Source organism: Rhineura floridana, chromosome 13 (assembly GCF_030035675.1).
Source record: "Rhineura floridana isolate rRhiFlo1 chromosome 13, rRhiFlo1.hap2, whole genome shotgun sequence".
Classification (NCBI taxonomy): Eukaryota; Metazoa; Chordata; class Lepidosauria; order Squamata; family Rhineuridae; genus Rhineura; species Rhineura floridana.
The window spans coordinates 10,870,473-10,942,561 of NC_084492.1; the positions used below are offsets into that span (position 1 = coordinate 10,870,473).

At 42.8% G+C, this 72,089-nt stretch overlaps 2 protein-coding genes across 2 annotated transcripts; both read right to left on the reverse strand.

Moving 5' to 3' along the window:
• Window positions 1–2,177: 2,177 nt before the first annotated feature.
• On the reverse strand, window positions 2,178–14,602 carry LOC133369385 (phospholipase A2, minor isoenzyme-like). The gene is made up of 3 exons (XM_061594659.1): window positions 14,430–14,602; window positions 7,987–8,114; window positions 2,178–2,302 (listed from the first exon to the last, which is right to left on the reverse strand). The coding sequence occupies exons 1-3, from the start codon at window positions 14,600–14,602 to the stop codon at window positions 2,178–2,180; spliced, it is 426 nt and encodes a 141-aa protein (XP_061450643.1).
• Window positions 14,603–23,599: 8,997 nt separating this feature from the next.
• On the reverse strand, window positions 23,600–52,099 carry PLA2G15 (phospholipase A2 group XV). Its single transcript, XM_061593743.1, has 6 exons — window positions 51,783–52,099; window positions 37,859–38,015; window positions 35,944–36,062; window positions 31,897–31,995; window positions 30,041–30,265; window positions 23,600–28,025 (listed from the first exon to the last, which is right to left on the reverse strand). Exons 1-6 carry the CDS (start codon window positions 51,967–51,969, stop codon window positions 27,514–27,516), a joined length of 1,299 nt encoding a protein of 432 aa, XP_061449727.1. The 5' UTR covers window positions 51,970–52,099; the 3' UTR covers window positions 23,600–27,513.
• Between the last annotated feature and the right edge of the window lie 19,990 nt (window positions 52,100–72,089).

The window sequence follows — 72,089 nt, forward strand, 5'->3', positions numbered from 1 at the left end:
AGCCTTAAAGACCTGGCTTTTTCAGCAGGCCTTCGGGGTATCCGGGGATGGTTAATCGATATAATTGTAATGCCTCCTACCCAGTTTTAATATTGTTGTTGTAGATCTATTGTTTTTATTGTATTACTGTATTTTATTAATTGTATTTTAATAATTTCGTAAGTCGCCTAGAGTGGCCATTGGCCAGATAGGCGACGAAGAAATTAAATTTATTATTATTATTATTATTATTACTCCTCCAAGGGAAGCTTAGTCAGTAAATTTCTCACCACTAGGAGAACACAGGAGTACACAAGCAATGCTACAGTGCAATCTGTTGTGCAACAAGTTTCTGCTAGCACAGCTGGGAAGCAAAACATGATTTTTTATTATTATTGTTTGTTTTAAAAATGATTTCCTGGTTATGGGAGTTCAGAGGATATCCCCACCATGGCAAAGCCCCTAAATATAAGAGGGAGGAGGAGGAGGTGCTAAGGATGTGCACAGGCCCCAAGATTTGCCTTGTATCTGTATCAGTGCATTTATTAAAAATCCAATCTGTTTCTGAATTGCTCTGTGCTCTCTCTGCTTTGATCTGTGTTTTGGGTTTCAAGCCACTCTGTATAAAAATGAAGCTCTGTATTCCTACATTCACTATAATGAGGAATCTAAAAATGGGTGTAATGTCTCTCCCATTTGGCCAAAGTGGATGAAATTAACAGGCACAGGGGCCCTTCCAGAGTGGATTAAGGCTGACAAATTGCAAGCAAAACAGTCCATGGGCTTTTTGTAGGGGAAGTAAAAGGGATTCGCTTTCCTCCATAATCCTTCATGAGGTAGAATGACAGGGGCTTTGTCATTTGCTCTTTCTTCCTTTAAAATGATTAAGAGGTGACCGAGTGGTGTGTGTTCTTGTGTGTACATTTTTACAAACTTTGCAGCTTCGCACTGGGTCTTTCTTTCTGATGGTTGTTTGTTCCTCTGATAGGCTTTACAGTGTGAGGTTGTCTAGAATACTACCTGTGAAGTTCTGAAGAGCTTCATTGTTGTTTTGTTATTAGTTTTGTTAAAGCAGGGCAACATACCATTTAAAAAAAACTTAAATGAACTTTTAAACTTGTTTTTTAATCCTGTGTTGTTGTGCTTTAACCACACACACACACAAACTCAGAGGTCTTCATTGCTCTACAGGCAACATTTTGGACAGCCTCACTTTTTGCAAAGCCCATAGAGAAACATAGAGTTATATAGGAAAACATGAAGCAGAATATGGCACAGAAACAGAGTGACACAAGGCTTTGCAAGAGCCCCACTTTGATGGGGTTTATTGACATCACACTCTGACTCAGGAGTAGGGAACCTCTGAATTACCCCCATTTTACCTCATTATTTGCTCCAGACACAGAGCCGATGTGCACCTTACATTAGTTACTACAGAACAGTAATGGAAATGTGCTCTAGGCGTCCATGTTCTGCTTATGGGCTTCCCAGAGACATCTGGTCAGTGGTCTAAACTTTCAAGGAACTGTCCAAGGTGCTGAAAAATAGAATTAGCACCTTGGAGAGCTTCTTGAAAATTCCAGCTGAAGTTCCACTGCCCCACTGACACAGAGCCACCAGCTGCCACTGCCTCTAGTGGGCCACTCTGGGAAGCAGGACTAGATGGTTCGTGGACTTAATCCAGCAGGGCTCTTCCTATATTCTGAAGTAGGAGGACAAAGTGGAAATGGGTCACATTGGAAGCAGCAGTTCGCTCCCCCCCCCTCTGGTGGCAAGCCAGAGAGAACCCTGCCCATGGGCATGATTAAGGGCCTACTCATGCACAAAGCCAGGGAGTCAGGAGGTTAGGGTGGCTGGAAAGCTGCCTACAAAAGTAATTGGCTCTCACTGATCAAGGAAAGAACAAGGAGCCAACGAGGAGAAGGAACAGTGTGTAAGTCCCTCTGGTTGAGGCCAAAGAGGAACCAAGATTTACCCCAATTTCCCTTCCTCACGCTGGTCCAAACCTGCTTCTGCAAACACCATTTCTCCAGTCCCAAGATAACACAGGGGCTGAGTGATCACAGCTGAATAGGCCCTAATGTATTCTAAAGGGCTTTCCAAAGCCGCAGTGCAGAAGCCATGCAGGGATATTCATGCCTCACTGCCATAAATTAAGCTTTTCTCCCTCCAGCGACCCACCCCATCCCATGAAAATGTCATAATTGACAATATTTCTTCTTGTCCAGGCTCTTGTGTTCTTCAGTGTAATGCACCCCTGAGAAGCATATTGCTGCAGCTCTGTCGCACTGGCAGACGTGCATTTGGCAGCAATTGTTATCACCTTGGAGAGAAGAGCAGAGAGAAAGGAACTGGCAGTTAGGGAAACAGCTGGCTCTATAAATCAACCCTAATCCTCCCCCTCATTCTTCTGCCCCTTAAATCATCTTTGGCCAGGCCTTAAGGCACCCTTCCCCAATCTTACACTGTAGCAACTACAAGGCCAGTGCAGATCATCCTTGGGCTAGAACGGTCTGAGTTGGATAAAGCACCATCCTATGATTAGGGATAGGAGGCGCTATCGGATTTGGTCCTCTCAGTTTCTCATTGTTCCTGTCTTAAATCTATTTCTCCACATTTCTGCAGCAATTGTGATTCTTTTCTTTTTTTAAAAAAAAAAACCTCATGAAAATTCTCCAGCATTTTAGTGGAAATTTCTCCCACTAAACACATCTCTGGAGGCAGTTCTTACTAATATCCACATTTTTGCAAGTACTTTTCCTTAATATAATGCATTTTGTATGTTGCTTTCACTAATATATTTGTTTTTATGCACACTTTCTCCTAAATATATGCCTTTTTGTACACATTCATTGGTTGAAGAATTGCTGTTTCGGGAAGTTCAAATTTGATAGATTCGGCTTTAAATGCAAACTTTAAATTCGGTTTTAAATTCTCCCTCATCCCTACCTATGGCAATAGACTATGTGGGTACGAAGCTTCAAGTCAAGACCTGCTATGCAGTGTGAACACTTTTCCTTTGATTTTGATGCCTTCACTATTTATTTATTTATTAGATTTATATCCCGACCTTCCTCCCGGTAGGAGCCCAGGGCAGCAAACTAAAGCACTAAAAACACTCTGAAACATCATAAAAACAGACTTTAAAATATATTGAAACAAAATATCTTTAAAAACATTTTTTAAAGCTTTAAAAACATGTTAAAAAGCAGTTCCAGCACAGACACAGACTGGGATAAGGCCTCTACTTAAAAGGCTTGTTGAAAGTGGAAGGCCTTCAGTAGGTGATAAAAAGATAACAGAGATGGCACCTGTCTAATGTTTAAGGGGAGGGAATTCCACAGGGTAGGTGCCACTACACCAAAGATCCATTTCCTATGTTGTGCAGAACAGACCTCCTGATAATTTGCTGCCACAATTAAGGCATCTCTCTCCCGCCCGGCGGAGCTCTTTAAAATTGTACAAGGGCTTTTACATTCTGGCCCTCGGGATATTATGGATTCATCTGTAGCCCGCTGTGATGAGTTCGCGAGGCACTTCCAGGATAAGATCGCATGCATTCGCCAGGACTTAGACTCCAATGTTATGACAGTGAGTTCCAACGAAGCATCCAGAACACGGTCTTGTCCTTATTTATTGGGTGAGTTTCAGTCTGTACAGCTTGAGGATGTTGACAAGATCCTTGGACTGGTGCAGGCAACCACATCTGTTCTGGACCCTTGCCCCTCTTGGCTGGTGAAAGCTGGCAGGACCGGAACCGCCGGCTGGGCCAAGGAGATAATAAACGCCTCTTTGAGAGAGGGAGTGGTCCCTGACTGCCTAAAAGAGGCGGTAGTGAGACCGCTCCTGAAGAAATCCTCTTTGGACCCAGATAACCTGAACAACTATAGACCTGTGGCGAATGTTCCGTTCTTGGGCAAGGTACTGGAATGGGTGGTTGCCGGCCAGTTCCAGGGGCTCTTGGATGACACTGATTATCTTGATCCATTTCAATCCGGTTTTAGGCCCAGTTTTGGCACCGAAACAACCTTGGTCGCCCTGTACGATGACCTTTGTCGGGAGAGGGACAGGGGGAGTGTGACCCTGTTGATTCTCCTTGATCTCTCAGCTGCTTTTGATACCATCGACCATGGTATCCTTCTGGGAAGACTCACGGAGTTGGGAGTTGGGGGTACTGCTTGGCAGTGGCTCCGCTCCTACTTGGTGGGTCGTCACCAGAAGGTAGTGCTTGGGGAACATTGCTCGATACCCTGGACTCTCCATTGTGGAGTCCCGCAGGGATCGGTACTGTCCCCCATGCTTTTCAACATCTACATGAAGCCGCTGGGTGCGGTCATCAGGAGTTTTGGGGTGCATTGTCATCAGTACGCTGATGACACGCAGCTCTATTTCTCCTTTTCATCCTCCTCAGGTGAGGCTGTTAATGTACTAAACCATTGCCTGGCCGCAATAATGGACTGGATGGGAGCTAACAGACTGAAGCTCAATCCAGACAAGACTGAGACGCTGTTGGTGAGTGCCTTCTCTGCTCAGATGGTGGATGTTCATCCTGTTCTTGATGGGGTTACACTCCCCTTGAAGGAACAGGTTCGTAGCTTGGGAGTTCTTTTCGATCCTTCCCTGTCTCTTGAGGCCCAGGTGGCCTCGGTGGCACGGAATGCTTTTTACCATCTTCGATTGGTAGCCCAGCTATGTCCCTATCTGGACAGTGACGACCTCGCTTCAGTTGTTCATGCTCTGGTAACTTCTAGATTGGACTACTGCAACGCACTCTACGTGGGGCTGCCCTTGAAGACAGTTCGGAAACTACAGTTAGTCCAGAATGCAGCGGCCAGATTGTTGACGCGGACCAGAAGGTCCGCTCATATAACACCTGTTCTGGCCCGTCTGCACTGGCTTCCTATTTGTTTCCGGGCTAGATTCAAAGTGCTGGTTTTGACCTATAAAGCCCTACACGGCATGGGACCGCAATACCTGGTGGAACGCCTCTCCCAATATGAACCTACCCGTACACTACGCTCAACATCTAAGGCCCTCCTCCGAGTACCATCCCATCGAGAGGCTCGGAGGGTGATGACTAGAACCAGGGCCTTTTCAGTAGTGGCCCCCGAACTGTGGAACAGTCTTGTCGATGAGGTGCGCCTGGCGCCGACGCTACTATCTTTTCGGCGCCAGGTGAAAACCTTTTTATACTCCCAGGCATTTTAAAGTGTATTTTAAACAGCATTTCCATATTTTGGATGTTGTTTGGTTCGTTATTGTTTGTTTGTTTGTTTGTTTTATTGTATTTATTGTATTTATATATTGTGCTTGTTTTTATCTTTTTGTACACCGCCGAGAGAGCTTTCGGGCTTAGGGCGGTATATAAATTAAACTAAATAAATAAATAAATAAGATGGTATCTGCAGAAGGCCCTCAACTGTAGAGCGCAGTGATCAACTGGGTATATAAGACATAAGATGATCTTTCAGGTATCCTGGTCCAAAGCTGTATAGGGCTTTGTACACCAAAACCAGAACCTTAAACTTAGCCTGGTAGATAATAGGCAAGTTTGAATTCCAGTCAATCCAAGCTGTGGATGGCAAAACAATGTAAGAAAAGGGCAAGCAAAATGATCGAGGGGCTGGAGCAAATCCCCTATCAGGAAAGGTTACGACATTTGGGGCTTTTTAGTTTAGAAAAAGGGGGAATGAGGAGGAACTTGACAGAGGTGTATAAAATTATGCATGGCATGGAAAAAATGGATGGAGAGTTTTTCCCTCTCTCATGATACTAGAACTTGGAGCCATCCAATGAAGCGGAATAGTGGAAGATTCAGGTCAGGCAAAATTAAGAACTTCTTCACACAGTATGGTGTAATGGTTAAGATGTTGGACTACGACTTGGGAGACCAGGGTTCAAAATCCCCACACAGCCATAAAGCTCATTGGGTGACCTTGGGCCAGTCACTGCCTCTCAGCCTCAGAGGAAGGCAATGGTAAAACCACCTCTGAATACCACTTACCATGAAAAACCCTATTCATAGGGTCGCCATAAGTTGGGATCAACTTGAAGGCAGTCCATTTCCATTTTCACACAGCACAGACTTAAATGAGAGAATTTGCCTCCACAAGATATAGCGATGGCCAACAACTTTGATGGCTTTAGACAAATTAATGGAGGATAAAACTTTTGATGGCTCCTGGCCAGGCTGGCTATGTTCTACCTCCATGCTCAGAGTTTCTGGGAATCACAAGTGGAGAGACTGCTGTTGTGCTCAGGTCTTGCTTGTAGGCTTCCCATAGGCACCTGGTTGGCCACTGTAAGGACAGGATGCTGGACTGGATGTGCCTTTTGTCTGATCCAGCAGCCGGGCTCTTCTCATGTTTTAGGTTTCTGTGTTCTTAAGTCCTGTGGCAGGAGGAGCTTGAGGGGAGCACTGAGATACCAGTACAATTTTTAAGTTTTGAAGGGCATCATCAAATGATTGATCCTTTACCAGCCCAACTACCACAAAGGCCACGTCAACTCCATGTTAAATATTTGTTGGGAGATAAAATCCCAGGGGAGAATTGATAGTAGCCAAATTTCTATTATTGCCAGTGAAAACAAAGGCAACTGACCACCTGGAGCTGGAAGGATTATTTCCAGGACCTTACCTGAAGTTATTTATTATTTTGTAAATAATTAAGCTATTATTATTTTACTATTTATTACTGTTTCACTTTTTTATATTTTTTGTATTAAGATTTTAGTCATTTGTTATTTTAAATATAACAGAACTGTTGTTACTATGTTACTTTTTCAGTTTTTGCATTTAAGTTTTATTTCTGGTCTGTTGACCATAATAAACTGATGAAGATGATTATTACTTTTTATTTATAATTTCTTATAATTATTTTATTATTATTTAGAAAGTACTTTGCAGAAGGTTTCCCCACTCTGCCAAAAAAAAAAGACAGATGTTGCCTATAGGCTCACAAGCTAAGGATGGAACTACAAGCTACATTAAATGTATGGCTTTAACATATTGAAGGGTCATAGCGCCCACTCCAAGTCCCTGCAGGCCAGAGGACATTGCCTTATCAGACTCCTTCGATTTGGGAGACTCACTCCCAGAACAGCCCCCGTCATCACCATGGTGTAGGAGCCAAAAGTTGCAGAAAAAGGCAGCGGCCCTCTAAAGGCACGGACAGCTCCTCAGAGCCGAGGCAACAGCAGGACCAGTCTTGTCAGAAGACCTGTGCGCGTTGCTGAAGCAACAGCATGTCATCCATGAATGAGAGTCCACCAGCTACTTTCTCACAATGATCTGTCCTGATCGCTCATATCTTGTCTAAGCTACAGCCTGCTGTGCTGCTTCGATGTGTCCTTGTAAGACATGGGTGTGCCTTACATTCTCACCATGGTCCACTTCTCAGTGGGGACTTAAATCTGTTTCTGTGCTGTATTATGTGCTCCTGCTGGGGGGAAGGGCGGGATATAAATCAAATAATAATAATATTAACAATAACAACACAACAACAATTCACACTGCAGGTGGAGGCTCACATGATCAGCAAATCCCACACATAGAAAACTAGCACGTCAAGGAGAAAGGTAGTCTAGGGTAGGTGCTGCTACACTAAAGGTCTGTTTTTTACACCATATGGAACAGACCTGTTGATGAAATGATATCTATAGGAAGCACTCTCCTGCAGAGTGCAGTGATTGGTTGGATGTATAAGGGGTGACACAATCTTTTAGTTTTCTTGGTCCCAAGCTGTATAGGGCTTTGTACAGCACAACCAACACATTGAACTTAGTGTGACAGCTAATTGGCAGTCAGCGCAAATTTTTCAGCAAGGGCATAACACGATGGCAATAGTCTGCCCAAGTGAGCAGTTGAACGACTTCATTTTGTACCTGCTGCAGCTTCCAGGTCAACCTTGGGAGTTGAGCATAAGTGTGATGATGCCCACCCACAAGCCAAGATGGCAAACTGTGGGGGCTCTGGTAGGAGGAGCATGGAGCACCCAACTGACTTACTTGCACAGGCGATGTTGGTCCCAGAGCAGGCATAGGTGTAGGTTGTGACGTGTGGATAGTGAAGAAATGAATAGCACTTTGGGACATTTTCAGCAGCTCCATAGCACTCATCGTGGATTTGACAACACCTGCCAAGAAAGGGTCAGTGCCCTAACCACTGAATTGCAGATTCTTAAGTTGTGACACACCCTCAGATAACTATAAGAAGTGGTTTCTTTTTCTGCTGCAAAGGAGGTTCTAAAGTGGGGGGGGGGGAACAGGATTTAAATGGGCAGGCCAGACCTTGAATATCCAGGGCATTTTTGCCAAGTGGGTGGGGCTGTCCACCTGTCAATCACCTGGCATCACCATGATGTCAGGTTATCCAACTTCAAAGAAAAGAATTCAGATCCCCCTTGAAGTGCACACTCAGTTCTTTCCTTTCTTCTTTTTGCAGGCCAGCTTGAGCTCAAGATCCATGCCAAAAGCAGGGATTGGTTACACTAGGAAGTTCCTGATTAGGGACTCCATAGTGTAGGCACTCCCTCTGGGACTTGCTGTGAGTGTCTGTCCATTGATCAATGTTTACAGCAAGCCCCAGCTTGGGAGGCGCTACAAAGTTCCCAGTGAGGACCTCCATAGCACAGGCAACCCTTGAGGGACATGATATAAGCACCAATCCCAGCAGGCGAAGAACAGGTTTCCCACCCTTCTTTGACATACTGATGCATCTTGACTGCTTTGATATTGGCATGCATCAAAAAGCTGTGCACTGCCAAATTTGTGGTTGCTGTTATTGCTCTCCCTCTACACACAGTTGGAGGCAGGATGCTTCTGGATGCCAATTGCTGGAAACGGCCGGAGGGGAGAGTGCTGTCCAGCTCAGGTCCTCCTTGTGGGCTTCCCAGTAGGACATCTGGTTGGCCACCGTGAGAACAGAATGCTGGCCAAAGATCGGCCATTGGCCTGAACCAGTAAGATTCTTCTTAAGTTCTTGTGTTCTTATTTATTTTTAAAGCTTATTGAATGTCTGAATAAGGCAGCTCACAAGCACCAAATACTATTGTAGGTCAGCTAATAAACTGAAATGCTACTATATTTTTCTCTGGTTTTATACTGTGGTGACCTATGGTGATAAACAATACATTAATAGCTGCAATCCTAAAGAGAGAGAAATACAAAGAAGGTTCTACTGCCTTATCCAGTGCCCGGCCTATCTGGTTGATAGAGTAGAAACAAAACTTGAGGGGCCAGTATTCATAACTTGATAAAATGGGTGCCATGGGCAGCAAAGAAAGAGGTACCAGTGAGTACCATCACAAAAAAGCCACACACACACACACAAACATGCTTTCCCTTCCATTGGAAACTATTGTGGTAAAGGGAAATGAGAGGCTTAGATACTCTCAGAAGTGTGTCTAAGTTTCCCCCTGTTTGGGGGGCATGTTGAAGGGACCTGGATGCTTCCTGGCATGCCTCTGGCATGTCCCTTTTTAGGCACTACTCTGATGTCAGGGCTTTGGAGAAGGCAGCAGTAGCAGCAGGGGGAGAGGGAGGCTAAAACATCACCTCTCCCTCTCTGACACGACAGCTCTGTCTTTGATGCTGGAAAAGTAGATCAGATCTACCCTATGGACCTTGGGACACCCTCCCAGGGACCATAGGACTGCATCCTCACTTGCCTTGACCTTCAGCCAGTCAAACTTTATTGCCTAGCCATAGGCCATTGCAACTTGTACAGTGCTTGTACAGTAACCGATCTTATAAAACAAAGATTAAAAGATTAAAACATACAATATATTTCATGAATTGTACAGAATAGTTAGCTTAAAACTTCCCTATAGGTTACTCTGTTGTTGGGCTGCCTGTGCCGCCCGGATCTTTTGCGCCGCACAGGCAAAAAGAGCAACCCTATATGTAACCATGAGGTCTTTGTCGGCCAGAAGAAAGACAATAATATCCTGCAATGGACTTCCCCCCGTCAGCAAATCGCTCAAAAATTTAGACCGGGGATGTACATATAAAGGGCATTCTAATAAATAATGCAGCAGATCCTCTCTCTTCTTAGTCCCGCAGCACTTGCCTTGATAGATACTATCTGCTGCTGCATGTCAGACATCCAACACTGACAAGCACGAAAAAGCATCACATATCAACCTTCAAGTATTAGCAAATATCAGATACTTAAATCAAATGCCATTGGATATATCAGATACAGTTATCAAATATTTGCTGAATGTTTGGCAAGTGTCATTAAGAGAGTATTCTGAAAAATGTTCAGCATTAACCATTCACTGCAGGGACTTGGGGAGGGGGAGTGAAATTTCGTGAGCTCTATTTGCTGTGTTTCTTTTGTTCTAGCCAAGCCCATTTTTTACATGCTCTCCTTAGCAATACAGACCAACAAAGAAAAAAACATGAATTCCAGGGCCAGTCGAAGCAGCTCATCTGGAACATGAACATGGCCCACTTGAAGTTCAACATCACCAGTTATCTGACAGCTCCCAATGAGAATTGTTTCACCTTTGCGTATCTATCCTTGCCGCTTGGGTAAACCCAGCTGCTGTTTAAGCACAGCGGTGGCATTTCATTTCTATTCCCGTTCATTTTTAATCACACTGAAATTTCCTGAACATGCCAGCTGAGTTTCTGCCACAGTAAGCTTCTATTAGAAGTGTCGGCCAAGACAACGCTGTCAGGTGTACAAATTAGAGCTGGGAGGAACTTAGCAATTTCATATTAGTTTGGGGCTTTGAACACATTCCTTCCCACCCCCCCAGGTTTCAGATTGTGTCAAACTCCCAAGGGATGTTTTGCCTTATTGAAGTTCAGATCTAATTAATTCTAAAGAAATCCAGCATGAAATTGCCGTGCTGTGGAGTCAAGTCTATCTAGAGACATATACTCTCCTGTTTTCTCCCACACCTATTTTATTTAAGATTTGCAGCCTGCCTCACACCTACATAAAATATTGGATAAATTTGGTTGATTATTTGGAATTCTAACGGGACTCTGAGGAACACTACAAAATCCTATTCAGGCAGCTCTTCAGCATGCATATTTACTGGAATACTACATGTAAAATGTTAAAATGTGATGATTCTTTCAGTGGTAGCATCAGTTTTGTGGTCCATGACCTAGGATAATTTGCAAGGTCCACTCACTCATGACTGAATGGGGAATGGTGTCACTTTTATGGCAACCAGAGTAACTAGCTGATTTGTTTGTTTCTAACTTCTATGGATTGGATCCATACTTAATAATGCTGAGAGCCAATCCGCTGAAATCCACGAGACTTAAGCAGAGAGAAAGAGAGACTTGAAATATAAAGAAACAAATACACAAAATCATATGTTGTGTGAACGTGCAGTACAGGACCGTTCCGTGATGAAATCTGCCTTCCAGGGACTCAAAAGACCATCCTACCTGTGAGTCCCGCAACGCTGACTCGCTTTTTTGCGGCTGTATTTCCACCTGGTGTGAGAGGGCGGGCCTTGACTGACTCCAGGTATAAAAGCTGCTGCTTCTGCTGAAGAGGCCAGAGACCAGGTGTCTAAAGACTATAGGGGTGGGATGTTTAAGAGTTCCTTTTGGGGCCAGGATTCAATTTTAGCGCATTATTTTTGCTGTTTGACGGGATAATGTTTTTGTATTTTTGTGAGACCTTATTATAAATTATGGGAAGATTGCATAATTTTATTAGGATGCTGTCATTGGTTTGTGTTCAATGCTGTTGTAGTGAATTATGTAACTTGTTCATGTTGTAAGCATATATGTTGTAGTATATAGTATTTTATGTATTTTAATTGTATTTTATGTATTTTAATTGTATTTTATGTATTTTAAATTTATTTTAATGTTTTTGTGATTTTACTGTTTACAATTTTATTATGTACATGTTTGATTTTATTTTTGTAAGCCGCCCTGAGTGCCCTGTTATAGGGTAGAAGGGTGGGACAGAAATATTTTAAATAAATAAATAAGCCACCTTCAGCATGGTTTTAGAAAGACAGCCTACAAATAAATGATGGCAAAAAGCTTTTTCCCCCCCATGAAAGAGGCTTCCATTGTTCTGCCTCATTCTCAGGGACCTTGAGAATTTCTTGAGAATGTTTGCGGGTGTCAGGTTTGGAGCTTACCTTTATGGTTTTGAGATGGCTGAGAGTAGTGAGTCTGTGGGGTTTTTTTCCAGCAAACATTTCTCTAGCAATCTGCAGCCTCCCTGGTTGCCTGTACTTCCCACTCTGAAAAAATCCACGTGGGAGGAGTTAACTGATCTTGCCTTCTCCTGGGCTTTCACTGAAGTGCAGAAAACTGGGGAGGCTACAGAGGGCAGACCGCTGAAGAGATTATTTGTAGAATGAAAGAACAGACCCTGACAAACACCCCTCAGTCATCTCAAAAGTAAGGTAAGTGCAACTAACACCCTGCATTCCACCCATGGAAATTTTGCTGAAATTTTCTCTCCCCTTTCATAATTTTCAAATGAAAAATCTTGTTGTATTGATTGCTAGAGAATGGTCACAAAAACATGGGAGAAATTTTCACCACAGCACTGATGCAGGAATACCAGGAAACTATGGTTTATTGGGGCTGGCAATTGGAGTTTCCCAACACAGCTAAATTCAATGAGAATATTGAATATGTGTATTCAATACTGTGTATTAGTGCTGAGTTGAACCAGAAAAATCATATTTCATGGACATTTTCTTATTGCTTGAAATGTGTTCCCATTTTTGGTTAAGGGAGTAAGAAGCACTCAGAAAGGCACAAAAATATTTATGTGGTTGAGATTTCAGTTAAATTTAGGCATCAGCATTCATCAGTGCACAACATCAGAGCTGAGCAACAGGGCTGAAAGAGACAAAGAAATTATATATATATAAAAAGAATGTGGACAATGTAGTTTCGTTTGTCCTCACTAACATCATCACGTAGTCCAATCCTGTTGGTTACACTGAACTATGAGTGCATCACATTCACTACATGGCCCCGATTGGCTAGAATCCTATAGAAAACAAGTACTTTCATGCCAAAAAAAGAGGGTGGCAGTAGAACAGTAGGACATTAAGTAGCAATAGCTTTGTATCAATTGTGTTCTATATTTGGAAACTGCCTTGTGAGAGCATGTCCCTAAACAGGGGTGGGGACCTGTGCCCCACCAGATATGGCTGAACTACAGATCCCATCAGCCCAAGGCAGCATGTCCAATGGTCAAGGATTATGGGATGATGTGGTTCAGCGACATCTGGAGGAGCACAGGTAGCCCACCTCTACTCTAAAAGGTGGTCTCCAAATCTTTTCAGTAAGTGACTATGAAAAATACAAGAAAGAGTGGTGGGCCATTTTTTCATGGGCTCTTTTTGCACCTTTTCAAAGAGAAACATATTTAAAAATTTTAAAACGCAAAAGCTTGCAGAGGATTTTGTGACATGTTGGTTGACTAAATAAAGATACTGCCCTAATGTGGATTTTTGAATGTTCAAATCTGAATATCATGAAATATCGTACATAGTTAGCCACACATTGCAATGCTAGATTATCACCAATTCCTACGTGGAAGTGGCATCATGAAGGGATTTTCTGACATACAGAGTAGTAGCCCTGTGTCTGGTTCAGTCCAGAATAAACCTGTCTACTCCCTAATTAAAGCACTATATCACTCTTTTCCCCTTTCTGGATGTTTTTTGTTGGTTGGTTAGTTGGGGAGAATTGCCTGGGTTTTTTGGTGGGGGGTGCCAGCATTTTTGTCTGTGTTTTATTTGTTTTGCTGTGCTGTCTCTATTGTGAGAAGGGGGATAGGTTCAGAGCATTGCCAATATTTCTTCTGCAAAATGGAGTATTTTCATTTATTTGTGTAATTATTTAAAGATTTATAGAGAAAATCTAAGAAGGCAGCATACAATATAACAGTAAAACTTCACTAACATATCAATAAAAAATGGTTGATAAAATACATTGTGTCCCAAAGGCCTATCTGAACAGTACAGTGTTTTCTTGCACTTTACCCTCTTTATCACTGTATTGCTAAGTACAGCAATCAGAAAATAAATAGGTAAGTATTTGTATACATAAATATATATACATGATACAGTTTTTAAAAGCCATCTTTTAAAAACTTCTGCCCAACTTCTATTGGCCAGGAGTTCAACAGGACAGAGCCTGCCACATTAAAGGCGCAGTCCTAGACCAACCAATCCTCAGGGGCGTGGGAGACCACCAAAAGCACCCCATCAGAAGATCTCAGTGATTGAGGTGGAACACTAGAAATCAGATGGTTCTTAAGGGACTTTGGGCCTGAGTTGTTTGGGCTTTATGAATATTTTTGTGGCCTTTTGAAAAGCTAAGTTCCTGCTTTTGGCTAATTCTAGAACATCTCTGCAGGTGTCAATAACAAGGCTGGAGACTCTTGAGTCTCACACTGCAGGAGGCAAAACAAGAGGCACCTTTTCATTGCCACTCACCTGTCAAGATCATCCACAGGTGTTCCAGAACCTCCGAGGCCACAGTAACATCCATAATGATTGTATTCTGTGAGCAGTCGACTTTCAGGAATGACACATCGGATCATTTTCCGAAACTGCCACAGGGCCCTTGCCATGGGGGAAGATGTGCTGGCGTTGACTGGAAAAGGCATAACTGTGCATGAGCAGACCTTAGGCAAGAGATGACCCAGTCTGCCCAGATTCTCTTATTTAAGCTCTGTTAAGGATGACACAAACTTCACTTTAATGTAGGGATGGGGGAGAAATTTGATTCGGTTTGCATTTAAAGTCAAATTGATCAAATTTGCACTTTCTGAAATATAACCAAAACAGTCATCCTTTGAAATTTGCACATCCATATTTTGCAGTGCAGTTCTCCAACCAACCAATGTGTGCAAAACTGCATATATTGGGGGAAAGTGTGCATACAAACAAATATGTCTGTGAAAGCAACGTACAAAAATGCAATATATTAGGAGAAATGGCTTTCATAAATGTGTCCATTAATCAAAACTGCATACAAAAAATGTGTTTATTAGGGGGAGTTTGCACTAAAATCCTGATGAATTTCCAGAAGGATTTTTAAAGTGTTTTTTGCAAATTGCGGAGAACTGAATTTAATTTTGGAAAAATGAGAAACTGAGAGGCCTGAAATGGGCAGAACCTTCCCTCCCTGCTATAGAAGCAGTAATAAGCACCTGCACTAACCTCCAGCGCTCCAAACACTTTGGGAAGAGTGTGTCATTTTGGTTACATGAGAGTAAGCCCCACTGAAGTCGATTGGGACTTACTTCTTTCATACATATAGGATGCACTGGGAAATGTATCAAAAAGGTGAGTGCCTTTTGCCAGCTTCATCTGGTATGCCAACTACAGCTGTATCTGGATCGGGATAGCTTTGCCACTGTAGTGCATGCATTAGTAACCTTGGGACTGGATTACTGCAATGCCCTCTATGTGGGGCTGCCCTTGGCCCTGGTCCAGAAGCACCAGCTGTTGCAGGATACAGCAGTTAGACTGCTGGTGGGGGCAGACGGCTGACAGCACTTGACACTTCTGCAGTGCTGAAACATCTGGCCTGGCTGCCCACATGCTACTGAGCAGGTTCAAGGCTCTTGTGTTCATATGCAAAACCCTGAACAACTTGGGCCCAGGATACACCTGAGCCCTTATTTCCCAGCCCAATCACTGAGATCATCCAGAGGGGAGCTGTTTGTTGTCCCCCGTGTCACAGAGGTTTGACTGGCCTTAACCAGAAGCCGGGCATTGGAACAAGAAATGACAATAGATTTTAAAGAAATTATTGATCTAAAAAGGGATAGGGAACCTCAGGCCTTGGCATGAAATGTAGTCTTAGGCCAACCTTTCCCAACTAGTGGGCCACCAGATGTTGTTGGACCACAATTCCCATCTTTCCTGACCATTAGCAATGCTGGCTGAGGCTGATGGGAGCTGTGGTCCAACATCATCTGGAGGCACACTGGTTGGGAAAGGCTGCTGTAGACAATACTGAGCTAGATGGAGCAACAGTCTGACTCAATATAAGACAGCTTCCTGTCTGCATCTGTGTTGGAATTGCTTTTTAAGCTGTTCTTAAAGTTTTTTTAAAGATGTTTTGCTTTAATATGTTGTTAAAGATGGTTTGTTTTTAAGATGTTTTTGAGTGTTTTGTTTGCCGCCCTGGTCTCCTTCTGGGATATAAGGGTGTGATATAAATTTAATTAATAAATATGTTCCTGTGTTCCTAACAGTAAGAGCTGTTTGACTGTGGAACAGCCTGCCTCAGGAAGGTTGTGCATCACTGGAGATATTTAAGCAAATGGTCAATGGCCTTTTGTCAGAGATTTCATTTAATTTACTTACACTTATATCTCCCACATTGCATCCTGCACTGAGCAGTGGGTTGATTGACTAATAATAATAACCATCCTTCCTCCCAGTAGGAGCCAAGGGTGGCAAACAGAAACACTAAAAACACTAAATCATCATAAAAAGTGACATTAAAATATATTAAAACATAACATCTTTAAAAACATTAAAACAAATATAAAACTAGACTACTTATAAGGCCTTTCCATTTGTATCATTCTTGTCCATCTGATATTCGTCTACCTAGCTGTAGCCCCTTTTCTTTCCACCTTCAGAAAAACACCTGAAAACTGGCATTTGTGCCCAGGCATTCCCAGGACCTTGCCTCTTGCATCCTTCCCCCTCTGCATTGCCTTCATCCTTTTTAAAATTATATGTCTATGCACATAGTCTGGGCTTTTATCGATTTTTGTACAGCACTTGGATGTAGGCAGTATATAAATAATAAATTTTAGCTGCTTTTCATGCTCTTCACCAGACAATCCTTTGAAATCATTCATCATTCTCTTTCACCCGTAGAAGTCAGGGCGAGCAAAAAGACCACATCACCCACTTAAGATTTCTAGGATCCCTGAACATTTCAGATGAAGTGCTGCACTCTGCTGGCCAAAGGAGGAAAGTTATTACAGCCGTCCAACAATTATCTTTACAGATCAGAAACTTTCTCTCTCTCGTTCATATTTCGCAAAAGGCCAAGATCAGGTCCTCACTCCAACTTTGCCCTACTTCAGGAGATTTCAATAGCTACCAACGGAGGTAACTTCCACCTGTCTGCAGAGGACTCTGTAGTGGTGAAGCCTCCCAAGCAGAAGGACATCTCTGCCCCATTCAAGCCCCTCCAGCATAGCAGATGAACAGTTTGAATTGCTCTGCCCAACACCACCTCTTTGCTATTCATGTTAAGGTCCTTTGGTCCTCCAGATGTTGCTGAACTACAACTCCCATCACCCCTGGCCATGGGCCATGCTGGAAGGGGCTGATGCGAGCTGGCTTAGGGGGCACAGGACAAGCCAGATGGCACCCACAACTCTTTCTGCTCCCAGCTCCTGAGTTTCTACTGCCTGAGGCAGCTGTCTCATTCTGCCTAATGGCAGGACCGGCCCTGTGTGAACTAAAGACAGGAAACAACTTGGGATGTTTATTGTGGGAATGCAATTTACATACACTTGTTTTTTTTAAGTAAATAGCTGGCTCAGGTGGACCCAAGCAGCCACAGGGTATAGCATTAGGGTGGCCACATGTCCTACTTTACAGAGGAAAATCCAATGCTTTGAAAGGGCATCAGAGGACAGTCCTCTGAAAGCTGCCCAGTCAAAATCTTGATTAACAATAAGGAATTATAAAAGGTGAGAGCCTTGAAGCTGCCCATCAACAAAGAGCACCACCCTAGACAGGCAGTAGCATAACAGGAATCTGCAAGCCATTTATCGTTGGAACAATGGCTATGAACAGTGTGGCATACAGTCTTGATGGCAATACTAGCAAAGCAATCGAAGTCACACAATAAACACACAAACTCAGACATGTTTGTAGAGAATTGGTACTGTTTTCATTCAATACATAAGAGTTAAAGAACAACTGGAAGATCCTCCATCTATGCATGGAATGAACTACTGAGATGACCTGAAAAAAGCAAACAAGACCTAAGTTAAAATATCTATTTTTTTTATTTATTAAATTTATACCCTACCCTCCCTTCCAGCATGGGTCCAGGGCAGCAAGCCAAAACATTAAAAACCCTCTAAAACGTAAAACACAAAACATCTTTAAAACATCTTTTAAAAAAAAAAATCTTAAAAAGCAATTCCAACACAGACGCAGAGTGGGATAAGGTCTCTACTTAAAAGGCTTGTTGAAAGAGGAAGGTCTTCAGTAGGCACTGAAATGATAACAGAGATGGCACTTGTCTAATATTTAAGGAGAGGGAATTCTTAGTGATCAACTGGGTATATTTATTTTTATTTTATTTATTTTATTTAATTTATATACCGCCCTAAGCCCAAGGGCTCTCTGGGCGGTGTACATAAAATAAAGCAATCAGGAATATACAAATACAATAATACAATAGAATCAAACCAACAAAAATAAAGAAAAATAATCAAACAGTAGCAAAATACAACAATACATATAATAATACGCATTAAAATGCCTGGGAATATAAAAAGGTTTTCACCTGGCGCCGAAAAGATAGCAGCGTCGGCGCCAGGCGCACCTCATCGAGAAGACCATTCCATAGTTCGGGAGCCACAACCGAAAAGGCCCTATTTCTAGTCACCACCCTCCGAGCTTCTCGATGGGATGGTACTCGGAGGAGGGCCTTAGATGTTGAGCGCAGTGTACGGGTAGGTTCATATTGGGAGAGGCGCTCCACCAGGTATTGCGGTCCCATGCCGTGTAAGGCTTTATAGGTCAAAACCAGCACTTTGAATTTAGCCCGGAAACAAATAGGAAGCCAGTGCAGACGAGCCAGAACGGGTGTAATATGAGCGGACCTTCTTGTCTGCGTCAACAATCTGGCCGCTGCATTCTGGACTAACTGTAGTTTCCGAACTGTCTTCAAGGGTGCCCAACGTAGAGCGCATTGCAGTAGTCCAATCTAGAAGTTACCAGAGCATGAACAACTGAGGCGAGGTCGTCACTGTCCAGATAGGGACGTAGCTGGGCTACCAATCGGAGATGGTAGAAAGCATTCCTTGCCACTGAGGCTACCTGAGCCTCAAGAGACAAGGAAGAGTCGATAAGAACTCCCAAGCTACAAACCTGTTCTTTCAAGGGGAGTGTAACCCCGTCCAGAACAGGGTGAACATCCACCACCTGAGAAGGCACTCACTAACAGCGTCTCGGTCTTGTCTGGATTAAGCTTCAGTCTGTTAGCTCCCATCCAATCCATTATCGCGGCCAGGCAACGGTTTAGTACATTAACAGCCTCACCTGATGAAGATGAAAAGGAGAAATAGAGTTGCGTGTCATCAGCGTACTAGTGACAACGCACTCCAAAACTCCTGATGACTGCACCCAGCGGCTTCATATAGATGTTGAAAAGCATGGGGGACAGTACCGATCCCTGTGGGACTCCACAATGGAGAGTCCAGGGTGTCGAGCAGTGTTCCCCAAGCACCACCTTCTGTTGACGACCCACCAAGTAGGAGCGGAGCCACTGCCAAGCATTACCCCCAACTCCCAACTTCGTGAGCCTTCCCAGAAGGATACCATGGTTGATGGTATCAAAAGCAGCTGAGAGATCAAGGAGAATCAACAGGGTCACACTCCCCCTGTCCCTCTCCCGACAAAGGTCATCATACAGGGCGACCAAGGCTGTTTCGGTACCAAACCCAGTTCTAAAACCGGATTGAAACGAATCAAGATAATCAGTGTCATCCAAGAGCCCCTGGAGCTGGTCGGCCACCACCCGCTCCAGAACCTTGCCCAGGAACGGAACATTCGCCACAGGTCTATAGTTGTTCAAGTTATCTGGGTCCAAGGAGGGTTTCTTCAGAAGTGGTCTCACTACCGCCGCTTTTAGGCAGTCAGGGACCACTCCCTCTCGCAAAGAGGCATTGATTACCTCCTTGGCCCAGTCGGCGGTTCCGGTCCTACCAGCTTTCACCAGCCAAGAGGGGCAAGGATCCAGCACCGACGTGGTTGCCCGCACCAGTCCAAGGATCTTGTCAACATCCTCAAGCTGCACAGACTGAAACTCATCCAATAAATAAGGACAAGACCGTGTTCTGGATGCTTCATTGAATCCAACTGCTATAATATTGGAGTCTAAGTCCCGACGAATGCTAGCGATCTTGTCTTGGAAGTGTCCAGCGAACTCATCACAGCGGGCTACAGATGAATCTATAGTATCCCGAGGGCCAAGATGTAAAAGCCCTCGTACAGTTTTAAAAAGCTCCGCTGGGCGGGAGAGTGATGCCTTAATACTGGCAGCAAAATATCTCTTTTTTGCTGCCCTCACCGCTGCTGTATATCGCTTAGAGCAGGCACTTACCAAGGCATAATTGCATTCGTCGGGAGTCCGCCTCCATCTGCACTCAAGCCTCCTCCTCTCTTGCTTCATCACTCTCAGCTCCGGGGTATACCATGGGGCTGTATGAGCTCTACATAGGAGGGGGCGCATGGGAGCGATCGTGTCAACCGCCCGGGTCATCTCCGTATTCCACAGTTCAACCAGGGCTTCAACAGGAGCGCCAGTCTTCTCAGTCGGAAAATCCCCCAGAGCCCTTTGGAAACCCTCAGGATCCATTAGTCTCCGGGGGCGGACCAGTTTAATAGGTCCCCCACCCTTGCAGAGGGTAAGATGGTCTTTCAGGTATCCTGGTCCCAAGCTGCATAGGGCTTTGTACACCAAAACCAGCACCATGAACTTAGCCTGGTAGCTAATGGGCAGCCAGTGCAATTCGTTCAGCAGTGGGGTGACATGTTGGCAATACCCAAACACCAATTAACAGCACCTGGTCAGCCGACTGAGCAGTCACCTGGGGTCTTCCACTCTATAGTAAGTTGTATTGTATCTCTATGCAAAGTGGTGCCTTGCGGGGGAGGGGAATGCAAAGCTTCTTTGTTGACAGAACTCCCATCAGCCACAGCCAGCATGACTGTTCAAATATGATGAGAGTCGTAGCTCAACAAGATCCAATCTTAAATTTGGTTCTCCACATTTTTGCAGCAACTTGTGATTTTTTTAAAAAGCATTTTAAATTTCTCCTAACAAACACATTTTGTAGGCAGTTTTGACTAATGTACATATTTTTGCAAGCCAATTCTCATTACATAATGCATTTTTGCACATTATTTTCACTTATATTCATTTTTATAAATTTTATGCACACTTTCCCCTAATATATGCATGTTTGTAAACACTGGTTGGTTGGAAAACTGCATCACAAAATTCAAATAAGTGCAAATTTTGAAGGATGGCTGTATTTCAGTTCTCATATTGTTTCAGAAAGTGCAGAATGAATGAATGGTTTTATTACTGTCACAGACCAGAAAAAAAAACAGCAAGAAAGATTAAAACATTTGAAAGACAATACTACCGAAATTCCTACAAGTCCAGATTTGATAAATTCAGCTTGCAATGCGAACTGAATCAAAATTCTCACCCATCCCTAGCCTGTGAGGGATCCAGTGTTTTTGGCACAGCTAGAAAGGATTTGGCCAGGCTCTTTCCAGGCACAAAGCTCAGGTGACCAACTTTTTCCTGGAAAGGCAGAGGACATAGCTTTTGGCTGACAAAAGGACTTGGTGATCCTTCAAGCTGCCAAGAACGATCACATTCTGTTCCAGAAATAAGCTATGTTAACCTTGGCCCTGGACTACTTCGGACAAAGAGCCAAATACTACCTGGCTTAAACTTAAGGGCACTTACATAAAATGCAGAGGAAGGACATCAGAAATGAAAGAAATGTTTTATGAGCCAATTATTCAGCAAAGTTTTTTTTTTTTTTAAAGGTAGAACCCAGCAGCTGATCTTGCACATTCTTCTTGAACTGCAGATGGCAGCACCTGCTAAAATGCTGGCAACAGGGATCCTCTTTCACAAAACTGCTGCCTCCCAGAACCTGGTAAACCACTAGATAACACAAGCAAGCTTAGGATAGTGTCCAGGACCAGTCCAGTACATTTTGCTGCCTGAGGTGAAGGACAAAATGACCAGTGATGTAGTGGCAAATTCAAAGTGCAGGGTCCCTTCATGATAGTCACAGCCACACTTCTTTCTGAGATTATACAACCATCTAAGATTATAAAATAATCTTGACAGGTCTGAATGATTTCTGCTTCTGGCCCACAAACAGATGTCCCTAGGAGCTAATCAGCATGGTAGGAGTGTCATCTTCAGGGGTGTAGTTACCTAGGTTCTCAGGGGGTCTTAGACTATTTTGGGAGCAGGGCCCCTATGTCTCCAGCATCTTATAAACTAATCAGCATGAAAGGGGAGTGTTAGCTACTGAGAAGAGTCTTCTCTGTGGCTCACCTCCTTTTGCTCTGATTAGCCTCAGTCAGCAGGAAAGGACAAGGAAGCATGTTAAAAGACTCTCCTCAGTGGCTAACACTCCCCTTTCATGCTGATTAGTTCATAGGATGCTGGAGACATACGGGCCCTGCTCCCAAAGTAGTCTAAGACCCCCTGAGAACCTAGGCAACTACACCCCTGAAGATGACACTCCCACCGTTCCACATACAGAAGCTGACTCAACTGGCAACTAAACCTAATACTGGCAAGATCATAGTGTCTTCTATCACTGGGTCTGGATGGCTCCCACCTCACAGTTCTCAAAGAACTCAGATGTGAAATTGCTGATCTTCTAACAAAAATGTGCAACTTGTCCTTCAGATCTACCTCCATACCAGAGGCCTGGAAAGTAGCCAGGGCAACACCATGTGATGCAATGAACGTATTATGCCGTATGTTTGCTCATGTATGTTTATTAATGTATCATCAAAAATGTGTTGATATTATAAGGACAGTCCCTGTCCCCAGCTTCTGATCTAAAACAGGTGTGGGGAACCTGTGGCCCTCCCGATGTTGCAACTACAACTACAATCACCCTTGGTCATTTGGTCATTCTTGCTGGGGCTGATGAGAGTTGTAGTTCAGCAATATCGGCTGAGCTAAAGGTTCCCCAAACCTGATCTAAAAAGACACAGCACAAAAGGAAAATGCATGAGGACTCTTTGGTGACCCCACTGAAGCACTGGCTCCAGACTCAGATCTCCTTAGCTCTAGCAAGACCCCTGCATCATGTGCTCTGAGAGTCCTGTAAGGCCTGATCCTGGCATTTCCAGTTGCCCTGGGAGGGCAGAACCCTGACCAAGTCCAACTACAAGGGCTTGTTCCTGCTGCTGAAGGTGCCTTGAACATATTTTATATTAACATTTCCCTAAATATTTTATTTTGATTACGTTTGCTAACATGGACATAAAATACAATGTTTATTCCATGTATTTATGGTTAACCATTATGACTATGGGCTTGTCGTACCTATATATTGATCCCTCTAGTGTTCTTGTGAGCCGATTTAAGCATTATTTGGGAAAGTGGCATATAAACTTGATGAGCCTTCCCACCATGCGTTGAGACTTTCACAGGGCCACAGGTAAACAATGAGCCAACTAGCTGCCAGTTTGATTTTGTCCATTGTCTTCAGGGCCCATCATTGTTGTGAGCTCTCTGGGCAAGGTATGTAAACTGTATTCTGTATAGCACCCTAGCACACTGTTGCTGTTAAACATTCTGTACATTTGAAAAGTACCAAACAGATGCACAGGAAACATTAAGCATTTGATTCACTTTATTACATTATCAAAGTATGATAATCAAATATGCAAAAATCTACTGAACTCATTCACAAAGAGGAAGGTGTGTATAAAAACAATAGCCTTACCAGGCAGTGTTCTATACAAAATACTGTTAAGCAGAGAACAGCAGTGTAATTGCTCAGTCCCTGAATTTCTGAACATCTCAAACACTATGCACTCCACAATCTAGCTTAATGGCAAGAATTTATTGACTTTGGCCTGCAAACTCCTTTTCACTTATTGCTCAGTAGTGAAATCTACTCTTTCTAGCAGAATCACATAGTAGCCCTGAAACCTGCAGCAGCAGCAGCTGTATGTATATATTTAAAAGGGGCTGAAGTCCCATCCAGCACTCACTACATGTCAGAAATAGTACATTTGGTCCTTAGAAGTATTTTGGTTTTTGAAAAACACTCAGGGATAAAGTTGTACGGATATAAGTACTGGACAAATCTGTAACAACTGGGAACTCCAAGATATTTTGTAAATCGCAAGCTGTTGCAGAATGTGTCCCTCGTGTGCTTTTGCAGATGGACAGCAGCAACCAGAATCCAAAGAGATACATTTTAGGATCACCAAAAAGGACTGTATGCTCAGTGGAAATTTGACTCTTTAAATAGTCAGTTTCCGAGCTAAATATAAATGGTTTAAAACTCCCGTTTCACATGGAGACACAGGGACATTGCTCTTTGGGAAACATGGGTTTCCTGAAATTAGATGCACAGTTTGTGTGACCTGGCCAGGATCTACCGGGAGCTTAAGTAATACTTAATATTTCAGACCTGGATTTGTGAATCGCCATCATTCACAATGTTAAGTGGCAGGTATAAATGGCAAAAGATAATCCAGGAGAGCTTTTTCCATTCACACCTGTTACAGAATAAAAATGAAAGAAAAAAAGCCACTAAATGATACTGAGCCAAATTTACTAGAGGAAAACAGTCATGTTACCAGCAGAAGCACTAGAGGGATACCTAATGATCCTTGGCCCTATTTAACTCGATGGCAGCCAGCTGGCACAAGTATTAAATAAACTGTAAGTGACCTGGAACCAACAGGGTGGACTGCAAGAAAGATCTGGACAGATGAGAAGGGAGACATGAAGAGGTGAAATTTTGATAGCACTGTGTCATAAGATTGAAATGTAGAAGGGACACAAATAAGTGTTACAGGGCACAAGTGAACATGGGAGTCACAGCAATAGATGTCAGTTACCAGCTACAGTTGGACAAGATGATGAAAGGCCAAAACACAGATGGCACACATCAGTAGTAATGCACTATGAACATACATGTGGCCTTTGGTTTAACCCTAGTCCTCATCCCCAACTGAAACTAAGCCAAAGCACGAGTAACTGAATACATTCTTTATGCCATCTCCTCCCATCTTCCTCCTCTCACTCTGTGGAAGCACCTCAAGAGTCAGTGGCCTGTCTTTTGGCTTATGCTCCACTGTTCAGTACCATACACACTGACAACACTATATAAATAAAGCGTACATTATCATGTCTCTGAAGAGATGTCACTCCCTTGCTTCCAGTTCTCTGCTGTGACAGACAATTTAGGCAAGCCCTGGCCTTCAGAACCTATCACAAAAGTGATGGTGTGCCAGTATGGGAATTTACCTTGTGGATGTGAGGCCAAGGAATAAGGAATAACGCTGCATAGAAAAAGAACCCCATTACACTCTTTGAAGAGAAAAAAATTAGTTCCAGCCATTCATATGGCATCAAGCATAAAGGTACTTTGGGGCCATAAAACAGACAAAAGCAGGATGGGGTCTATCTTAAAAAACAAGATGAAACCAATTTTACAACTATAATTAGTTGCAGGGCCAGTTTAACAAGTTACATTTGCAACCAAACCCTTGCCAAAATAAAGCTTGCAGCTACAGAAAAAAGCAAAACAGAATCATGCTGAAAATTCAAAGACTGACAATCTCAAGGTGTGAGGCATGGAAGAATGTCTGCTGGAAACTTTCAGACATTTCTGTTATTGCCACGCCCATAGTGACTGCCAGTGGCTTTGTTTAAAGTGGTCACTGGCATTACTGTAAAACAGGAAGTTGAATGAATAGGATTGCACATTCCGTAAGGCAATAAATAGTTTAAATTTTTAAAACATCTTGTTTCTTGAAGGACCAATATTGTGCTAAAACGACAATGTAACAGTCCACGATTTCAAAAATTTTAAAGCTTGAATATATATAAAAATGTTTCATAATACCAGTAAGAAATATGCTTTCAGATGGTGAGCGATCACTGCAGATTGCACATGCTCTCTTTATCTGTCTAGCCAGAGCAAGGCCTGAAAATTAGAAACATAAAAACTGTAGAAGTGTTCACATCTGTTGTTCTGTGTACTTGCTGACTGAGGGGTCAGACTCAGTAGAAGTTACTCCGAACAAAGTATTTGGCACAAATCTCAAGCAAGCCTTGTGTTACAAGCACCCCTGGTGAAGTCACTGATTGAAATACCTTCCCTTTCGGGTTCCAACACAGGCACTAACCAGGCACAGATAACTATAGAGCAACCCATACCCCAATGATATGCTAAGCTCAAGGCAGGACAGTTTGCTTGTGTTGTGGAATTGCTGGATGCTTTTGCTGGTTAGTTAATAAAGAACATGGTCACAAGCTGTTATTTGGAAGGACAGAACTAGCATGAACTCTGTAATTCACTTGCTCCAGGAGGAGAGATTGTCAACAGATTGCCTGTCAACTGCTATGTTGGCAATCGTGAGGTCACTTTGAGCTTCCTTGCTGTCTGCACAGTGCTGTCCCAGAGGAAGGTTGATGCCTTTTTCTAGGGGCACTTTCTGTAATTGCGGTTCCACATTATAGTTCTGAATCAGGAACATGAGCAGTTTTGTACCACGTCATTTTCCCCTATGGTACAAGGCTTGATCCCCTACAGGGGATAAGGAGCCAGAACACCCAGGAAGAAGGTTATAGTACAAGAAAAGGAGACTTCATGATGGTATTATAGCCTAGTACAAAACCAGCATTTCTGAGAAGAGTTAGCTTTACTACAAGCTCCACCCAAAAGAAAGGCTCCAGTACCAAGAGCAGTCTGGCTGTTATTTTGTTCTACAAGTGTTCCTGGAAGGCAGCCTGTGTTTCAGACACTCCAGATCACAGAAAGAAGGCATCTGGCTAAAACAGCGCTTGCCACAGCACTGGGCTCTGAACAAAGCAGTGGTTGTCAAGTGTTCAAGAGGCAGTCAGCTGATCACAACAAAATAGAAAACCATCTTCTGCAGGATGGTGCTACTATAGTCTGTCAATACTTAATTCTACAGCCAACCGGAAATCTCCACGTTACACCAGTAAAGAAAACCTTGCTATCTTCAGCCTTTGACCTCCACCTTGCTCAGGCAAGGCCCTTGCTCAAGCTAAAGGAGACTTTATCAGGAGCTCCAAGATATACTGTATCTTCTCAAGAGCAATACATGTCTGGCTGGGTATCACCAACTTAATGTAATTTCAAATAGCTGCTGCTGGGACTTCACTTAATACCAACTTCCTTGCTGGGAACAATGATCCAGCATTTGTGACCCTTCAGAGAAGTTATGCTAAGTCCTAATGTTCTTTTTATATTATAGGATACTCTTCCCCACATCCCAGAGAAAAATAAGCATAGCACATTCTTTACACAGATGGACACTGAGCTTGCACTAAATGCAGCTGAGATTAGCCTTCCGGATGTAGGACACCACAGTGTACTATGAGCACTAATCAAAGAGACAAGTGATCATTGACATCACCATTTCCAACAAGGCCCAAATAAGCCAAGCAGGCTTTAAACAGGGGGTGTGAACTACCCATTCTTCCTCCCCCCCTTAAAAGGACCCTCAACTGTCATGTAGAAAGGGGATGTTCTGTACTGTGTCACAAACCAAACAGAACCTTTTTTACATAGGAAATTGTTAGGGAATTATAAAGCATTTCAATGTGCTCACTCCCTGGAAGCTCATAGAGTATCACCTTCTGTTTCTGCTGGCCTACCCACTTCTGACACTGCAAGGCACTTTGCAAATTCACAGTTCCATCCCCATCACCATAGAAGATCTTAGGCTCCTTGTCTGGAAAGGTGTCATAGAAGAATGAGTCTGGGGTCTCCACCCCAGTGCCATAGAGACAGTGTATGCGCACCCCTGGAGGAGTCATCTCGTAAACCAAGGTTTCGGTCTCTGCTCTCATGAGCCAGCCATCCTCAAAACCAATGTCTGCATAAAACTTTTGGTAATCCCGGAGAGTGTAGTTAGCAGATGGCGTGCTGATGAGAATCTTCTCTGAAGACCAGGTGTAGTTGTAAGGAAGCAACCAGCTGGTTGAAACTGCAGATCTCTGCTGGTCTCTGATCTTAAGGGAGCTGATGACAGGGATCCGGTTGTTGTCACCTGTGGCATTAAAAGTATATCTTGTTAATGATCACAGGTTGTCATATAAGGCCATGACCTAGTAGTCATAAACTCACAACCCAGACCAAAACAAAGTTAATTTTGAAAATTGGCATTTTACACTTATTAGGTTGTATTCTTCAAGCCATGACATGATGGGCAACAGTACAGACATTTGGTGCTAAATCTGGCATCTGCTAAGGAAAACTATTGCCCTATAAAAGCTGTAATTTGATGCAGCCTTTCCCAACGTTTGGGTCCCCGGCTGATGCTGGACTACAACTCCCATCAGCCCCAGCCAGCATTGCCAATGGCCAGGAACTATGGGAACTGTAGTTGAGCAACAGCTGGGGACCCAAAGGTTGGGAAAGGCTGATCTAATACAAAGGACTTCCTGTAATCTAAAGCCTTACTTGAGAGAGGATTTGATTGTTTCATAATGGATGAAGATCTCACCAGCTACCTAAGACTCTGCCTCCCAGTCTTTAAAATTAGTCCAGAATTACCTCTTGAACATCAACACTTAAGACTATCAGTGGCTTCCCATAATTATTGAATCCAATCCTGCTGGAAATTCAAAGCATATTTGTTCCAGAAATGCTTCAATGCCTGTTTTGGGCAGCTTTCAGCAGCCAAAAGCTGATTTCAGGATGAAGTGTGTAGCTATTCAGGCAGGGTTTTTTTCTAATTTCATTTAGCAACCTTCAGAAAATGGATGGATTCAAATCTACATGAACTTATCAACAGTGTAGCAGTTAATCCTCCATACCATTTAGATATCCTTTTGCTGTTGCCTTCTACTAGTGGTCCATGAAGTACAGCCACTATGCTTTTTTAACCCATAACAGAGTACCAGATTCTTCTGTGAGTGTTACATACAACTGATCAGCCCTTTTGAGACCAGCAGTAATTTGTGATATGAAACACTTTCCAATCTGGGGGCCACATTACCACTGCTAAGGCAGGCACTACACAAAAGCACATGAGCATCCTGGCATGCACTCAAAATGCTTTCAGGCCACACATGGGTCCTCCCATCCCCTTTGTGTCTTCCTATCAGTAGCTTCTTAGTTTGGAATGGATGCATATGGGGCAATCTGCTAAATGCTGCTGAATTGGGTAGAATAACTCCACAAAAGAAGCAGAACTGGAACTATGTTAATAGGAGGCATGGTGGGGTTTCACAAAGACTAACTGGAAAGTTGGGAGGCAGCCAGATTTCATTAGCAGGGCTGATATCTCTCATTCCTTGTATTAAAGAAAAGCAACACAACTTCATTTTTGAGTTCATTGAACATTCTCAATGAATGAGATTCAGAACTTGTGACTTGTTAATTTGTAACATGTCAGTTAGCTCTGAAACTTGAACTTTCATTGTTCTATTTGATGTTGCTCCTCAGATACTATCCTCAAAAGCAATGGTTCAGATACTGGTGTCTCTCATCTTATACCCTTGTCATCAAAAGGCCCCAATACCTCCTAGGTTGGTTTCCTGCTCCTGACATAAATAAATGTATATTTATTTTTATGACTTAACAATTTGCTCCTCAAATACTCTGTGCTTGGTTTATCAATGCAAGATTCCTCCCCCACCAAACCCAAGATTTGGACATGAGTTCCTCTGCATAAAAATCATGACAAATTTTTAGTCTGAAAACTATTTCAAGTAGATTCTTTGAAGTTTCTACGCACATAAAAAACATGGAAAAATCACCATGAAGGCAAAGAGTAGTACATCCCACTTTCAGTGTTTTGTACTTAACGAAGCACAAACAAAAATACTGTATTATTTTGCTAAGGCAGCTGCTTGTGATGTCCACTTTGCACAACTAGTTTCTACCAATTGCCCCAGTATAAAAGAGGACTGCTCTTCATATTTGGCAGAAGGGAGTGCATGTTACTAGCCCCTTTGAGAATCAGTCAAGCTGTAGTAGATGTGGATAAGCATGTTTGTGTTACACCATGAACCTGTCCCCTTTAGTGGAACCCTTCTTCTGCAAACCAAAGAGACATACCTGATGCTAGTACACGAAGCGTTTTTGCCACTCCTCCCCATGGGGCGCCCAGTGACACAAAGTCCCTTATGTATTTGTCTTTCCAGTCTTGAGGCTGATGGCTGAGGAAGTAAAGAACGTACATATTTCCCATGCTGTGGGCAATTAGAACCACTGGTTCCCCATACTCTTCATACATGGTCTCTATCAGCTTCCGGAGGGCCACAAAGTAGTCTTCATTCTCATCTAGAAGGAACAAGACTGGTAACTTATCCACTTAGCTGAACAAGTTTATTCAGTAGCTTAGTTTTTGTTTTATTTAAAGCCATTTAAATAAATACATAATGCCTATCTTGCCACCAAATGTCTGTCTGCAAGGTGGCTATTTAATGTGAGTTATTGGTAAGTTGCAATCATTGTTAATGTTTTGGTGCTTAATCTCGGGGTGACTTCATACATTATGAACAAATGCTGACCTAGAATGTGTAAGTCACAAACTCCCAGGATAAGTTGCAACTTTCATCTGCCCCATCATAAACGTAATATAATAAGAGCCCTGCTGGATCAGGCCTATCTAGTCTAGCACTCTGTTCTCATAGTGGCCAAGTCGATGCCCATGAGAAGCCACAAGGAGAACCTGAGCATAGCATTCTCTCCTCCTGCGATTCCCAGCAACATTAATGTATGACACTCATGTATGATGTTTACGTTCCAGATCCACAAATGAACTGCCTCATTACACCCTTTTTCTTGGAAGATTTTTCAAGGTTTTTTTTTTAAGTACTCTTAATTCTGGTTACTCCTGGTTTGTTTGAGGGCAAAGCATTGTAAATGATACATCAGCAGCATTGAGATCAGCAAAATGGGGATCGCTGAGCAAAGTTATTCAGTGACTACATCAAGGCTGGTCAGGACAAGTTGCTATTCACAGTTCAACTGACTCCAGTTCTGTTCGCAATAGTTATGCTGCCTGGAGGAAATTATGCCTTTATTATGGATTGCCAGGACTAGCTCCCTTCCAACAATATGTAGCTGATATCTGAATGTCTGCAACCAACCTCCCCTTCCCCCTATAATCCCCCTGCAGCCCCTCACCCACACATACCCAAAAAATCTGCTCTGGAGGGATGGGACTGTCAAGATCAGATGGGAGAATGTTAAAACACAAATGTTTGCATTCACTGTAAACTCTAAGGAACGTTGTCAATTTTTTAATTTACGTTACTTATTTTATAAGCTAAGGTTATACATTTCAAAGTTTGTTTTTCTAGCACCCACCATGATGAAAGAAATCCTTAAATACAGAACTAAAAAAAGTATTTAAGCTCAAGATTGAAAGGCAAGCTCTTCCCCTTGTGCATGTTGTGATTGGTAGTAACTTATTTTTGTTATGTCCATAAATAAATAATCTGACACAGGCTGCAAGAAGAATGGATTTGTTCACATGTATACATCACTTGTCTTCTGCATCTCAATGGTGGGAACTGAAAAACTGAAACGACCCCATTAAAAGCACTGTTTTGCACTGACACTGGGTCATTTTAATGACATGCTTTATCAACATCTACTCTCCAGGATTCAGACACACCACTTTAGTGCCAATTTGGCTTGTTGCAACATCTTAACTCTATAAAGCAGAAAGGTCACAAAGACCTGTTTATAAAGAGCCCTGTAACTGTTTTAACTATCAGGTGACATTCAGTTGCATCAGGGGCTAAATAGATGGACCTTGCAAACTTTGAAAGAGCTCCGTTTATTACCATTTCCATTTTTCCAGAAACGGCATGTTTACATGAACCACAATTTAAGCAAAGCTTTACAGATCAGATGTTCAACTCATCTTGCTACACTAATCCCCATAATGAAGATTGATTTACTTGGTGCTTTCCGCCAGTCATAGGGAGCGCCTCTAATATCCTCATCTCGTTGATAGCCCAAGTCTACCAGATTCTGCACCAGTGTATAGAAGTAGGTACCTGTGGACAAAAGAAAATGACTTGCAAAGATACTGCAGGACTAATTAACACTGCCTTTTATGTAAAATTTCAAGACCCTTTTGAGGCAGTTCCCATATAGTGGCAGTGAAGAATGTGATGGTTACAACATTATGTTATCAGTTAATTTGTTCACATTAATCAGGGTTCAAAATGGAGCTATAAAAGAATGCCAGGCCAATTATCTTCATTAACAATGTTTGTTTATTTATTTGATTAAATGTATATCCCACCCTTCCTCCCAGAAGAAGCCCAGAGCAGCAAACAAAAACACTAAAAACATGTTTAAATCACAATCAGGAGAGAGCATGACTTTTCAATTTAATTCAACTGGGAAGAAATGTTCCAACAACTGTTCATTCTAGCTACTCAGTTGGGCAGCTGAGGGCTCGACCGAGTGGTCAACTCACACAGTACTGTTGTCCAATGTCCAAGAACATAGAAGTAGTGGTACTGCACAAGTTCCTTTTCTACAGTGTTGCACTGCCCATGGGAGTTGACTGCCCCCATTAGCTCAAAGTCACAAGCAACCAAAAAACATGCAAATTGCCCTGGAGGGCTGTTACTTTGTTAGCCATTGCAGCCCAGAATCCATTTTAAAGGATCATAGCAAAAGCACTTCTATATCCAATCACATTTAAAGATTAGGCTTCTTAATCCACTTCCAACACTTTAAAAGGCTCAAGACAATGCTTTAGTAGAAGAGAAAAACACAGTATTTATAGACTGGTTGTTTTAACCAAAGACAATCTTTAAAAAATCAATAAATGTATTAAATAGGGGGAGAAAACAGTCACATTTTCATATACTTTTTGGTTCGGCTATCAAGTAGTTCTAGCCCAACTTTCTCCCTACACTGCTAGTTTTGAATGTGGACAGAATTCCCCTCCTCAGAGGGAAGTATTCAGCCATGAGACCCCTGCTATCCACACTCTGAAGTGGTATAGTCCAGGAGTAGTTACTTCCTCATCTGACGACCATGTGAACTAGGCTTATAATAAAAGGCTATGTTATTGCCACCCTGGGCTCCTACTGGGAAGAAGCGTGGGATTTTTTATTTTTATTTATATAATTATTATTTAAATAATAATAATAAAAGCTTAACCTATATTTGCTGTTAAGCAAACCCTTCTACAGTTATTAAACAGAAACACACTTTCAAATATACAATTAGAATATAAATAATGACTAAGTAGGCTGCAAAGGTATTAAACATTCTGGTTATAATAATGAAAACATTATACTCCACAGAGGGCATATTAATTTTAGAGCATGTTCTAATTTTTTTACAATCTGCCATAAATTCCTGGTATAATAGCCCTATGTCCCCTGAGCTCAAGACTGAAAGGCAAGATCTTGCCCTTTGTGCATGTTGTGAAGAGGGCAGTAGCTTATTTTGTTAGGACTGTGAAAATCATAAACTTTACGTTTCAAAAGCAAAATATGAACATTCAAAGCTTTTCATTTCATTCTCCCTCATTTTGCAACTTTTTCAAGCCTAACTTAATGAATACATTCTATTGTTGTCATCCTGTCAGTGATTTTCCCTTTTCAATTCTGTGACATTTGCAACTTTATTTATAGTATTTCTTTGTTTCTTGGATTCCTGCATTGAGCAGGGGGTTCGACTTGATGGCCTTATAGGCCCCTTCCAACTCTACTATTCTATGATTCATCAAGCCTGAGATTTTGCCCAGATGTTCCTCTTCCATTTCTCTAAGACACCTCTGGCTGGTTTGAGCAATTATCTTAAGCTCATTAGCATTCCAAACCACCTGTTCCTTCTGCAATATCTATTCCAAATAAAAAGCTTTCATTCAGCCACAGATACATGTAATATCTGAAGCTATCAGGATTTCTTGGAGAACTACAGCTAAAAAGACAGCAAAGCAATTAGCACTCATACTGGCACTGCCTTATTGGTGTGGATCGGTGGGAAATCACAGAACATTGCATCACAAAAGAACCTCAATTTGTTTGACAGTTGCACACCTTCCTGCCCTCCCCACATGCAATAAATGTCAAAGACTGAAACATCCATGTAAAATGTCGTTCATGTCACACTTTCTGAAAAGGATTCTGTCTCTCCTCACAGCTGGAATTGCATAGCAGCTGTGCCTAACTGTGTGGAACCTGCAAGATAATGATGAACTAGGTTTCATAATATGAGAAAATGGCTCCAGTAGCAGATAAAAACCAAGGTTCCAGAACACATCAAGGTAGTACATGAAAGTGGTACAAGGACACGTCCTCAAAGTATCGTAACTAGAAGCTACCCAAATTAGGAGATAGATTAGGAACTTTTATTCTAAAAAATGACAGATTAATTGTTGCTGAAACTGAAGACATGGCCCAAGGGTTTTCTTCCATTTGTATAATGAAAAGGCATTGTAAATCGCACCATCCCATGAAGTATTCACATACCTCTAAAGGGTCCCAATGCCTACGTAGGAAAGAACACTTTCGAAAGACTCATCAGCTATATTTGGCTTGAACTTTACAAACTACCTCAGCAAATGTCATTAGTCCAGCAGTATAATGGTGATTCGAGAGCCAGTGTGGCATGTTGGACTATGACCTGGGAGTCCAGCGTTTGAATCCCCACACAGCCATGAAGCTCACTGGGTGACCTCGGGCCAGTCACTGCCTCTCAGCCTCAGAGGAAGGCAATGGTAAACCCCCTCTGAATACCGCTTACCATGAAAACGCTATTTGTAGGGTCGCCATAAGTCGGAATCGACTTGAAGGCAGTCCATTTCCATAGTGGTGATTAGCTACAACTCTGTTCTACCCAGTTTAGTAACACTGGAAGAAAGCAAGTGAGTGGCAAAGCTTTGTGTGTCTGACGCCACATTGCTCTACACTTGGGCTTTCTCAAGGCTGGTACATACTGCTGAGTTGCTCTCTATGATCATATAAGTGGCTATGCCACAGGAAGAACATACAGCCAGATATTTGATCACATAGGGAAAAAGGCTCTCAGAGATGAATGCCAGCTCACCTTTTGGGCTGTCTGGCTATGTACCACTTAAATTTTCTCTGTGACCGTTTAAGGTCAAGAGGGGGAGAAAGGATCCTGGCAGTTGGTATAGCACAGCACTGCATATCGCCCACTAGCACAGCTTAGCTGTTGCCTCCATCATGGGCTGAGGACATTTAAATCTGCTGAGCCCCACTCCCTTGCCTCAGAGGTCATCAGTGGGCTCTGCTGCTTAGTAGTTGAAGGCCATAGGTAAATATCAAGGATGAGGACAGGAACTGCCACCTAAATGACCCTGGCACATGGCACAATATTATTTCCATTTCTGATACTCACACGTGAATGTTATATTTATTATGAAAATCTTTTGTAAGCTTCCTTGGGAACCTCTCAAGGCTACGATACAGCATAGAAGCAGTCTAAACTACAAAACATTCCACTTCAAAAGCAAATATGGGAAGTATATAGCCAAGATGAGGAAGGGTCGTAGTTCAGTGATAGAACATCTGCTTTGCATGCAATAGATCCCTGGTTCAACCTCCAACATCCCCAGGCAGGGCTGAGAAAGACTCCTGTCTGAAGTCATGGCTCAATATAAGACAATTTCCTATGTTCCTTCCTAAATTACATGCTTGGACCTATGTATATTACCAATCAATGTATTTCCCTATGCCATATAACTGTTTATAGGTGAGACAAGAGTGGCACCTTTTCATCAAATTCACAAAAGTCACACCAAGAAGAACTCTCAGAGACTGCTCCTCAAGCTCTGGATTTCTTTTGAAGTCTGACACAATTCAAGCCAGAACCTTCCAAAAAGCAACACAAGAACTATTCAGCAGGTGGAGGATTTGTTCAAAGATATTTATTGGATGTTTCGTGCACATGTATTTGTGATGCTGAGATACTGCTGCACCTCCTAAAGAGATCAGGTTAGGTAAAATACATACCAACACTTCTTTTACTGGGGTCAAGGAACTCCAAGGAAAAAGTCTGTCCAAATCCAGGTACTTTGATATCCACCCCATCTGGTGGCACAGTGGTTCTACTTGTTCGATTGTACGATAGCCTGGAAAGAAAGATCAACATCAAGATAAAAATGCAAGCTGGAGTCTAGACATTTGAATTATCAGGTACACAAATGGTGCACTACAAACAGACTTTGAAAACTAGTTTTCTAATCTACTCCCACATACACATAAAAACACTGATTAAATCAACAAGGCATGGAGACCAATCTGCAGCATGCCATCAAAGGGTAGACTTCAAACTTTGAGAGAGAAGATAAGATTTCTTTACTGATATTCACAAGTGGAGTCTGTTATAAAGCTAGCAAGAAGGGTTAAGAGACTAACAGACAACGTTAAGTAGGATAGTTCAACAAAGCTTCTCTAGTAGACTTAATATAGTGTAAGAACAATGCTTTGTAAACATGAGTTCTGTTGACTTGCATCATTAAGAGAATGGATACAAGAGACTACATTTGCATCTCCAATATATCATGTGTAGTGTAGTGTAATGTTTGCTGTTTTGAAGGCTTCTACATCCACATGACAATTTAATTTACCATTAACATCCTTATACACAAAACAGCAATGAAGTGTTAAAAAGGCACAATACAGGTTGAACAACAAGCAGACTTGCAAAGATCTACTTGACCGTGGTCAAGGTAAACAGTTAATTCATGCACTTCAACAGCAATTTAGACTTTTATCCTTTGTCAGGTAGTATTTCATGGCTGGATTCCTGCCAATTTCAAACTAATACCTTTTCCGACACTGGCTCAATTCCTACATCAAATCAAGTTTATATTAACAAAGTTTAAAACTCAAACCACATGAGTAACTACTAAGAGGTCACTATGGAAATGGTGTCCTAAAATCAAGGGCAGAACTAAATGATCCCTCGCTTCACACAAGACCAACTTTCCTATACTGAAGTAGGAAATTTTGAATCCATTCATGCATGACATACGCACATATTTTGCAGTGTTTAAATTGGAATTACCAGCTGTGCGTATGTGTTCCTCACAAGTGACAAACCATATGCAGAATTCATAGTTTTGTACATGGAACTCTCTTCCATGTTAAAAAAAATCAGCTTGTGTAAAGCAGCTGCAAAACAATAACTGAGCCAGGATTTGAATTCTGATCCAAATGAAACACAATGGCTTTTACGCATATAAGTGGTGCAGCCTGATGGGACCATGTGTCACCAGACACTGCCTACCAGTGAGCTACCAAGCCCCATGCAAGGTATTACTAGCATGCAAAGCCCTAAAAGGCTTGGGACCCAAGTGCCTAAATGAACAACTTCCCCCAATATCAACAATGTTGGGCCCTACGATTGACAGGGGAGACCTTGTTAGTTGTGCCACCTCTAGCTGCTGCCCAATTGGTATTGACCTTTGACAGGGTCTTCTCGGTGGTGGTTTCCCATTATGGAATGCCCTTCCTGGTGAGGTGTACCTGTTCCCTCACTGAGTTTCAGGAGAAATTTAAAAACATTCCTGTTTACCAGACATTGGGCTGAGAGATGCTGGTCAACTGTAGGAGAATGTGTTTGCTTTTCAATATTTCTATATGCTTTAGATTTTTTAGATGTTCTAAATAGGTTTTCATTTTAAATTGTACTGTTTTAACATTTTGCTGTTTGCCTCCCTGAGCATCTCTGGGAGGAAGGGCAGGATATTATTTTTATTATCGTTCTCAGGACCTTTGGCATCTCAGCTTGAACGCTCTCAGATCTCAAACAATTCCTGAGCGCCTCTTGCTATTTCCCTCCCCCCCCAAAAAAAAAAATCAAAATGATTACAGTCACATTTTCATACAGGGCTGAGTCCTTTCAATAATGCTGTAGTCCCACCTGATATTATCTATCCAACAATCAATAACAACAGGAAGCAGCAGTTCTAAGTTGAGCCACAACGTGAAGTAGCTGTCTGTCTTCTTGGAGCAGACATAGTGCACCACAGACGGTTTGTCCAACTTAGCTTCTAACTGGTTACCCAAATCTCCCGGCACTGTAACAATAAAAAGAGGGGAAAAGTTACATCCAGTACTGTTCAGGCATTTCACTGCCGCTCCAAAGGTACACTTGGTTTGAAGATACTTAAGAAAGCACTGTAACATTATTACATAAACACAACACTCTGTAAAGCAATCTGCACTCCATGGAGAAATGGGTTTCGTACAATGGTAAGGTAGCTTGGTAACTACCTTCCTTCAGACTTCCAAGTCTGTCAGCTGATCTTCACTAGTCCAGTTGTAAGAATACTTTCATTCTTGAGAACCTTGAAGCTCTAAAGAATGCATATACTTCAGAATACAGCTTGGGGAGGAAAACTTGTTATCTCAGGGCATGAGAGTTAAATTGACTGTTGGAAAGTCCTATCAATACACTATGCATTTTTAATCATGCAAAACTGTGTCTTCAGATTTAATACTGATTTTATTACAGATTTTTGCAACTGAAAGTCCTTTCAGGGTACCTCCCACCCACATTACACAAAACCTGTAGTACTTTTAAAAAAAAATCCATAAAGGGGGAAACCCACCCCACACACAAAAAAACTCAATGGGGACTGAGCATAATGAGGGGTCAAAGAATTGTGGAGGGTGAGGGCAAGAAATGAGGTTGAGGGGGGATATAATGGAATATTGGGAAGAACAGCATGGCCAACTAACTGAAATCATGAACACGAAAACCCCACATTGAAGTTTTGATGCACAACCCACTTGAATATACTTAATTGCATTGTGCAGAATTAGCACCAAAGGAAGCACCCTCACGGTCAAGCATTATACATACATATATATGAAAACCAAGGTGAAATACTTGCCATGTGACTGGCATCCCAAGAGTATGAGAAGATCATTACATACCATTACCATGTCACAAAGTAACTGCTTTTGAACCAGTAAATAACAAAAAAAAAAACTGAGGATCGATATTGTTCCAGCAGGTCAATGTTAGCATTGTTAGGCTAATACCTTCCTAGGCATTATCCGATATACAGTGGTGGCTTGTGGCTCCATGTCAGTGGGGCAGTAGAATCCACTCCGGGTTTTAGTCTGAACTTTCAGAGAGTTGTCCAAGATGACATGGAGCCACCAGCCACCAACATCATGAAGTGAGGGGCAAACATGCATGTTCTGGGGCGTATTCTACTAGAATCTAGGTCTTACTTTAAGCAAGACCTTATGGGCATAGTTTAGAGGTAGAGCACATATTTTGCATGCAACAGGTTCCACGTTCAATCTTCCTTAGGACTGGAAAAGACTCCTGTCTGAAACCTCGCAGAGCTGTTACAAACACAGCCAATATTGAGCTAGATGGATCCGTTGTCCAATTCAGCCAAATGCAGCTTCCAATGTCCCTCACTAGGCCTGTTGGCTCTCACTATTATCCTCCCCAAGTATGTCACCTAAAGCATACACACATCCCGCGGTTGCACTTTGTGGGGGTAGGCAGACTGACAGCTTGCCATCCAGTTTAAAAAAGCTTGTGCAGCATTAACTTTATCATGAAGAAACCCCAGAGGTCTCAGGAATCGAGTTCAAAAGGAACTTTGGCAACAGCACACCTTTTCTCCTAACCCCCAAACATTTTATTCACTTAACAGCACTAAATGATATCCCAAATGGGAGAAAAGATAATAGTGGATTAATATGTTTTAAAATGAAAATAAAGGAATTTTAAGCTAAATTGGTTCTTTAAATTCATCTCACATGCTTAATTTAGTTAACCATTCTACATTCATATCCAACTTCTTTTGAGGGCTCTCTCCTAAACAAGCCTCTGAGAAGGTTGTATCTTCTCTTTCATGGTCTCTGCAGCACCTAACATATTGCAGGTGCTAAACAAAGCTAAAAACAAAAGCAGTAATCAAAATATAATGACATACTATCAATTCGGATCTGTTCACCTTGAAAAAACTAAGCTGTTCTTCCTGCTTAATAAACCATTTCATTTCTATGTAAATCTATTATACGTAAAATGTATGCATATCAAAAAGTGAATTACAACTGACAGCCACTGGGCCAAACTTGCCCCATCTATTGCCAATTAACAGTAAGGGGGATTTGTGGAAAGATGCTGAGAGATTATTGTGGGTACAGAGCTCCTGTTTGATCCTATATATTCTTTACTGACCCTCTAATAAAGGTGTGGTGTGGTATTTGAAGTCATAAGGTTAGCAACCTCTGCTGCTTATAGTTTCCATTTATGTATCTAAAAGGATTCAGCTTGGTATCATAAGGAATATATTATTCAACAGGCCTTTTCAAACCAGGATGAGCAATTTGTTCTACATCTGAGGCACAGTGGAACAAGACTAATTGACAAATTTATTAAAATCAAATTTGGGACTTAAAATGGAATGACTGTTTGACTTTCTTGTTTATTTTCTAAGCGAGAACTGTAGCTTAGCTCACAGACTAGAATACTGAAGAGTCCCCATTCTCAGCAACAGCACAGATGACGAAAATTTGGCAAAACATTTGAAGAATGCAAGTACAAACTCTTAAGTCTAATTAAATGCTGCTTAATGTACTGTTTGCCAAAAGTGTGAAGGCACACATTATTCCTCAATCCTATTTTGACTTCTGCCTCCCAGCCCTTGAACTAGGAATGCACCAAAGATTACAACTATATTTAGCATTTTCTTTTGATGACTGGCCAATTTGAGTTTTCCTGCTGCACGACAGAGCAGTTCATCTTTGTCGAGTTCTAGAAGCATCAAGTGCTCTAAACATTCTGGATTTCGTATATATGAGAAACAAAGTGTGTCCCAAGCCCTTAAAGACAACTGCATCTGACAAAGCAAGCTCTAGGCCCAGAAGCTTGTGCCACAGCAAACTTCTTAATCTTATGAAGTGCCACAGACCCCTTTGTTTTGCAAATACTGCTAGCACCATGGAATCTTGTGTATCAGACCTTCATCAAAATGAGGGGCATTCAAAAACTATTATTAGAACCAGTCCCAACTCTAAGAACAAGGACCTTTAACAAAGCTTGAAGTGCAGGCAATTGTTATGATCCAGCTAGGATAGGCTACACTTCAGAGGGCAATGAAAGTACCCAAGAAGGAATTAAGATTAGTTTTAAATTTATGTAAAATTCTTGCAAATTACACTGGCATTACAAGAATAGACTTTCATTTATCAAAAAGTATATTTAACATATGATTAAGCGCCACTGGAATTAGTGGGACTTATTTCCACATGAGGTGCTTAGGAATGAGGAATTATATATGCAAAACCAAACTGTCTTGAACTGTGCGTCCCTGAAATTAAATGTGCTGGATGTAAAAAGAAAATTCATTCAGCATGTTAAGATTACAAAAAAGTGGAACTTAAGACAGTTAGGTTTGAACTCCAGAGGAGATACGCCTGGCGCCAACGTTACTATCTTTTCAGTGCCAGGTTAAAACTTTCCTCTTTGCCCAGGCATTTTAATATGTTTAGTATGCGCTGACATTGTTTTAATCTTTTTAATATTTTAAATTTTTCATGTGTTTTATATTGTTACATGTTTATTGTATTTTTGATGTTTTCTTGTTCTTGTGAACCGCCCAGAGAGCTTCGGCTATGGGGCGGTCTATAAGTTTAATGAAATAAATAAATAAACTTTATTGGGTGAGCTTATGAATGAGCAGTGGGACAAAAAAGTGGCACATCCATATACTGTGAAAAGCTTCATGTTTTTAAAAACGTATAAAAAAGACCACAGAAAGCATAAAATCAGTTTAAATGAAGACATTCTTTCCTCTGCATTTAGGAAGAGACTCCACTAGCTATTTTAACAGGAAAACCCATCCAAAGTCAGAGGCAGCATGCTTCTGAAAACCAGTTGCCAGAAGCCTCAGGAGGGGAGAGTGTTCTTGCACTCAGGTCCTGCTTGCAGACTTCCCCCAGGCACCTGGTTGGCCACTGTGAGAACAGGATGCTGGACTAGATGGGCCACTGGCCTGATCCAGCAGGCTCTTCTTATGTTCTTATGTTCTTAAAGTACATTGCTGCACGCTACACAAAATCACTCCCTTCATAGTTCAAGTCTAGCAGATGCAAAAGTATTAGTGTAATATATTCCCAGCAACTCACCTATGATAGAAGTTAGGCTGCTGAAATCTACAGTAGTTGAAGCTTCTGGAAAGTCACCAGGGCGAGTAAACTTTAAGTACCTGCAGCCACCACCACATACAATATATGTAGTAATCCAGGCTGACTAGCCAGGCTCCAAGGCAACCTTCTCCTAAACACATTTTCAGCGTCTTAGCATGCATTATCTAAACAAGATTAACAAGCCAGACAGTTGGACTGCTTTTCCTATCTGTTTGTTCCTTTGACTGAGACATCTATCTAGGGCCGGAAAACACAACCAAATGCATCTCATGCATTTACTAAAAGTACTATTCTCAGAGCAGACAACTGTTGTCTGAGCTCCTTTGGGAGAAAGGGTGGGATATACATTTAATAAATAATAAACAAACAAGGAAAGGGAATACAGATTTACCACCCTGGCAAAAAACATTTTCTTTCCAATATTATGATCATGAAGGTCTTCCCACCTGGACAGGAACTATACAAACCCAAACTAATTTCACGATGCTCAAGGGAGAATTGGCATAAATGGGGTGGGGAAAAACCAACAGGTGCTACCACCAGAAGGCATCTAGAAATCTGATACAACTAAAATTTTGTAATAATCGCATCTGGAAACTGGTTGAGGTTTTATGTTTTGAAAATAATTTTTCCTGCCATTTCCATAGAGATTTGAGTGTTTTCTTCATGGTAGGCAGTTCTCTGGCTTTGTCCTTCCATCTCTAATTCCCAGAAGAGCGTTATGGAAGAATATTTTTGCAGCTGCTGTTTCCCAGAAGCTGTGGAAAAGTCTTTCATTACTATTCAACACAATGAAGAGTTCATAAAACTGCTTATAATCCAGAGAAGTTTACTTTGCAAGAAGCTCCTAAACTATAATTAGGACTAGGACAGCAGTCACATGATGTGCAGATCCCTCTGAAGAGCACATGGGTAAACAAACACTGCTACAGACACCCGACTACAAAACCTGAGCCAAGTAAACAACTGAGTAGGAGCATAAGAAAATACCCAGATAGCTTTGTTTAGGGCCAAAGTATATATGGCTGTGAAAGACCAGAGTCTGAATCAGGTCACTACTGAATTGTTATAAAGAATTCTCATATTTGTGTGCAATTTCAAGAACATTAAGGTTAAGTTGGAGAAGATGCAGAACACTCACCTATCCCAACTGTCAGTGTTTAGGAAAAAATCAGAAGGCCAGAAATCAAAGAGAAACACAGCTGAAGTGAAGATTTGGGGTGGGGGAAGGGAGGTTCAGCATCCACCTCCTATATGCCCTGCATCATATTAAATCTGATCCTCCCACTGCTTCATAGGAATTGAGCACAGACCTTGGGTTGTGTCTCTGTCACATGTAGCCTGGCCCTTATATGTTTAGGATTTTAGCAAAAGCCAACTCAAACTTTTTTTAAAAATCCAGCAAACCAACTCTGCTCCTAAAATGCACTGCTTAAAATCCACTTTGAACTGAATGTAAATGAAAAGAAAAACAGAAGTTACTTTAAATAATTAGTTAATTGCAGAATAAGCAAAGACATCCTTAGGAGTGTTTATAAATATACTACCCTTGACACTAGTCTAGCCTATTTGCTTACAAAGAGCAATGCTTGTGTCAATATGGATTATATGTAATAGGAATTACAAACAGAAAACTGCATTGTTTCAAGTTAATGTCATTAAACTGCATTAGTATCTTCATATATTATGCACTCATATGCTTAGAAAACTTTTGTTTTGCCAGTTTCCAGCCACTACAAAACATGGTACTCGGAAGTCTGAAATGCTTGTTTGTCAAGCATTTTCCCTTATGACTGAAACGCACTTTGTTCCTTTATACAATGTCCAAACATGTTGCCCTGTGACACAAATTAAAAGAAATTAAAAGCAGATATTCTTGAGCCCCAAGTTCCAGATATGCCTTGATGCTATCAGCATATTGCCCAAGAACAAGCACTCCCTGCTTGCAACCACAACTCATTTGTGCATGGTTACATTTCAAGATATTATACATGATAGATTTTAGCTGTGTCTCTAACAATGGAATATTTAAGAAGTGAACTGTAATACCACATTAGCTTAAACAGTTAAGAAATCCTGTATAATACCTAAATAGAACCGGCAATATCAGAGGTGAATGTTGTTCCTAGACACTAAAAACTTTTACCTACACCAGCTTTTACTATGTCTAAAAAATCACAAGTTCCGTTTAAGGAAAGAGGATTCTACTATTAAACTTAAGGTTTCCTTTGATCTCACTGCTGAATACAGGTAAGGAAAGTGAAAACATAAGACCATTCTGTTCAGCATACTGTAGGTGCAGAAAAAAGGAGCACATAAACACTGGGAGCAAGGCAATACTACCATCATTAACTGAGTATACACCAGTAGTTTTCAAACAGAGTCCTGGGGAACTCTGGGGTTACTCCTCAATGAGAAAAATCAATAATGGCAGACATGTTGTTCTGAATGGCAGTAATCCATTCCCATTGATCTTTTGCTACAATGTGCAATCAAATGAGTGTGCTGCTCTTCAACTAGTGGGACGTGGCCAAACTTAAGATGGGCAACACGAGTGGCAATTTCACATGCTTTGCTTTTTAATGCCTTAGAATTCCAGTTTGGTGGAAATACTGAGAGTTTCACATTATTTATCAGTAATGTTCTTATACTGCTTAACATACATGATCCCTAAGAGATTTATTTAGAAGCATTTAAAATATTTCAAAAATCTCTAACATGCTTATCATATTTATATTGTTAGAGATCTCTAACAACAACACAACTCACAGAGTTACAATTTCTAAGGCTTCCTAGAGATAAATAACTTATGCTGTACTCTGCAGTGACGGAGAATACTCTAAAACAGAGAGGGAAGAAAAAAACAGATGAAAAGGTATCTGTCAAAAGTTAAAGCTGGTGCCATATGTTGCAGATCAGGGGATAAAGGTGGGGGAAGGGACGACAGCTCAGTGGTAGAGCACCTACTCTGCATGCAGAAGGTCCCAGGTTCAATCCACAGTATCTGCAGGTAGGGCTGGAAAAGCATGAAACCCTGAAAAGCCACTGCCATTCAGAGTAGACAATCTAGATGGGTCAATGGTCTGACTCAATGTAAGGTAGCTTTCTTATGTTCAAAGCAGTACTTGAGTTAAAGGAGGCCAAGCCCCTGAGCTAGTGTTATTGGAAAGCTACAGGGAGCACAATTTAGCTAAACTGGGAGGGGCTTGTGGATTTCACTGAGGGCCTCCTATCTTTCCCCATAACAAGTACTGGTTTCAGAACTAATGAAGCTGAAGACAGCCGTTCTAAAACAAAACTGTGACTCCATACAGGGCATGGGGCAAAGTCTCAGGGGCCTGTATGAACAGAATATTTATTTATGAATTTATTTATTTATTATTTGATTTATATCCAGCACTTCCTCCCAGCAGGAGCCCAGGGTGGCAAAGTATGAGCTCTAGAATGTGAGAGAGAACTTTCTGTAACACTTCAACATTCCTTGGCAGAGAGGTTGATGTGGAAAAGGTTTCCTGAAGGTAGAAAGTTTGATAATGAGTGGTACAGATCATGTTTCACAAAAATATTTCACGGCCAGGGCTGTGGAGTCGGTACGCCAAACCTTCAACTCCGACTCCTCTATTTTTCTACTGTCCGGCTCCGACTCCACCCCCTCTATTTTTCTACTGTCCAACTCCGACTCCACCCAAAACTGCTTCTTGTCAATCAAAATTTATTTGGAAGTCAGAGTCAGTACATTTCTACCTACTCCGACTCCTCCCAAAATTGCTCCTGACTCCAACTCCACCCAAAATTGCTCCCGACTCCAACTCCACAGCCCTGTTCACAGCACCACGGAAAGTGCTTAAAAGCCAAAGAAAAGTACAACAGCAAGGAAGCATACAGAGAAGGAAACTACAATTAAGAAAGGCAATATGACTGGAGCACAGCCTGGATTGTGATTCCCCAGTGCAAAGTAGATTAAATGTGGGTCATGCATGCTGTTTCTTAAAAGCAAATGTGGACATGTTCCAAAGATATGTAAAAGAGAAGGAACCTGTGGTGGTGACAACAGACAGTCCACCACAAAATTATGCTCAGTATCCCATATTAAAAGTTATCAAAACTTCACCACCGCAAGTGTACTATGGCCACACCTGAAGCCACAGAGCAGTCAGTCAATCATTACTTTATCACTGAAACTAGTCACTATAGCATGTTCTCTGCCTCCATAGCTAACTACCAGTCTGAGAGTCAGTTATTTAGATTCAAAGATTTGAAGATGCAGGAAGAACAAACTGAATGGATCACGGAAAGAGTCTTTTCCTACTAAGTAAAGCAATTCCAGTTATTCAAGAAAACTGTGAAGACCAAGAAGTACTCAAAGAAAAAAGTATGTGACTTTACTCCATAAAATGAGATGAGCATGGTTGTTTGTGAACAACCTGCTGCCAAGAACTATTGCACTTGTACGCATAGAACAGGTGGTGGAGATAAAACCTAACATGTAAAATTATGCAAGTCAGGAAACCAAAGTTATCACAAGAAGTTCTGCAGTCTCTCGCAGTATGAGCTGGTAGGTCTTTGACCATAAGCCAAGGGTCGATTTACTTTCATCTTTTGAAATTCCTCACTTTAAAATATTTGGAAGCCTGCAGAAAAACTTATAGAAAGAGTACTGTATAGTTGGTGAAGAAGTTATGCAACTTAAGAAACAGAACATTAACAAGATTGTTGGCTTTGTTCATTTTTTAGTAGTCCATTAACTTGTTGATGCATACAAGGACCTCTTTCAACCTATGCATATCATAGCAACCAAGAAAAATAAAATATACTGTTTTCTGGGGTAGACTTTTTTTAATCCCCAAGCAATTTCCAAACTGACTTGGGGTAGTATGGGGTATTTTTCAATTCAAGTCAATTTAATGTGTCTTGAGGTGACAAAACGTCCCAAAATAAAGCCCTATGTGTTATGTCAGAAGGAGTGTATTTATCTGCTTCCCTGGGTTGTTTTGTGCTTGAAAAACCACACAGGACATTTTTTATCCCATAGGTTAACAAATGGATGGGATAAAAAAGCACCCCAATGGGAAAAATCAATAGATGGTATTTTTGTCACAGTTGTTTTTCATTTACAGAATAATTTAAAATGGTTGAAATTTTGGGGGCATTATTAGGACAACTATGTTGTAGGCCTACTTCTGTATAAAACCTGCAATGAACAGTGATCCCAGGGTGTATTTCAATTCATTTTCTTGTTAAATAGTAAATGAAAGTAAAAGATTTTAACACTTTTTTTAATCATTAATTTAAAAATCTGGAACAACCTCAAGTGGCAATAAAAATATGTAACAGTGTTTCTTTCCAGTTCTCTTTAAGACACATCACCACACAGCAGTATTCTGTCATTTGTTCTTCAAGGAAAACACTGAAAATAAATATTCACAGTTAGACAGTGTTCCAAGACAATGGTGAGTAGGAACTGCTAGTGAATGCTTCAACAATCACTCGAATTTTCAAGTCCAAATCCAGTAGCACACAAACTCAACAACAATTTCCTAAGAAGCTTTAAGCATTTATAATGGATGTAGCCTTATTTGCAAATTTATAAGGACTCTTCCACCCCCTGCTTTTCCCTGTATTGCATCTGAGATCAGACAGCCATGGGGTCCCTCACAGAAAAACCTAACAAGTGGTTTGTGCCCAATTCACATAGAGACAGGAACTTCATGCTCTCCTGGACCAGGAACCAGCATTAGATTTATTACTATTATTTTGAACCTTCACATAAATAAGATACATTAACGAAACTGCCATCTGCTTACTCACAATGGATTTATTAGCAGCTGCGCTGAACATGACTTATTTAACCTCATTCACTTCTCGTGTTGCTGAAGTCTGACACTGGATCTGCAGATACTTCACTGACTGCTTTATCTCAGTAGATTAAATGCCAAAGCACACTGTTTATCCTCTGTGAAACAAATAAGGGAGAGCTGGCCAGTAGCTCATCTCCACAAAGAGACACGTAGGCAAATTATTTGGCACTCGCAGCCTCAGCTATTTACACCTGTATACTCATTTCCTTATTTAATTCCATTAAACAGCTGCTCAATATGAAACATCCTTTAAAACAAAAGTGTGATTTATTTAAAAAGATAAGCAGCCTTCCCTCCCACAACACAGCAATTGCTAACCTCTGCCTTTAGCTAATCACAATGCAACAATTTAACAGCTATTTTTTGTTTGTGTTCTGTGAACTATGTAACACATACCTGAATGATTAAATTCTACAAGAGTCAAAAAACTGCCTACATTTAATCAGTCATTCTGCTCTATACAAATGACAGTAGTACTATTTTAAAAAATCATGTTTATTTTGAAGGGGGTCAACTAATCAACATGCAAATAGTACAAATTTCTACACACACAAAAACTGAGTTTAAAATAAGAACACAAGTTTTCCCAACACCAAACTAAATATAGAATATGCTTTTACACATGTGTATTCCCCTGTTATAGAGCTATACCATGATTTGTGATTGTATGGGACACAATTTGGAGAAAATACATGACCTGACTTGAGCTTCTGGAAAACAGACCTAGGCTGATTACAGGAAATATGAGATTTGTGTACCAATTTATATCCAGCATTAGTCAAATCATATAAGTACTAGCAGGCCCTTGAAAACCGTCTCCCACAAGATACTAGACTCACCAATCTTTCCCAAACTCAGAAACGTTAGCCCTCCCAGCACGGATCCATACACCACCCATCTAGGATTCAATCTGTGTCAAGTGGAGAAAACAATGGAAGACAGACAACTCTGGACTTATCTGATCAAAACAGCTCAAATCTTCCCCACACATCCATCTTTCCTAGCGGCAAATACCTCAGCCCTCCTATTTTCAACTTCCTCCACTATCTCAGTGCTACTGGATGCTGCCATAAATACAACCTATCCCACCTCATTCTGACCTTTCCATGCCACAAACAAGTCTTCCAGGGTGTGCTGGCAAGCACCTTACTCTCCCCACTCTAGCCTTCACTTCTAAATTGTCCCAGTGCAACCCTTCACCTTCCAGAGAACCTCCAACCATGAGATCCTTTAATCTTACCCCCACAAGTCGTCTTCCACAAAAGCCTTATTTTCATTGCCCTTCCACATTTGCCTTTTCAATTCATCAAGGCGAGAGACAGAAAGAACACACAATTTCTCTCCACTGTCCCTGCCTCAATTCCTTGGACAATTGGCAACATATGAAAAAAGCTGCAAAATAAGTCTTTTGCAGCTTTTTTCATATGTTGCCAATTGTCTAAGGAATTGAGGGTTTTTTAAGAAATACTTGGTCATGGTCTTAGCTACCTGCAAAACAATGTCCTCGTTTCTTCCCATGCACTCTCAAGAATCGTTTTTTGTTTTTTTTAAAAAAACTGAAAGAAACTTACTAAAGGTTACTGAAACACTTTCATAGAAGATATGGGCAAGTTCTGCCCACAACAACTAGAGGGTATATTTTTTGCCACAGTAGACTCAACGTGCTATAGCACCAACAGATTTATTATGGTATGAGCTTAATCAGATATGTTATCCTCAGTTAGTAGTTATCTTATCAATCTTAACACACATGTGCACACTGCATAAACAGTACACCAAAGAGGCAGCAACTGGTTTTTGGCATTTTCATGCCGAAATGCATAAAAGACTTTTCTGATCACATAGATCAACTTCTAGAATAAACCTCTGAAGAGAAGTGTTCATAGATCTATTGCTAATCCTTGTATTTCAAGCCTTTTAGTCCTGTTTGAAGTAAAAAAATCTATGTACCCTTGCATATGCATACGTGTATATACCTAAGGAACACAATACATGTATCTGACAAAGAGGGCTGTAGTCAACAAAAGCTTCTGCCATTAGAAATACCTTTTAAAGTAGCTGAAGGTCCTTTCTTGTTTTTGTTGCAACATACTGTACTAATTTGTCTGTCACCCTAGAATATTCACAGGTTATTCTCAGAGTAGCCTCCAGGATAACCACCAACCATAGAAACTCAGTTCCAGGTTTCTTCAGCTATACGCCTTTACTTCCCTTCTGGGCCAATCCACAGGTCATGGTGCTCAGCTTGTGAAGAAATGGGTGTGCTGCTCCATGAAAGCTTTTGGCACATTTGCTTATAGCACATTTCATTACAGTGGCACAAGAATCTTTGTAGTTTTTGTTGCACCAGACTAATATAGGACGCTGCCTTTACTTTAATACCAGTCAGATCACTGTTTGCTTTACACTGACTAGCAGTGGCTTTCTAGGATTTCAGGCTGGAGCCTTTCCCAGCTGGAAATGCCAGGCACTGAATCGAGAACCTTCTATATACAAAGCAGGTGCTCTACAACTGAACTATGGTCCCTAGGACAAGGGCAATACTAACACCATTGACTCTGAATAACACAAGTTTATTTAACCAAACAGAAGGCCTTGGACAGATTCAAGCACTGCTTTCTCAAATTAAATGCTGAAGAAGTAAAGACTGGGCTCTCTGTGGTTTCAGACTGGGGCAGGTGGTTGCTTTATTATTTTGTTTTTATGGTTTGATATGTATTTTTGTTTTTAAAGATGTTACAAGTCACTTGGAGACCTTTGGGTAACAATCAGTTAATAAATCTAATAAATAACATTAGAGTTGCTGGGGATTGAATTTTGGACCTTCTGCATGCTCATCCCTAAGGTCCCCACATCCCTCCCACCTCTGAATCTACCCATGAAAACCATGGAAGATCTGGTGCGGGTTCTTTTCCCCACCCAACCATTTCCACCACAGCCATCACCCAACCACAAAACCCACCCATAGAAACAATTGGAGACCTAGTGTGGCAACCTTTCCAATATTTCCCCCAAACACCATCACCCAACCACAAGCCTGCTCACCAACATTTTCTCCGCCCCTCAACTCTCAGCCCATTAAAACCACCAGAGGGGGGTGCACAGGGCTGATATGGTGACCTTTGCAGAGTCTTTCCCCCCCAACCCCCCCAAAAAACCCCTCTGAAACAGCCCATGCAAACCATGGGAGCCATGATGCAGTAACGTTTGCAGGGCTGTGTTACCCACATACCCCCCACTCACAAGTTCCCTCCCACAAAACCACCTGCTTCCCAAAACCACCCCTGAAGCTGCTCATTAAAACACTATGGGAGGCCTGGTGCAGTAACCTTTGCCTACATACCCCACACACACCCTCCCAAGCCCCATACTCCTCCAGCCAGCCCCCCACAAAACCATCTCTGAACCTGCCCATAGAAAAAAGTGGGGGGCCTCAGACAGTAACCTTTGCAGGGCCTTCTCCCCGCCTCATCACACACGAGAACCCTCAGAGACTACCTTATACCGAGCCAGACCCAACTGGCTCACCCTAAGCTCACTAGTCTGCCGACACTGACTGGCAGCGGCTCTCCAGGGTTTCAGGACAGGGAGCCTCTATCTCCCCAGCCCTACCTGGAGACGCCACTGGGTGGTCGAACCTGAGGGGCCCCCACATGCAAGGCAAGAGGCTCTTCCACAGAGCTGCGGCCCTTCCCACCCGTTGTCCTGCCACTGCTTCCCCATTTAACCCCCCCCACACACACACACACAAAGCCCCCTTCCTCGACCTCCCTCAGTCCCTCCACACACAAGCCGCCCGGTCCTTACCCAGCACGACCGGGGGCCCAGGGGACCTTCCTCTTCCTCCCCCCCGCGGGTGCCCCCGAGGCAGGCAGCCGGCGCCGTGAGGCGAGCAGAAGAGGAGGAGGAGGAGAAGGGCCAGCGGGAAGGAGGCCGCCTCCGCCGTGAAGAGCCGCTTCCTCTGTCGCCGTCTCAAGCCGGCCGGCGGCTCCATCACCTCAGTTCATACCCTTCCCCTCAGCACGAGACGGTGAGACTCTCCTTTCACCTCACAACAAATGACCAAAATGGCTCCTCCCACCCGCCTAAAAGCTCCTTCGACGGCCGGAGCTTGCCTACAGCGCGCGCCCTACGAGCCGGCTTATATAAAAGGGGTCCCGCTAGCCAATCCGCTTCTCTCCAGCTGCCCAGTAGCCAATGAGCGGAAAGGGGGGCGTTGCGTTCCATGGGCTTCTGTCCTCTACCTGCCCCGGCTCAGTACGCCAAGTTGAGAACAGTTACATCGATTTGAAAAAGAACACAGGGCTTCTCTTTCTTCCCCGCCGCCTAAGGAAAGGCCAATCTCAGATCGAGTCGATCTGCTACGTCTCAAAGCGTAGAGGTGCTTATGTGGCCTGGCGCCGCGCGTGCAAGTGAGGCGCGCTGCAAGGCGGTGCTGCAGCGTGTGCACCCTCTCTCACTTCCTAAGCCAGTAGTGTGGTGGCAAATTCAGAAAGGCAGGGTCCTTTCATGATGGTCTCAGCCACACTTCTTTCTAAGATTATACATTATAATCTGGCCGGGTTTGTACGCTTTCTGCTTCTCTATCCTAGTCAACGTCTTCTCCCACAAACGGCTGTAGGAGCTGATCAGCATGAAAGAGGAGTGTGTTGGCTACTGAGAAGAGTCTTCTCTGTGGCTCACTCACCTCCTTTTGCTCTCATTAGTTCCAATCAGCAGGAAAGGACAAGGAAGCATGTTAAAAGACTTCTCAGTGACTCACTCCCCTTTCATCCTGATTGGCTCACAGAATGCTGGAGACATAGGAACCCTGCTCCCCAAAAAGTAAGCGGTTTAAGACCCCCTGAGACCCTGGGTGACTACACCCCTGCTCCTAACAGAGGAATGAGGAACCTGTGGCTCCCCAGATGTTGACGGACTACACCTCCCAGCATTCTTGAGAAAGGCGGATGGGAGTTCCAACAGCATCTGGAGGGCCACAGATTTCCCACCCCTGCCCTAAGTCAGGGTCAGGATGCCAGCCATGCCCTCCTCCAGGATGTTATAATAGGGTTACACACACACCCCAATGTCCAGGCGAGTGATTTCAGGGATGCCAGTGCTTGCCCTGGGTTCAGTTTCCTTGGACTGTGGTGTCTTTAAGATATATACAACTGGAGCATAAGGTGGAAGGGGTCACAGCATTAACACTCTTTCCATGTTTCCAGGGAGCCCACCCCCCCAGCCATAGTTTTAGCCTCAGCACAGAGGGCAAGTGAAGCCATGGTGCCCTCCCATTTCCAGACTACGGAGACTAGACAAAGGCTAGCCCCTGGCCTATCGTTCATCACCATATGATGTGGTCTCCAGCCACATGAGGAGGGGAAGGCCTACTGTCTCCTTCTAGAAGCATCACTAGCTAGTTGTTTCTATGGCAACACATTGGTACTTGACCAACTCTTTAGACATGTAGAAAGGGTGCTTACCAAGTGTAAGGCAGAGTCATTCAACTTGTCTATAAGGGCATTTTAAACCTTGTCAGAAGAGAATCTGAATAGGGTAACCAGCTTTTTATTTTAAATTTATCTCAGGCTCTAGCACATGAGAGACAGAAATTCAACCAATTCAGCTTTGGCCATCACTGCCTCTCCACGTGGGGGGTGGGTAGCAAGTCACCTGTTCCAATTTTGCCTGTCATGAAAAAATCTGGCAAGCAGAGATTCAGAGCCCAGTCATGCCTAACCCAAATGTGGCTGGCGAGTTAGTGGTCTTATTATGTTGCAATCATGTCAAGCATCACAAACCTAATTCAACTTCTGAAAGCTAAGGTTGCCATGCATTGGGACTGGAGATGTGAAGGCCTGAAAAAAACTGGAAAAATTTTGGGGGGGGAAACGGTTTTTTCCAAAGACTTTGTGTTTTTTCAAAAAAATTGGAAAAATTGAAAAAAATGAAGAAAAATGGATTATGTAATATTTTATTTTAGCATGATGAATAAAATGTTTCATTGAATCTTGCCCCCCCCTTTTCAGTTCTTTTTATGGGAATGGATGCTTTATGTCTCTTTGACACTGTGGAGGACTAGCGGAGACATAAATAATTTTCCTTGTTATTAATATTGATGGTTTCTTCTGTGTGTTTTTTAAGTGTTTTTTGCCTGCTCCTCATAAACTGGCAAAACGAAAGAGGTTCCTTACAGTTCAGGAACTTGTAGATCCATTTGTTACCAAAAAAATTAAAAAAGTAACTTCAATTTGTAATAATTGTTTGAATAAAATGTACTTTTAATATACCAAATGTGATAATTTTATGCCAAACCAACTTGTATATAATTACATTTGATGTTCCTGAAGTAACAAAGTGACTTTCAATCTGTAAAAAGTGCTAATATTGCATTTCTTTCAATTTTTCCAAAAGAAATCTGTTTTTTTCTGGAAAAAACAGAAAAAAATGTTTTTTTCCATGGCTTCAAAATTTCCAGAAATTTTACATCTCTAATTAGGACAGGGGTAGCCAACAAGTTGCCCTCCAGATGTTGGACTGCAACTCCCGTAATTCCTGACTATTGGCCATGCTGGCCTAGACTGATGGAATCCAACAATATCTGGAGGGCACCTTGTTAGCAACCCCTACCTTAAGGTTTGATCTCAAGTCTAAACAGTTTTGGCTCAGGATCTCCAAGGGAAAATCTTTATTTATTTATTTATTTATTTATTTATAGAATTTATTAGTCGCCCATCTGTCTGGCTGTCCAGCCACTCTGGGCGACGTACAACATAGGCATATAATACCTAGACATTAAAAGTCTAAAAACAATGAAGATAAAATCTAGCCCACCCCAAAAGCCTGCCTGAAGAGCCAGGTCTTCAAGGCCCGGCGGAAACTCATCATAGAAGGGGCATGGCAGAGATCATTTGGGAGGGAGTTCCACAGGGGGAGGGGCTAGAAACAGGTGGAGCCACTTTCTCACCCTGCCCCCCATCCTTACCAGTAGTGTGGTGGTATCCCAAACTAAAGTAAGAACCTGCAATACTGGAGTGAATAGACCATACAGCATGGGTGGGGAAACGTTTTCAGCCCAAGGGCCACATTCCTTTCTGGATGAGCTTCCAGGGGCCACATGCCAACAGCAAACATAGACGAAGCAACAAGCATGAATGTTACCTTTATAAAGTAGTTGCTACACACACACACACACACACACAACACAAATAGCAAGCAAAAGGCGTTATCTGAGTTCAAGGACCCATTCCAGCTAAGCAAAAACACTCAAGGTGAGTGTGAAGCAGAGCCAGTGAGAGGTGTGTCCTGAGGAGGAGGTGTGGCTTGGGAAAGGGTATGGCGAGGGAAGAGTCCTGGGGACCTGACACAGAGACCTGGAGGGCCACATTTGGTGCCCAGGCCTGAAGTTCCCCATCACTGCCACACAGCATAGGTTCAGGACTTTATTAGTTCCTGAGCTTGAGGAGAGGAGAAATGGAATTTCTGCTTGATAAAGGAGATTCATTCTACCTCAAGCCATCTCTGGGGGGAGGGGGTGACTCAAGAAAGCAGGATGCGCCTAAGTACCGCTGAAATTAGCCAATCATAGTTCTATGTGTTTCTGATCACAGTGTAGGATCTCAGTGTAGGCAGCCAATGTGGTGTCATGGTTAGAGTGTTGGACTAGGGCCTCGGAGACCAGGGTTCATATCCCCATTCAGCCATGAAGCTCGTTGGGTGACCTTGGGCAAGTCACAGTCTCTCAGCATAACCTACCTCACAGGGTTGTTGCGAGGATAAAATGGAGAGGGAGGAGAACTGTGTGTGCCACCTTGAGCTCCTTGGAGGAAAGGTGAAGTAGAAATGAAATAAATAAATAACAAATAAATAAATAGAATTGTAAAGGCATCCTCAGCTTCTTTTGTAGTGTTTCTTGGAAACTGGCCTACTTAATCCCCCCCCATCTCTTTGGGTTCCATTCTTGCCACAAAACACCATCCTACCTGCCCCATTCTAAGGATTTCACGCAACAGACAAAATAGCGCTTGATTCATCCCATCACGAGGACTACTCCTTGAACTTTGATGCCAGAACTCTCCAGAAATGTATACTCGGCAGCACATGGCCTGTTTAATAATCTGCTTGCTGAACTGTTTTGTGTTTAACTAGCAACAGATAAAGTGGGATCCCTTGTGATTCTTTGGTCAATTTCCCTCCTTGGAGTAAACAGCTCAAGCAAATCACTCTCCGCCGTGCGCCTTTAACAGATCACTGATTGCTGCTAGTCAACCAACAAACATGTTGCTGAGAAAAGCCTTTCAAATGGCCGGACTCCCTACCCGGAGTTGCGCAAGAGCTGTGCAGTCGTTGGTAACGTTAGAGATAAAACTGTGGAGGAGGTCAAAGCAAACACACCCTAATTTATACTAGGCAGACAGGCAAACAGACATTGTTCACTGAATATTCAACTTATTCAATTACATGAACTTTAAGTGCAAAATGAAATGGAGGCTACGGACACACCTTCCTTCACAGCTGTGAAAGAGGTGGGATGGTTCTCTGAGGTTGCAAGCTTGCAAAAATCTTGCCCATGCAAGGAGCCATAGAAATATACTGAATGCCAGTCACAGTCTCTCTGTGGGAAGGTACCTCAGCCCAGAAGGCCCTGCTTGTCACCAATGTGACATCTGTCAAAGACAGAACAGGGAGAAGAGCCTCCCAGGCGAGCCAGTGTGGTTCAGAGGTTAGAGTGTCCAACTAGGACCCGGGAGAGCAGGGTTCAAATCCACACTCAGCCATGAAGCGCACTGGATGAGTTTGGGCCAGTCACTCTCTCTCTGTCAGCCTAATCTACCTCATAGGGTAGTTGTGAAGATAAAATAGCGAGGGGGAGATCCATGTACATAACCGTGAGCTGCTTGAGGAAAGGTGGAATAGAAATGTAATAATAAAGAAAAAAATAAAATGGATAAAAATTCCAGATCAGGGTCCCCTAGCTATTCATGACAGCAAAAAATTCTGCACTTAAGGACAACCCGCATTGTAACCTAGTACGCTGCAGAGAATGCCTATTCTAAGATGATGGCTGCCATCTGCAGTTTTTAGAAGCACTTTTATTTAGAACATATATATGTTGTTTTATTTTAAAACTTCTCTTCGAGTAATCAAGGTAACCTTTCTAGTCCATTAAAAATGTTTTACTCGATTGATCTGACCAACTGATTGATGGGAAATGGTTAAGTCCTAATAGCTTATTAAAAGAGTATTTGGGTGGAAAGTCATGCAAAGGTCGCTGTCTGATCATTTCCAAGAGGTTCTTGTAGGGTTAAAACACTGTTGAGCAATTGTGGGGAATGAGTTGAAGGAGGATAAGCAAATTATTTTCAAAATTTAATAGCAATTTTCCTATGCAAAATGTTAGTCAAAATGTCAAGCCTGAGGCTAGAAGATCAAACACATGCAGTTTGAGTTTGTACTGATATGTCTCTTTCGAGTCGGGTCCCGTGCCCTGTAAAATGGAAATAGCAGGAAGGTGGATATAGATTTAGATTCTTGGCTATCGATCAGGGTGGCTAACCTGTGCCCTCCAGAAGTTGTTGGACTCCCATCAGCCCTTACCAGCATAGCCAATGGTCAGGGATGAATCATAGAATAGTAGAGTTGGAAGGGGCCTCTAAGGCCATTGAGTCCAGCCCCCTGCTCAATACAGGAATCCAAAATAAAGCATACCCAACAGGTGGCTGTCCAGCTGCCTCTTGAATGCCTCCAGTGTTGGAGAGCCCACCACCTCCCTACGTCACTGGTTCCACTGTCATGCCGCTCTAACAGTTAGGAAGCTTTTCCTGATGTTCAGCCAAAATCAGACTTCCTATAACTTGAGCCCATTATTCTGTGTCCTGCACTCTGGGATGATCGAGAAGATGATGATGGAAATTGTAGTTCAGCAACATCTGGAGTGGTATAGGTTAGCTACCCCTTGTTCATGTATATTGAGAGTAAATTCATTCTCTAAGTCAGAGATGGGGAACCACTGGCCCTCCAGATGATGTCGGACTCCAACTCTCATCATCCCTCATCATTTGCTACATTGGAGCTGGTGGGAGTTGTAGTCTGGCAACATCTCGAGGGCTACAGCTACCCTATCCCTGTTCTAGGTGCTGATCGTTATGCAGCCCAAATGGTGCCATCAATGCAGAAGAGGAAGGAGGTACCAGCAAGCTTGGGGGAAGCTCAAGGTTTGCCAAAGTACACACATACTTTAAAAAAACTTTGGGAGGAAAAACACTAAGGTAAGGATGGAGAACCTATGGCCCTCCAGATGTTAGACTACAATTCCCATCAGCCCTGACCATCGCCCATGCTGCTTGGCTCTCCATAGAGAAGGGAAAGACTGGATGTCCTCAGTGACTACAGAACCCTTGAGTGTCTGATGAAGAAAAAAAACCAGGATGCTGAAACAGGAGGGAGGGACTGGAATGGTGCATCCTGGAAAAGGGTATGGCTAGCTGGCTGGAACACTGATCCAGAGCACTCCACATTGTAAGATCATGTTGCAGACCCTCCTTCTTCGTTTTCTCTTTGATGCAAACTCCTGACTTCCACCTGACCCAGAGAGAAATGTCTGCTTGCAATGTTTGTCAAAACAGATTGTCATACCTGGCAGTGCCCTCTGGACTAAAACTCCTATCATGCTCACTGGAGCTGATGAGAGTTGTGGTCCAAAACCTCTGGAAGTCACCAGGTTGGCAAAGGCTTGGAACACAGACATGGTGAAACTACCAATTGAGAAAATGGGACTGTGGGAAACTGCTGAATGCAGAAGTTGTTACTGACAGGATAAATTGGGAAAGAGGTTTGTCTCTGCTTTCAAACTGTGGGTCAATTTAAACTGCTTAGCATGGGACGTCTAGGTTTCTTACTCAATCAAGAGTATTTGCTCATCATCTCCGAGTGGATTGTTTCATACAAGTACATGTATGCAACCTTCATTATGTGCCCTGAAAGCTGACTTGTGTATGCCTACACCAAAGGAAGATATAAGCTGGTGCTAGAAACATATGAAACTGCGATTTGCATTTCTCTGCAATATAACCCTCTGACTAAAGTTAGCTAAGCATCCTTTCTTCCATCTGGAGTCTGTGGCTTTATGCATCTCTCTGGCTTCATCTGTACTGTACATTTAAAGCAGAATTGACAGCCATGGCTTTTCCCCAAAGAATCCTGGAGCTGTAGTGTATGAAGGGTGCTGACAGTTCTTAGGAGACCCCTATTCTCCCACAGCACTACAATTGTCAGAGTGGTTTAACAATCAGTTCGTCTTCCCAGGGAACTCTGTAGTCATGGCCTATGTTTTTGATTTTCCATAAGGCAGGAACATTAGGTTGTGCATCGAGCAGCCTACCACTTTGGGGGGGGGTCACAGCTGGGCCATAGAGGGTTAGCTCTGCTCTCCTGGTGTGCTGGACATACACATCCCTCAGAAGGTCCCTCTGAACTGCAGTTAGGCTTGAAAAGGCCTTTAGTTGGCTCCAGTAGGTTTTCAAGACTAACTGTTGGGGCAGGGGCAGGATGATCTTCCTCCCCAGTCCTGCTGGGGAGAAGGTTAACACTCCCACCCACCATCAGCTGCATGGGTTTTTTCCAGAGCTTGGAAAAGTTACTTTTTTTTGAACTACAGCTCCCATCAGCCCCAGCCAGCATGGCCACTGGATTCGGCGGATGGGAGTTGTAGTTCAAAAAAAGTAACTTTTCCAAGCTCTGGTTTGTTCCCCTAAGCCACTGCATTTTGCGGCAGCTTCCAGACTAACCTCAAGGAAAGCCCCACATACAGCGCATTACAGTAATCCTGCCTGGAGTTTAGTAATAATTTATTATTATTATTATTATTATTATTATTATTATTATTATTAGTCGCTTGACACCCAAAGGTCCCCAAGCAACTTACACAACGTTTAAGCAAAAACAAATAAAACACACTATAAAAAAATAACAATAAACAGCAAAAAAACCCCAATAGCAATAGTGCCCCCCCCCACACACACAGCCACAGGAAGGTTTGGCAACATATTAAAACAAAACATCATCTCCATCTACCAAGTGCCTGGAAGAAAAGGTACATCTTTACCTGGCACCAAACGAAGGAGCCAGGTGGTCTTTACTGGGAAGCATATTCCAAGATGGGGAGCCACAAGTGAAAAGGCCCTCTCCCTTGTCACCACCCTCCGAACCTCCCTCAGAGGGGGGACCTGGAGAAGGGCCTCAGAGGAAGATCTAAAAATCCTGGTAGGTTCATATCAGGATAGGCATTCCAAAAGATATTGGGGTCCTGAGCTGTAAAGAGCTTTATAGGTCAAAACCAGCACTTTGAATTGGGCTCGGAAGTGTACAGTATAATATTTGATATTATAGCAACATCCATAAGCTGGAGTTGTCAGTGGGTTGGACAATGGCCAGCGAGGAGCACCTCTGCACTCCTGGGTCCTCTGGAGCCAGGCGTACCAATATGGATGACATCATGTGGATCTCGAAGAAAACATTGGCACCTGGTGTGCACAGAATGCACTTTTAAATTCTGTATGCACGTTGCCTTCTTTTCAAACATTGCATGCAAGGCTCAGAGTCCAAGTATTCACAGTTTAATCAGCTAACTTATCTAACCTTGAGAAAGGTTCCAAGCATAAAATACTTTTTATTTTAAAAAAAAATTACAAAGGAGCCTCTGATGCCCTTTTCTCCCCACAACATCTTTCACACATCTGCCTCAGAATTTATGTGAGTGTCTGCCAGACTGGCAACATCTTGAACAACGCGCCAGCTAGCAAGGCAGAGGCTGCCACAAAGCAGATCCATTGTGCACATAATATTTAAAGGCATCTTAGCATGTGCACTAGCCTAATTGCAGCCAGAACCTTCGTACAAGGAGCACACATTGGCAGCAATGGTCGGCACTAGCAGGGAGATACTAGTATACACAGCCAACCAATATGGACAAGAACTAATACAGAGTACTGTAGTGGCTAGGAGGAGCAGCAGTGTAGTAGCAACTTCAGAAGGGCAGTGTCCCTTCACAGCCATACCCTCTCTCCCTTTTCTGCTGCTGAGTTGAGGAGATCCTTGTTAATGCCTTCTCCCACAACAACAGACATCCCTAGCAGCCAATAAGTATCAAAGGGGGAGTGATCGCCACCTTTCACTCTGATTGGTTCCAATCAGCAGGAAAGGACAAGGAAGCATGCTAGAAGACCCCTCTCAGAGGCTAACACACTACCCTTTCATGCTGAATGCTCTCAGGATGATGGAGACATACGGACCCTGCTGGAACCCTGCTCCCAAAAAAGTAAAGGGTCTAAGACCCCCTCAAGACCCTGGATGACTACAGCTCTGAGGAGGAGTATGAACTGGGACATCCATAGTTCAAATTCCACCGCTACCACAATAGTTAGCCCTATCTCAGAGCTTGGAAAAGTTACTTTTTTGAACTACAACTCCCATCAGCCCCAGCCAGCATGGCCACTGGATTGGGCTGATGGGAATTGTAGTTCAAAAAAGTAACTTTTTCAAGCTCTGCCCTATCTGGTTCACCCATTTCTTGCTTCTGCCACAGGGGGATTAATAATGGTGGCTGAACCTACAAGGTTGTCATTAGGAGTTATTGAGATATTGTACATGATGTCTTGACCCCTTGGAATGTCCTGTATAAATGCTTATTATTATTATTATTATTATTATTATTATGTGGCTTTGAAGTATTCTGCTCTGTTTGGCAGACAATGGAATCTTTTAAGGCTTCAGTTGGCACTCGAGCAGCCTTCAAGCACCCAGATGATATATCTTCTACTTAAGAGAGAAAGAGAAATATATAAGAGCATGATAGCTGAGGCTTAAATTAGGGCCTTTTACGCTGCAGTCATCAACCGCAGCAATTAAGGTTCTCAAGGCCTAATGGAGGCCTAGTTCTCACTGAGATGGTAAACTTGACTCTAGCCTGCCTGTATCACTATCACTTCAGACTGGAATGGTCATCCAACTCCATGTGCGGGTGCATATGACTCTCTCCTCAAAGGAAACCCTACCCTCCAGCCTGTCCTAGAGGAAAATAGTGGAAATTTGTGCATCTGTAACAGAGATTGGTGGGAGAGAGCTAGACCCAGGTTTGACAGGGTCTTTGGTAGGGAGACATTGGGGAGAAATTCGATTCAGTTCACATTTAAAGGGAAACTTACCTAATCTGCAGTTTCCAAATCTATACACAAACCAAAAAAACAGCCATCCTTTGATATTTGCTCTTGCAATTCTCTAGCCAAGTAATGTGTACAAAAATGCATATACTGGGGTAAAGTGTCCATCCAAATGCATATATTAGTGAAAATAACATAGAAAAATGCATTGTATTAGGGGAAGCTGTTTTGCAAAATTGAGTATATTAGGCAAGTCTGCACACAAAAATGCGCTAAAACACTGGTCGATTTTCATGAGGACTTTAAAAAAAGCAAACTGATCTGGAATTGATGGGGAAAGTGAGGGAAACCAAAACTGGCATCCTCCTCCTCCAATCCCCTTACCTGATCTTGGTGGTTGCGGGCAGGAGCCGCAGGAACAAAAACAGCCCAGTGTAGTTGACAAGAATTGCTGCTTCTGACACTCACCAGTTTAATTCACCCACAATGCCTCTGGGGCCTCAGCAAAGTATTGCTCTGGAGTAGGGATGTTAATTTCTGTTCTCTCAGTTTCTCAGTTTCCAGAACTTAAATTTGCTTCTCCACATTTCTGCAGCAATTTAAAAAAAAATCCCCATGGAAATCCTGTGCTACATTTTAGTAAGCATTTCTCCCACTAAAAATATTTTTGTAGGCAGGTTTGACACATTTTTGCAAGCAATTTCTCCTAGTAATGCATTTAGTATATTATTTTCATTAATATATTCATTTTTACACTTTCCCCTAATATATACAATTTTGCAAACGTTGCTTAGCTGGAGAACGGCATCACAAAATTCAGATAAGTGCAAATTTCAAAGGATGGCCTTGTTTTGGTTGTCATATTGTTTCAGAAAGTGCAGATTTGATACATCGGGCTTTAAATGCAAACTGAATCGATTTTCTCGTCCATCTCTACTCTGGAGTGATACTATGTCAGGGCCCCAGCGACATGGCTGGGGAATTAAAACAGCAAGTGCCAGCCACAATCACCCAGGCTCCAGCACTGAAAGTAGTGTCGGACCCAGATGGCTGTAGTTGGCATGGGGGGAGGCTAGCAGGGTAGGCGTTGGGCCTTCCTGAGGGCTTGGGCCAGCAGCAACTGCCCAACTGTGCTGACCCCTGATGTCAGTCCTGCTCAGTCACATTACACATTTCTGAAAGCTCTTGTTTGTCACTATTGTTTCTTGTGGTAGCCACCATTGTCCCATTCCCCCCCACACACACACACACAAATGCACTAGGTCCAGGGTCTTGTACCAGCGGATACTAAGTGGTGGCCAGGTTACCAGTACAGTTGATGGACTTGCCACTTGCAGAGGCAGCAAAAAACAAACCTTAGGACAGGCTATGTTACTGCTTCTGCTAAAGCTGACCCCTACACCCAATAAATGGTTGGTCAGTTTCTCCACATCCTGGAGAAATGCAGTGAAATCATCCCATTCCCCGTCCCTCTTCCCCCCCCCCCATGGCAAGTTTCTATGCCCACAAATGGAGTGCATAATTCCGAGAAGACCTTTCCACACAGCTCTACTCTGAATGGTGCCACCCCAGCAAATGTTGACCAATCTCAGTGAGAACTAGGCCGAAGTCAAGCGAGCCTTAGTAAAGTGCTATCTAAACAAACAGTGAAGACCGAATCTGTTCCTCCCAGCCTTGAATTTAGTCAGAAGCCATGTGATGATGACGATGATGACGACGCCAACATTGGAATGAAATTCAGTTCTGACTAAACCGACAAACCAACAGGGAAACGACAATATTATGTCGGTCAGCCAAGAAGAAGGAGGAAGTGTCTTCACAGTATACAGAGCAAGAGGTCTATTGAGTAAGAATACGACTTTTTGTGTGCGTGCAAGGAGGAGATTTTTAAACCTGCAACTACCTTTACTGGATATAGTGGGGGCAGCGGAAGTGGCCGAAAATTAGCAAAGAGTACCAGAGTTCTCTTTTGAGTGTTTCACCAGAGTGTGTGTCCAGCCAATAAGAGCAAGACAGGATTCTTATGCACAGCTTCAGTCATCACATAACTCATCAGCCCAACTTTCATAAATGCAGCATTCATTTCCCCTTACGGGGGGCTTTAAAATCAATCCACCCCACTACACGACTGGTTGGGGGCATGAGAGGAGTCACCCCCCTCTCCCCCCCCACTTTGCCACACAATGCTTCAGCATGGCAGCCTTTTCTCTCTCTACCTCATATCCCATATGGGGGGAGGGGGCAGATAACTGCAGACCCTCTCTCATATTTTCTACCCATCTTTCAAGTACTTGGTGGGCAGGCTCCCAAGTCATTCCCTGGACTCTCTAAGATGCTGTCAAAATGCGTGGCTAGGTTTTTGCTTTTGGGGGATTTTATTGTTTTACCTGGCATTCAAGTTTTTTCTGTATGCATTTCTGTCTTTGTCAGGGGTGTAGTCGTCCAGGGAATCAGAGGATCTTGGGCTCTACTTTTCTGGGAGCAGGGTCCCAGCAGGGTCCCTGTCGTGAGCCATGCTAGCCGGGGGGTGGACCGATGCACAGAAGGGGGGCGAGGAAGACTGAGACGTTCCAGTCAGGGAAGGACCCAGCGAGGAGAGGGACGTCGAAGCAGCCCCCGCTCTGGACGTTGATGGGCCACCTCCAGCCATCCCAGACACCCCCCAGAAGAGACCCCCAGACCAGCAGCTCACTCCTCCACCTGAAGTGCGCCTTTCCTCATGCCGCCACCAGACAGCTCTCCCCCTGTAGAGGGAGAGGATGGGGTGAAGCCAAGGCCCCACCTTCGCCCAGCTCTACCTGAGTTGGGCGAGGGGGAAGGGTTAGTTGCTGACTCAACGTCTTAATGCTGCCAAGTTGTGCCTAATTAGAGAGGTATGCTGAGTTCTCAGTAAGTCTCTTTTATTATTTTATTATTTTTAAAACTTATATACCGCCCGACTAGCAATAGCTCTCTGGGCGGTGAACATAAATACAATAAAATACAGGAAAATACAAAAGCATCACAATCTAAAATCAAATTTCACAATCTAAAAACTGCATAACTAAGATCAAATTACAAACATTACCATCATAACAGAAAATTAAAATGCCTCGGAGAAAGGTTTTAACTTGGCGCCGAAAGGATGATAGGGTCGGCGCCAAGCACACCTCCTTGGGGAGACTATTCCATAGTTCGGGGGCCACCACTGCTTTCTCTTATGCAAGGATACTACCAGAATGACTACCTGAGCCTACATTTCCCAGCTTGATCACTGAGATGATCCAGAAGAGTGTTGTTAGTTGTCTCCCATGTTAGAGGCCCAACTGGTCTCAGCTAGAAGTCAGGCATTTATTGTCTCCATTGCCATGCTATGGAACACTCTTCCAGCAGAAATCTGGCCGGTATCCTTGCTTTTAACTTTCAGACATTTCTTGATGCCTTTTTTTAATGCCAGGCCTATGTAGTTATTTAAGCTTTTAAGATGAGCCAGTCATGTTTATTATTGTGTATTGTTTTTAATTGTATTTACCCTTCTGTAGAATGTGTTATACACCACCCTGATACAGAGGCAGTCTAGAAATATTTTTATTTTAACATACATATAGATGGGTTTAAGCACCAGGATAGGTAGGCGTATTACATCAAACAAAACATCACAGGCAGGTCCTGCAATATAATTGATATCATCAAATGCAAAAAAAAGGGATGTCATATCTAGTTCGTAGGTAAAACTACAACTGACCTATGCACATGTTTCAGAAACCACAAACCATCAATTTTGACTAAAAAAAAGTGGAGCAACCAGTTGTAGAACATTCCAACACTGAAAACCTCAGCCTGTTAAGACTTATTTATAACAGCTATAGAGATGCCCAGAGATCCAACAACATTAACTAAGACAGAGAACTTCTGGATATACACCCTGGATACATTGGCACCAATGGCCTCAACCTGAAAGACAGTGCCAGTGTCGCTTAGCATCTGCGAATGAAGCTCCTCTAAGCATTCCGTCCCCAAAGCTCTATAGCTGCCACCTCAGTAACAGCATCATTGCATTTGTATGATATCATCTGGTGAAAGCTAAAGTGTTTTGCTAAAAGAAATGTTTTGGTATTAAGCCGTATAGAAATATACTAACACCCTTGTACCCACCATTCTAACAAACAAACAAAAATCTGTGCAGTTTTGAAATTGGCAGTTAATATCAGTGCATGTTTGAAAGGTTTAGGCCTCCACCTTGATTCAAAATAGTGTCTAATTGTTTCCAAACAGACTAAATCAGTTCTCCATCTTGATTAAAACATGGTGTCCAACTGTATCCAAACACAGATGGAAACCTGCTCCTTGATCATGCAAAATTTGGTTATGATATCTTAAGAGATATCCAAATGCCCAGCAAACAACTTTCCAAAATATATAGTACATGAAATAAATAAATAAATAAGCAGTATATCAATATATGAAATAAAATAAATAAATATCAAAGATCTCTCCCCACTTTCGATGTTAACAGGGCAGGCTCATTATTGAACAAACGTGGCTGTCCCTGCCAGTCTTGTTTGGCTCCTTGTGAACCCATGCAGCAAGTTCTACAATCATCATGACTCATAATGTTTTCATTACCAGTTCTTACAAAACTCCTCCTGCATTTCCAAAAGGTGAAGACTGAGAAACGGTGGAAATGGGCAATGCTCATTTCCCTCCTGCCTTGGAGTTGAAGGTGGAGACGTTGTTCTACCAGGTCATTGGTAGCACTTCATCATTTTTTACTGTAAAAATGTGCACCTTACAAAACCTGCCATACATGAAGAATAGTTCCACGCTTGCAAGAAATTGATATTTTAATGTGGCAGCATTTATGCTTTGGAACTCCCTGCCCATCAATAGTAGACAGGAGTCTTCGTTATACTGTTTTCAGCGCCAGCTTAATCCCTTTTTGTTTAGACAAGCCTACCTAGACATGTAATTTTTTTAATGTATTGTGCAGTCATTTTTTAAACCGTTCATTTTATCTCCATTTTGACAATGTTATTATGTCTGTTTCTAAAATCTGCTTTCATTGCTTTTTAAAAAATTAATATTTTATGCTATTTTATGTGAACCGCTCCCGAGTCCCGACACCTGTTTATTTTTGATTAAGTGGTACATGAATCTTGGTAAATAAAGTGATTTACATAAGACATCTTGTAAAAATGCATCTTTTTAAGGCAGGCTTTCCCTCCTCCACAAGTTTGGACGCGGCACCAGTGGATTCCTCTGTTTTTACTGATATAGTTTTAGTGTTTTTATATTGATTTGCACTGTTTGTACAACACTTGGATTAAAAAAAATAAGCTGTTTAGAAATGCTTGTAAATAAATTAAACCAGTTCAGCCAAGAAACAAGGGCACAGTGTGCATCAATGACAATCACTGATGGCTCCTCACCCTTCACGTCTCTTGAAAACCTACAAATGGGACTTAATAAAACGTGCAATGAGTGATCCTGTTGCAATTCCCTTTACAGGATTTCCACCCCCCACCCTTCCCCATCACAGTCAGCTTTCCATAGCCACTAAGCACACTTAATCTCCATTGGGCTGGTTTGGAGTATCCCCCCCTTTTAGGTTGTTTTTCTTCCTAAAGGTCGTTTTTACTTCTGCAAAGGAGAAATCCGCCCTAAACAGCTGACAAATTTTCATTAAGATTTAAAAAAAATGCAAATTGCTGCAGAAATGCGGAGAACTGAATTTAAGATTGGAAAAATGAGGAACAGAAGAACAGAAATGGACAGACCTTTTCCATCCCTACTGCTGATATGCACCTCTTCTGTGTGGATGGTCAGACATCCTCTGTATTTAGCCCACTGGACGATCCCCAGGACACCCCCTCCTCTCCCCAGGACGCACTCCCCATCAGCCCTGCTTCGCATCCTCCTTGAGTATTTTCCCCTGGCTGGGGTGAGCCTTGAACTCTGATAATGCCTCTTGCTTGCCAGGATGGGGAGAGGGAGGGGTGTTCGTGTCGAAACTAGGGATGGGGGAGAATATCCACTGAAACGGACTTAGTACTGGATTTTGAGTGACTCCAATAGTCAGCTGTCAGTTTTTGGACCGGCACTGATTTCTTGCAGCGGGCTGTAATCAGCATGGCTTTCTAAAAAAAAATCCCCCGATGGTACGAATTATCTTTGTAATTACAGTCACTATAATCCATTAACTTCCATGGATTTACATAAGCATTTATGTTAAAAATTACATATTTTTTTTTCACCACCAAAAAACCCCACAGCAGATCGACTTGGCCAATACAAACGCAAGCGGGAACAATAAAAGGCAGATCGGGATGGAACGACGGACTTTCGGAATACAAGCGGATCAGAACCAGGCAGCGAACCACATCCCTCGTCAAAACTACCCTACAGTACAAAGGTAAAAAAAAAAATTACATTCATTGCTCCTTCCATTTTTGCAAGTGGCCCCTAGAAGGTTTCCCAGAAAGGAATGTGGTCCTCAGAGGAAAAAGGTTCTCCAACCCTGTGCTAATATGTGTCAGAATCTGTGTTGGACTTGCTTTTCAATATGTTTTTAAAGCTGGTTTTTTTAAAAAGATTTTTTTAAGATGTTTTGTTTTAATATGTTTTAAAGGATATCTTGTAAGATATTTTAAAGTTCTATTTTTATGATGTTTTAGAGTATTTTTAAAGCTCTCTGGGCTCCTGCTGGGAGAAAGGGTGGGATACAAGCCTAATAAATAAATATAAATAAATAAATATATTCAGACCATGTCCACACAATACATTTATTCCAGTATTATTCCACTTTAAGCAGTCATGGCTTCCCCAAAAGAATCCTGGGAAGGGTAGCTTGTGAAGGGGGCTGAGAGTTGTTAGGAGACCCCTTTTCCCCTCACAGAGCTGCAATTCTGAGTTCTCTGAGAAGAGGGACTGAGTGTTAAACCACTCAGGAAATTGTGCGGAGGAGAAGAGGAGTCTGTAACAACACTCAGCACCCTTCACCAGATTCTTGGGGAGAAGCCATGACCGTTTAAAGTGGAATAACAGTGGAATAAATGTAGGGCGTGAATGTGGCCGATAACGGCTCTGTTCAAGGCACAGGAGAATGAGGCCTGTAAGAAAGGTTTGCAGCTCTGTGGTAGTTATGAATCATGCTGAAGCTGGCCATTTACAGTTACTCCCCTCTCACCCTGGAATAATGGGAACCCAGCTAGAACTGGAGGGTGTGGTTGAAACATCCAAGCTCACACCCTTGGGCGCAGTCAGCGCCGGTGTTCCACATCAAGAGAGAATGCCATTACCTGGGCAGGAAATGAAATGGGACAATTAGGAAATGCTGGAAATGGAGCACAGCTAACAATGCGGTTGAGCAACCACTGTGAGACGGTAGCTGAACGTTGCTACACATTTTGAGGGGAAATGCTCCTGTACCTGTGCTTGAAAGAGCAACCTGCAAGACACAGAAATGTAGCAGGCAAACCTTTCCCACAACATTTTCCAAGCCACTTCTAGATCACACTTTGGAGTTTATTTGCACAAATACACATAGATGGAGGGAGAAAGCCTAGAGCTCCTATAAAACTGCAGATCCACTGTCCCACATCAGAGCCTCCAGAGAGGCCAGCAGAGAAGGAGGCCAGAAGCACTAGCTGCTCCCAGCTTTCTCTATGCGCTCAGTTGGGTTCTTGTGCCGAATGTCAGCATGGAGTGAGGATTAAGGGGTTCTGCCACAGGCAGAATGTAAGGGTCCATTGGGCCTGGCACCTTCCTTGGATCCCCACTGCCCTTCCCAGATGCCACATTAGCCCCCTGGCAGTTTGGATGCTGACGCCCTGGCAGTGCTGCTGCCAGTAAGCTGGCCGCTCATCCACTGAGTGGCACTACTGCAATGGGCTGGAAGCTTGGCAGCTGCTTGGCTCCCAGCCCATAATAATGCTGCTCCTGCAGCCAGAGGAAAGGCCCTTGGCTCTGCTTGCTCACCTACCCAGGAGAGGACTGCTACTGGGGGGCCCAAGTGTTGGCAGAAGCTGCAGGGAGGCCTTGTCCGGATCTAGCCAGGATCCGGATGCGGAGTCCGAGACTGCAGAAGCACCAGACAGGGAGCTGGGTTAGGTTCACAGCGCAGAGCTGACTGCTGAAGATAGGGTGACCATTGCATCTGAAGCCGTTTCTCCAAGAAACCTCCCAGACCAGCAGGACCTGCAGGGGCAAAGCCTGGACCCCCACAGGCACCTTTCCCTGACCTTGGAGGAACCAGATACCTCCCACTTCACATCACTGGTCCAACCGGGCAGAGAGCACCCCAGGAGGCAGGCTCTGGAATGGAGGAGGAGGAAGACTGCTCACCTGCAGGCCAGAGGGTTGGTCCTTTAAGGCTCTGAAGTTCTCTACTACAAGGGAGACCGGAGGAAGTAGTCTCTAGAAGACAGAGGCTTTAAAAAACTCAGTTGGCTTCCAACCTTTATCAGAGCATGTTGTTCACTTGGAGCTATCTGAAGTCCAGCCTTCCCTCTTTCTTTGTGGGATCCAACATTGGACCAGAATTTAACATGCCTGTTGGCTCTGGAGGTCCACCAGGGGCAGTGTGCCCTGTCCCCCCCCCAAAAAAAAAGTGGAGCTGGGTCTGGAAAAAGAGGGAGGCAGGCAGCATCTCGTGGATTTTCTGGGAGGGTTATGTAAACCTAGCATCTGGTTCTGGCTTTGTGTACGTGTGAGAAAGTATTATCTGAAGTGGGTACATGATACAGAGACCCTGCCTGCAGGTTTACAATCTAAGAGGAGAGACAGGGAGGAAGAGAATGTCACTTAAGAGGGGAGGCAAGTTCATGCTGGATAAGGTGGCTGGGAGCTGTGGTCCAAACCATGCGGATGGTACCAAGTTGGCAAAGGCTGGTCAATCGGGACAAAGCAGGATCTGTGCCAGCTCCAATTCTTGGGAGGTCTTTTGCATAAGATGCTCACCAGGCTCTTTAAGGAGATGAGCGACTCCGCAGCAGAAACACAAGTGAGGGCAGCACAAGAGCAGCATCCACAGCGTCAGTCTGAAGCCAGAGACTACCTCAAAGCCAAGGAGGTCAGACAAGAATCGGGGTCAGAAGCCAAGCACTCTGTGAGCAACATAGGCAAGGGACAGGTCCAGGGTCCACAGGCAGTCTTTTACATGGATCAAGTACAGAGCTTGAGGACAGACATTCTTCCAGCCTAGCATTGAGGTTTTTTATGCTGGAGCTGCTGAACCACACCCCAAACCTCAGCTGACTCCCATTGTTTACCTGCAGCCAGACCTTTACTCAGCGCTTGAAAGTAATTAGTTACAAAAAACCCAATTATGTGTAATTCATTACTTTTTTCTTTCCATATCTTAGGGGCTATTAACAGGCAGTTAGTAGATGGAAAATAGGTATTTATGCAAAAAAAGGGATCTCCTGTCTCTGTTTTTAGTTGTAGTGACAGAAGGTCGTTGTTCTGTAGTCCAAAGTTGGCCAATTGAGATTCTCCTGCTAATTCCAAAGATATGAAGAGCACCAGGCCTCCACTACCTCGACTCCTCTTAGATTTCTTTATAGCTGGCTGGCTACATGTTTTATAACCCAGTAAAAGAGGGGGGTTAGATTCGTAAGTCCAGGTCTCTTGCAGGCAGACTATATCATATTGTTGAAACATTTCAATAAGTTCTTTATCTGCCATTTTATTTTCCCATCCCACCACATTCCAAGAGATTATATTCAGCCCTTTGTGCTTTGTATCTAGTCAATTGTAGTTGACTGAAAAAGTGTTAGGAAGCTGATCATTAAACCTTCTGTTACTATCCTTGGGCCAATATTTGTCTTGGGTAATAGACATATAATGATTTTTCTGATTTTCTTTTCTGTAGGTATACAACCTGATATTATTCGGATATGTGACGAACGGAGGGATCTTATTTCTCAAATTCTTCCATCCCCTGCTTTTCCAGGTGCTGTTTTTAGGCAGTCTTTCTCTTTCTCTCTTTGATACCCAT

What these genes read in the sequence shown, in the direction of transcription:
- LOC133369385 (XM_061594659.1), bottom strand. Translation starts at nt 14,602, where the DNA reads ATGCCTTTTCCAGTCAACGCCAGCACATCTTCCCCCATGGCAAGGGCC. An exon ending in CCTGTGGATGATCTTGACAG is followed by an intron (nt 8,115 to 14,429) that starts GTGAGTGGCAAT and finishes CTTTCTTGGCAG; the next exon opens with GTGTTGTCAAATCCACGATG. An exon ending in GACCAACATCGCCTGTGCAA is followed by an intron (nt 2,303 to 7,986) that starts GTAAGTCAGTTG and finishes CTTCTCTCCAAG; the next exon opens with GTGATAACAATTGCTGCCAA.
- PLA2G15 (XM_061593743.1), bottom strand. Translation starts at nt 51,969, where the DNA reads ATGGAGCCGCCGGCCGGCTTGAGACGGCGACAGAGGAAGCGGCTCTTC. An exon ending in TGTTGGATAGATAATATCAG is followed by an intron (nt 36,063 to 37,858) that starts GTGGGACTACAG and finishes CTTTCTTTCCAG; the next exon opens with GCTATCGTACAATCGAACAA. An exon ending in TGACTGGCGGAAAGCACCAA is followed by an intron (nt 30,266 to 31,896) that starts GTAAATCAATCT and finishes TGTTCCTTCTAG; the next exon opens with ATGAGAATGAAGACTACTTT.